The sequence below is a fragment of the Sander lucioperca genome, chromosome 8 (genome assembly GCF_008315115.2).
Source record: "Sander lucioperca isolate FBNREF2018 chromosome 8, SLUC_FBN_1.2, whole genome shotgun sequence".
Lineage (NCBI taxonomy): Eukaryota > Metazoa > Chordata > Actinopteri > Perciformes > Percidae > Sander > Sander lucioperca.
Window position 1 is genome coordinate 2745570 of NC_050180.1, and position 72089 is coordinate 2817658.

The 72089-nt window shown below is 43.8% G+C and overlaps 2 protein-coding genes across 3 annotated transcripts; both read right to left on the minus strand.

The window, feature by feature from the left end:
- Positions 1-10021: 10021 nt before the first annotated feature.
- Positions 10022-41162, minus strand: efnb2a (ephrin-B2a). The gene is made up of 5 exons (XM_031289697.2): positions 40287-41162; positions 28339-28622; positions 18572-18664; positions 17121-17231; positions 10022-14224 (listed from the first exon to the last, which is right to left on the minus strand). The coding sequence occupies exons 1-5, from the start codon at positions 40397-40399 to the stop codon at positions 13815-13817; spliced, it is 1011 nt and encodes a 336-aa protein (XP_031145557.1). The 5' UTR covers positions 40400-41162; the 3' UTR covers positions 10022-13814.
- A 4213-nt stretch (positions 41163-45375) lies between these two features.
- On the minus strand, positions 45376-56970 carry arglu1a (arginine and glutamate rich 1a). Of its 2 annotated transcripts, none has more exons than XM_031289700.2 (4): positions 56398-56970; positions 51932-52223; positions 48963-49046; positions 45376-47071 (listed from the first exon to the last, which is right to left on the minus strand). In XM_031289700.2, exons 1-4 carry the CDS (start codon positions 56721-56723, stop codon positions 46907-46909), a joined length of 867 nt encoding a protein of 288 aa, XP_031145560.1. In that variant the 5' UTR covers positions 56724-56970; the 3' UTR covers positions 45376-46906. The 2 variants fall into 2 exon arrangements, with proteins under 2 accessions (XP_031145560.1, XP_031145561.1); XM_031289701.2 differs by having other exon boundaries at positions 51932-52157; positions 56398-56968.
- Between the last annotated feature and the right edge of the window lie 15119 nt (positions 56971-72089).

The following is a 72089-nucleotide window of genomic DNA, read 5'->3' on the forward strand; positions in this document are numbered from 1 at the left end:
TATCATATGAGAAAGAAAACACAGATGATATTCAAAAAATATCAAAAATATAATGGAATATAAAGCAGTAAGGGGGCTTTCACATCAGGGACCTGAGCCTGGGTCACAAAAGTTGACCCCAAAGCAACGAGGACAAAATAAAATAGGCTACTTATATTTGTCTTAAATGTGGTGAAGGGAGGATACTGGCGTATGTAGGCGGAGCATTTGGGCCCGGTCGCTAGGTACACACTACACACTACACACTACACACTACACATTGCGTACTACACACTATGTACTACACACTACTCACTGCGAAAGATGAGAAAAGTTTCTCTGCATGTTCTGCAGTGTTAGTTTTGTTTGCTGTCAGTTCTGTCACAAAAATATATGTTGTTGCGTATCATTGCACATTTTTAAGTGGGTAGACTACATCACTGCACTAACCAACCAACACCCTAACCCACACATCCTGAAGTTATTCAGCAAAGACAATTTGGAGGTAACTTGATCTATTTTTCTGGTTATGAAAAGATATTGATTCTATTGGGAGTTTGGTGTCCTATATTTTTCTACATGTAAGGCACCCACTCTACTTCTAGATTGATTCAAGTCAAACTCAAGGTCTGGGACATATTCTGCTGGGATCTGTGGAATAACCAGTAATTATGAAGTGAGCCAATGTCATATCCTGACTGCACATTCCAAATGAGAGTTTGTAGAAGCCATGTGGGAAATGACAAGTGGCCGAGGCGAACATACAGAGAAGCAACAAAGAGATCTCAGACCATGTGAAATCACTCGGTCTGAGAAGCAAGTGCAGCAAACAGTACAAGCTTTTCTGAGTTTTATCAACCCATTTCAGCTTGAGACTTCTCAGCCCTTGACAAGTTTGAGTTCAGGAGCAGCTATGCCAGAAGCGGTGCGCTATGATGTGCTGAATGCCCTGAAAAATGGCAAAACTCAAAAAGAGAAGTTTATCTGTGATCGACTTCAAACAAAAAAAGTCCTTTTCTTTGAACCCATCAAGAGGAACAGATTCAAGACAATGTTGTCTACCACACCTGAAAGGAAGCTTGTGGCATCAAACCAGAAAGTGATCCAGTACAAGGCCACAAGTGGGTTTATCTTTCAGATCTTCATCAAATCACAAGAGCTTAAGTCACAAATTAGCATCTCTGACCTAATGACCTATCCCTTGACTCTGACGCCATACTCCATCTCAACAATCGAAGGCTTTTTCGCAAAAAACAACAAAGCAAAAGGAATTAATGACATGATCAAAGATGCTGAGAATGCACAACTTCCTTCTCCAAGCCAATGTGCTCTCATTCAAGATGGAAACTCTTCATTCTACATGCGCGATGTACCACGGACAATGAAGACTATATCAGAGCGCACCTTCAAAAGTCTACCTGCTGCAGCTGAAACAGTATTCAGCGCAGACACTTACATCGACCATCTTTATTCACCAAAATCAGCTGAGAGAGATCGTAGTGGTTGTGATGAATGTTTTATAGTTAATGGGCTGAATGGTCATCAACCCGCTGATTGGAATGGTTTTCTCACAAATGATGAAAACAAGAAGGCACTCATTCATTTACTTCTGGATCACTGGAGCTCTCATGATATGATGGAAGACATCATCCGAAGGCCTGTCATTTTCATAGAAGCTGGTCAAGTTTTCAAGCAGTGATGGACTGGCCATCTGAAATGCCAGAAGGGCCGCACCCCTATGGACCTCTATGGGCCACTACTGATAAAGTTATTTTATGCATGCAGCCGCAAGGTGCGTGGAAAGATTAACTCGAAAGGCAGAGTTACTAATTTCCAAGCTAGGTTGTTGGCAAAAATAGGGCCCGTGTGTTGCAAATGCCAGGGCCGTTTCTTGATCCCAGTCCGTCATTGCTTTCAAGATAGAATACAATGCTGGAGTTATGTCAAAAGAACTTCTACCAGAGATCTGTTCAAAACATGAAGAAACAGATGTGAGGGTGATCATTTACATGCAGTATATCCAAACTAAAATGCCTCATATCAGAACAGTTAGAGTCAGAGCAAAAGACAAAAGACATTTTCTTCATCATCCTGTATTATGCCAAGTCATCAACTGTCAACATCATCTTTGACATGGGAGATAGACTAATCAACATCAACCAGCTGGCTGGAGATTATTCACAGGAACACAGCTCAGCTCTCTTCTGGCCTTGCTGACTGGTGCTAATTGCACTTAAGCATTCAAAGGCAAAGGGAAGGTCCGTCCGATAAAGATTCTTAATCAGAATTCAAAGTTTATTCAGTGAAGATGAGGACGAGGAGAAAAATGATGATTGAGAGTATATATTCTACACTAATACAATACACTAACATGACCAGTCGTCAAAGTACAGCATGGATAAGCAGCAAAAAGATCTAAGAACCAAAGAAATGTTTTCTATTTTATGTTTGAGCTGTATTTTAGTTTCGCCATTTGGCTGTAAAGAATGTTTACCTCTACGGGTTACTAACGTTTACTCAATTAAAGGTTGGCTTTTTGATAACAGACTGCACACTAGAGTCATCTTTATTCCTTGTGTTGCGAGGACTTTGTGGACTTTAATAAATCTCACATTTGGTTAATTGATTTTGTGTGATTGTACCCTATGTTGCACCCTGACCCCAGTCCACCTAGGGGCATAACATTTTTCAACACTTTTCATGCAATTCACTTCATATAGTATAGCAGTACATAAGTCAACTCTCAACTCTTGTTTAAAGGTCCCATGACATGGTGCTCTTTGGATGCTTTTATATAGACCTTAGTGGTCTCCTAATACTGTATCTGAAGTCTCTTTTATATAGACCTTAGTGATCCCCTAATACTGTATCTGAAGTCTCTTTTATATAGACCTTAGTGGTCCCCTAATACTGTATCTGAAGTCTCTTTCCCGAAATTCAGCCTTGGTGCAGAATTACAGCCACTAGAGCCAGTCCCACAATGAGCTTTCCTTAGTATGTGCCATTTCTGTGTCTGTAGCTATTGAGAGGGAGAAAGGGGGGGCAAGGTGGAGGGTGGGGGTGTGGCCTTGACCAACTGCCGCTTCGCTTGTTTTCAAGCCATGATGTCTCTCTCTCTCTCATGGGTGGGCCAAATTCTCTGGGCGGGCAAATCAGAGAAAGGGGAGGTAACCTTTCCCCTTATGACCTCATAAAAAGAAGATTCCAGATCGGCCCATCTGAGCTTTCATTTTCTCAAAGTCAGAGCAGGATACCCAGGGCTCGGTTTACAGCTATCACCATTTCTAGCCACTGAGGGACCATAGGCAGGCTGGGGGAACGCATATTAATGTTAAAAAACCTCATAAAGTGACATTTTCATGCCATGGGACTTTTAATATATTGTTCGCGTGGCCAGGATAGTTCAGTCGGTAGAGCGAGCGCACATATACAGAGGTTCCTTCCTCGACGCAGAAAGTCCAGGGTTCGAGTCCGACTTGGGACACTTTTCTGCATGTCTTTCCCCTCTCTCTCCCTCTTTCATTGCTTTCCTATCATTAAAGGCAGAAATGGCCAAAAATAATCTTAAAAAAAAAGATATTGTTCATATGCAAAAAATATGCTTAATCCCATATGGAATGGTAATGCCTGAAAATTCTGTTGTCTCCGATTTAAGGTACAGTGGAGAACTTTGGTGATACCAGCTGTAATCCTCAAGCTAGAAAGGTCAGGTTGGACTTAAATTGAAGCTTATAAACTTGGGAAGTTTTTCATGTACATTTGAGGCAGTGGTAGATATAATAAAATGCTTGAAAATAATCACTTTTGATGACAATTTGTCAGGGGGACAGACCTTTTTTTGTCTTTTGGGGTATGTTGAGGGTGCTATTTGACAGCAAAAAGGCAGCAATCCCCAGAATCTATTTCTGCTAGTTTCCCCTATGTGCCAGGATACACCATGCAACACTTCAGGGTTATATGACCATGTAGGCTATGTAGCTGCAGTACCTTAATATTCACAATTACATCATTCCGCCAAAAGCTTTTCCCAAAAAGGGTGTTTTTTGGCCCCTGAGACCAATCGGGGCCGAGTTGGGGGTGGTCGTTATCAACTTGTGATGGCCCAAGGTATAAGATAATAGGAAATAATAGTGAAAAAAAGGTAGCAAAAAACATCCTGAGGAGTGGACCTGGATCCCGAAAGTTTTTTGAGTTTGAGTTTTAGTGGACACTAATTGACAGTGAACATTTGTCCTATGGTGTTATGCCGGTTCGCAGCTGCTAGTTATAGCATTCTCGCTCAATACTGGACCAATTTCAAAGATTTTTGTTCACATTAGTCACTTAGACATCAATGCATCTTCATCATCCATCTACGCACATAGGTAGATAGATCGGGCAGCCACAGATGCTAAACTTCCATGTACAGAAACATGGCTGAATGCAGAAAAATGGGACTGATATATGTGTAATATAAGGGCAACAAACAGTCTACTCTTCATGTAAAATCCTCATTGATATGACGAATTGCTCCCATGTGAGCACACCCACGAGCCGAATCCATATTCCTGGATGAGTCACACAGCAGGAATCAAGTTTCTGTGTGGATTATGTTCTTATTGTAAGAGGTTGGTGCGCCCATGTGACTTATTTGTGCACTCCCTCCACATATGAGAAATTAGGATGGAATTCCACATTCACATGACACAACCATAAGCATGATTGGGTTATTAAATTTACTCAATGGAGCTTATCTGTGCAGATGAGTCCAGAGCGTCTGTCTGCCAACGAACGCTGCAGAGGAACATCAAACCCAGTCTGCTTCACGGATCACACAGGAATCTTCTTCAGCGATCGATAATGAGTGCATACTATCTTGAAGTTATGGTAGTATGCAAAAAGAGTGCTCAGATGTTGTCGTTTTTCACACTCCCAAAACAAGATATGTGCAGTATGCCAACACACACAGGTCTGCATTCAAAGCAGCCTTCTGAGAGATTTCCTACTCAAATAACTCCAACCAAAGCCCCAGCAGTTGTCTTCCTACCAAACATTATCAACGTTGACACAGGAAGCTCCTGGGCATTTAAGACACTGCCCTCTGTTACTGAGCAATGTTAAATTACAGACGTGGAGAGAGGTTAAGGGGCCTAAAAACCTGACTACTCCCTGATGATAAACTCTTCAGCCTCCTCAAAACGGAAAAAAATCCCATTAAACACCCGCAATGCCTCGTCGCCTCTCGCCAGCGCTCCGTGGTCCAAGGCATGAAAGCCAGGGAGATAAAACGGACACATTAAATAGCAAAAACATCAGTACGATTCTTTTTTTCACACTCTCCCTCTTTTTTCTCCTTTTTCCTCTTTCTCATCAAAGCGTTTGAGCACGATGCGAGGAGATGACGGACCACCGTGAGAGAGAGAGTGATGGGAGCCTCGCAATTTGTTTTCTGTTTTGTTTCCTGCTTTTTTCTTTTTTCATCTTGGCTTCTTTGGCAGTTTTTTTTTTCTTTCTTTCTGATAAACAGTGAAGATGCAGTGCCGTGAAGATATTTTCATTTTCAGCCGCAGCCTCATAAACAGAGGGCTGTGGAGACAATGTGGTTAGAAATGATGAATATATAGCCAGTGGCTTTAATATCTCTAATACTTGTGATGTGGCAAAGAATAGAACTCTGTATTAGATAATGATGAAAAAGAAGAAAAAAGATGGCGAGTGCCTTTCAACATCATTTCATCTCCGTTTGAAATTGCAAGTTGTAGCCATAATGCTTTTTCTCAGTACTAACAAGGCAGGTTTTTACAGTTTGGAGGTGCCGATTGTCAAATACTGAGGTCCAGGTCCCCAAAATAACAGGAACATCTGCAATGCAGTAATCCACCAATGCAATGCAGCTGCGCATAAGGCTTACGGAAAAAGTTCACCATTTCTTGCCAGGAGTTAGATGAGAAAGACGTCAGGGTTCAACAATCAGGGTCAATTCTTGATTGGCCAACGGAAAATTTAAATCACATCATTATGATTTGATGATGCCTGAACGGGCAAGTGGGTTGTTATATTTAGTTGCCCAAAGTGGTGTTTTACTTGCCCCGGGCCACTGGGCAACTGAATATAACAACCTACTTGCCCGTATGGACATCATCGTATCATAATCGTGTGATTTGAATTTGGCTCTCGATGCTTTTGACATTTTTTTCACAAAAAATTGGAACGTTTTTGTCTACATTTTTTACGCTTTTTGACACTTTTTTGATGTATTTTTTTCTGAAGTTTTACTTTTTTCACATTTTTTTTAACAGTTTTTTTTTAACAGTTTTTTTTTTTTATCACCACTTTTTTTTCAATTCTTTTTCCATTTTTTTTCCACGTTTTTGCTCAGATTATTTTTTGTACAGGGGCCAGTAAATATTTACTTCGGGCAAGTAAAAAGAAATTCTACTTGCCCGAAGTAAATATTTACTGGCCCCTGTACAAAAAATAATCCAAGCAATTGAAAAAAAAACCTTAGCTTTGAACCCTGGATGTATAAAACTTTAGCCAGCAACCAGTTAGCTTAGCACAACCACTAAAATTGTGATGCAGCTAGTTAATACAGTGTATGAATAAAACAAACAAGATATAATGTGGTTATATTGTTTTAATCAGGCAGCTTCTGTTACCACGGACAGCTGTGTCCCCCTGCTTCCAGTCTTTGTGCTATGCTAACCGGCTGCTGGCTGTAGCTTCATATGCATATTCAAATATTTAAAGGCATTTCAGTATTTCTTCAAATGTCAAAACGATTCACAACGTTTTAAGGTCAGAGTAGACCTAAGGTAAGCTTGAAACTAACTAGTTTGAATGTTGTGTCATCTGACATCTGGTTCAATCTATACATCGTATATTATCGTGGAAATGACCATGAGTATGTTTACATGCACACTAATATTCCACTGTTATTCCGAAAATGACCTTATTCCTCATTTGATACGGGTCGTGTAAGCAGCATTCCCGTTTGAATATATTGTACACAAACCAACCAGCCAACAGTTTGCAGGCTGCCCTAGAAATGCATGGCCAAAAGAAAAGAAGGAGAAACACAGCTACTTTTAAACATCATCATAGACTTGGATATCAACAGGTTTTTGGATATGCTCAAACATTGCAACACCGACCTTTTCAAGAAGGTGGTTGAAGGAATGAAAGAGGGAGGCTGCGTTCTCACGGTCCAACAAGTCCACCACCGGTGGAACACTTTGAAAAAGTTTGAAAAAGTAATACTTTACACGGCTGCATAAACGGGAATACTAGTGGAATATTCACTTTCATTAGCCATGTAAACAGTTTAGTCGGAACATTCACTTGTTTGGAATAAGGGCAAAAACCGAAATAATATGTGCACACTGATCCCAGCCACATGAGCAGTGGAGTGTTGTGGCCAAAGGGCAGAGTTAAAAGCCAAAGAATACTTTCTAGCCACAGTATTAGAAACCTCTTCTGATACCTCCAAGCTTGTTGCAAGGTTTAATTACTCAGGTTCAGAGGTTCAACAAATACAGATGTATTTAGTATAGTGACCAAGTATTGATGCTAAACTAAAGCCCTCTTCTAGACTTGATCAAGAATGCTGGCTAGCTGGATGCTTGGCTGTCGACTAGTTGGATGCTTGGCTGTCAGCTAGAATTGTGCCTGTTGCTCGATGTCCTGGCTTGCAGACTCTGTGGCTGAACAGAGAGTTATGTTGGCGAGCTAATGGGATTTTAGAGCTGATTTGGTGGCTCGCTGATTGGTGCTAGCTAGCTATAGTGGAAGGGATGTCTGGCCTACTATAGCTGTGTCTCTGCCTGGCTATATTTTGGCTGGTTTGACTCCTGAGTCACTGGCAGCAATGCTGGTTAGACAGGCTAGTTGCCTGGATGTATTGGCTGTCAAAACAAGACTGACTCACCGGCTTAGTGACAACTTGGCTGTGCTGGTTTCTGTTTCAGAGAGCAACCAGCCTCCCACTGATAGGAAACAGGATCCCTTAATCACTGCCTCCACATTACATCAACACGGAGTGGGCCGCACCACACACAGCAGACACACCTGCACTGCTCTGGGTCCATACTCACTGTGTTGTAAGAGCGCATTAATCCCGTTTGTTGTACAATACATGATCAGAACTATGTGGACACCATCAGCCACTTCCTTTGGTCTGAGGCTGTTTTAATGGTTTCAGCTAGGCCCCTTAGTTTCAATTAAGACAAACCTTAAAGGGGCCTTCCACCGATTTTCTGTATGAACTCAATTCACTCATCGTGGGGAGTTCTACTCAGTATGTCAAAACATAATTAGGGCTGCAACTAAAAATTCTTTTCATTGTCGAAAAATCTGTCCATTATTTTCTGGGTGAATGGATTAGTTGTTTGCTCTCTAAAATGTCAGAAAATGGTGACAAATGTGGATCAGTGTTTCCCAAAGCCCAAGATGACATCCTCAAATGTCTTGTTTTGTCCCCAACTCAAAGATATTCAGTTTACTGTCACAGAGGAGAGAAGAAACTAGAAGATATTCACATTTAACAAGCTGACATCATTGAATTGTGATTTTTGTCAACAAAATAGTTGGCAATTAATTTAATAATGGACAACTAATCGATTAAGCGATTCATCTTTGCAGCTCTAAACATAATGTTTTGATGATGATGTCATTGGGGTTATCTTGGAGAAGCCCCATTTCCAATAGAAAGCCTGTAGGAGAAACTAGTGCTCTGCATGGACCTAAAACTAAGAGCCACCCTCTACATGTTTTGGGGCATTGTCTTTTCCATCATACACTTGACAGGAAATAGAGAATAACATGCAAACCCCCAAAGGTGGACTCCAACCAGAGATATTGCAGTTGATAGTCAACATTCTAAACTCAGAAATTTGGAAAGTGTACGATCCAGTGTTTTGGAGACTTGACCCCATTTTAGGAAATATAACTCTCAACTTTATGGAATTGCAATTGTAAATTGCTGCAGTATCCTTTTAATGCTACAGCATACAATGTTATTTTAGAAATTAAATTGTGGCGAGTCCTCTCTACTGTTTCAACAGTGCACAAAGCCAGCTCCATACACAAATGGTTTTCCCAGCATGACGTGGAAGAAGTTGTCCTGCCCTTAACCCCATCCCAGACCCGTGAGATGAACTGGAACGCAGACTGAGAGCCAGACCTCATTGAACAACATCAGTTTTGGACCTCACTAATGTGGCTGAATGGGAGCTAATCCCTGAAGAGTGGATGCTGTCATCGCAGCAGACTTATCAACATGGTTTTGGAATGAGATCATATTTGGGTGTAGGTTTGATGGCCTAGTATATTTCTTTTATATCTATTTCTTGATTAGAAAATTAAACATCTGGTTTCTTAGTACAGTTCTTATAAAAGTTAAATGTTCATTGTGTAAATGTGATTTCAAATATTTTCTGAAAATATTTCAATGACATTATAGGTGTAGATTTCGCAGAGGATATGTCCCCATATTTAGAAGAGGAACAGAAATAAATGAAAGACCACCTACGCCCTTGAATGACAGTATGTAGTGGTGTCTAATGTATTGCAGTGGGTATACTGTACTGTATATATATATATATATATATATGGGCCAGAATGGGACATTGGGGGGGGGGGCTATCATATTGGGGGGGTCTAGGTGTCCTCCACCAGGGAAATTTTGAGCGTCAAAGACTTCCTTTCCTGCATTCTGATACACTTGTATGCACCTGTTTACAGTGGAAATACCTTTATTTAGCCTATGTAAAGATAAAACAAAACACAGATGACAATTCAAACTATATAAAAAATATAATAGAAAGTATGTTGTTGCGTGTCATTGGGCATTTTTAAGTGGGTAATGGAGATCCTGGAGCTTTCTTAGTGGGTATACTGCGTATACCTGCGTATCACGTAGACTACACCGCTGGCCACACAGAGACTGAAGCGACCGGTTTGATTCTACACTGAGATGAAGAAGTAAATGAACTCTTTTACAACACACACATGGTTTATTCATGCAGTGTGAATGCAGAACAGAGCAACACAGGCAGACAGCGCGTCCATAGGAAAAACATTTTATTGAAAAACATTTTCAGTTTGTAACAGACTGGTGGAATGTGTGTCATTTATCCTCACTTTGAACTTGTTTTAAATTTCTGAATGTTAAAACCATTTTTTCACAGCCTGGCCGTCTCATACTGCAAGGACAGGGGAGAACAGGGCTACAGCCACCCGGTGACCATGACATGACTAAAAACAAAAACCAGGGCCAAACGAACAAAACAATGCAAATATAATACTGTGTTACTTACAAACTGGACTCAAGTTAAATCATAAACGGGAAGGAAAAAAATAAAGAAGAAGAAGAAAAAAAAAGAAACTAATTCAATAAATATTTATGGTACACACTTATGGCACAAATATGCAGCAGTCGGTTTGGCAACTTTTCTCTCATTTTTTTTTCTTCTTTTAAAACCAAATTACCATGGAAACAGTGCAAAAGGGGAGGGAGTGGGGAGGACACAGGCTTTCCATCGAGCGCTAGCTAAAATACATAGCAAAAAATTCAAATTTTATACAAAACATCTTACTTTAAGAGTTTATAAAAAATGTTTTTATTGGGTTCTGGTCAATATTTACATAAGCTATTTACCAAAAAAGTAGTATGCTCTGTTTTAACTGAAGTGTATTTCATTTTTTCGGTACTGTTTTTTTTTTCTCCATTGACTTTCCTAAAAAGGTGAATAAGGCTATTGTAACAACCCAGGATCCATATACAATACAAACATTAATGTATTTACAGTTTCTTACCTACAGAAGTACGGTGCAAAATTACTGAGTCAAGTGACCAAGGGCTGACCATACGAGCAAGGCATTTTACAGAAGCCTGAGGCGCTTCTCCTAGCCTTTTGTGCTAAGACTCTCACAGCATCGCTATGTTGGGAGAGCGTTAGTCGAGTGGCGGCTAAGAAAAGGACATCAGATTCAAAGAAACTAATAAGATTGTCATATTCTGCCGCAGACAGAGAGCAACTAAACAGCCATTTCTTTGTCGTATGTGTGTGTGAGTGTCTTGTTCATCTTTTCTTAAATACCTGTTCAGGTGTGATATATATGTATGCTTTTTAATGGTTTCATTTTTCACAGTTTACCTTTGTACTACGGCACATGGTTCAAACAGAAAAAAAGGTTCAAATAATACTACAAATGATGCGGGGAAATCAAAACTAACAGCAGGCTTGCGTGACGTACTTTGCTAGTTTTGCGTCATTTGTTTGTTGTTACATCTTTCAGTGGTTAAGAACACTTTCCATAGGTGGGGGTTGTTTTTTGTTTTTTTTCTTCTTCTCAGAATTGATTTAAAAAAATAAATAAGAATTGCATATTTGCAGATTTTTGTGGCCTCTCAGAGGCACAACCTCAGATCATACAAGGCTTGGCTTTTCGGTGAAATTTGATGTTCTTTTATGAACGAATGACAATGTCGATGATGGGCTGATACACGCTCTGGGAACAACTTAAGTCACGATTATGATCCTAAGCCAAAGATATCAATGAATGTGAAGTCACTGTAATATAGACTTGCTCAACGCGCGCACATGCACACGCACACGCACACACACACACACTCACACACACATGCACAGAGAACATGAAAGGTGTGTATGAGGAGAATGGGGGATGAGAATTATCCTTTGGGAGATGCTACACTGAGTGAGTGTGGGAGACACAGCTACTCTGCCCTTGTGTACACCAATGTGAGCTATTTTGGGTCAGATAACTCTCCTCCCCTCGGGCTCGGGGGGCAGGGGCTAAGGGGGCTGGGGCCAGGCTGCCCCTCCCCTGGTCCTCTTTCCCAGGACTGAGCCCTGTGTCTGTGGACGACAGTTCATGAAAATACGGGACTCAGTGGATCGAGACCTATCAAATAATCAAAAACCTAGATTGCATAATGTGCACTTATACCATAATATATTAACATAACTTCTTCTTCTTCTTCTCCATACCGCCTGACAACCGCCTGTGCTCTATGTGTCTATCATAAATAAATTCTGCTTTTTATTTGTATTTTTTTTTTGTATTTTTCCTCTGCGTAATGTCCTTTTTTTAAATGTACATCTATTTTGTAAAAAAAAAGTAGAAAAAAAGAGAATTAAATCAAAAACTCACAATAGGGAAATGCTAATGGAGATTGAGAAAGAGTGACAATGTAAGAAGATGTCCCTGTGCTATTTTTTTCCCGAACAAGAACAGGAGAGCACTGGTCAATGCTGATTTTGGGCCCCTTAAGGCACCCTTAATCATCATTGGACCCCCAGGGGTAAACATAACAGTACCTAGAGCTGTTTCAGCCAGCTATGCTAACCTCAACTAGATCTCGGGCCTCTTCTTCACCTGATGCGAAAAAACGGCAGTAAGGCCAGTTGGATTTCTTATTACCCCTAACACTTCCCCCGTGTAAAAAGCCGGGATCCAGCTGCTCGCCCATCTCTAGCTATCACTGCGTCTCTCTCTCTATGACTGCTGCGAAGAGTGGAGGGACCAAATAGGAGTTCAAAGTGCTGCTCTATGTATATGAAAGTCCTCCACTCTTCCCAGTAGCCACCTGGGCAGACCTCACACGCGCCCTATGGTCTAGCGAGAGGGGGGGGCGCGAAATACAAAATCTGTTTTTTTCACGCTCTCGCCACTCCTGGCCACTGTTGGGTCACTTGTGTTTGAACGTCATGTACGATATGACATGTCACTAAAGGAAGAAAAAAAACATCTATCTGCATTTGAACTGAATCGGGATATGAAAACCAGATACGAGCAAAAAAAAAAATCAGTAAATGTTGACAGCACAATAACAAAAAAAAAAAAGAGAATCTATTTTTCTTCCTTAAAACCTTCAAGTAACGTCTGAAAGAAGTGATTTGCTGAAAAACATATCTGGGAAACGAGGAGAGATGGTGCAATCCACACTTCAACCCAAACAGTTCACATTGACTGGTGAGACAGTGTGTGTGTGTGTGTGTGTGTGTGTGTGTGTGGGGGGGGGGTTGAGTGTGTTTGTATATGATGGTGAGCATGTGGGTGGCAGGGTGAATGCGTGATCTCCGTGAGTCAGTCAGGAAAGTCCCGGAGAGGATCGCTGTGAGAATCTCTCCCCCCTTCCCTCGTGCAACTGGTTAATCCACAGAGCATCTCCAGCTAGTGTGCATCAAGGGAGGGCAGCCATTTTGTGAGTTCATGGTTCAGCCCATATTTTCCTTTACATCTCCTCCTCGCTCGTTTATGTTTGTTGTCTCTTTCCCTCTCTTTTTCCAAGCATTCAAAGCAGTCTCTTTTAAAGGTGAGGCCAAAGATTCCTTCCCCTCCTCTCATGACAGTAAACCTTCATGTCCATACATACATCCGTCCGTCCGTCCCAATCCGAGGAAAAGAAAAATCCTACGTTTACGTTTCTCTTCTCCACAAACACTCAGTTCCCCCACAGTGCTGGCTGCGGTGCACAAAACAAAACAAGGGAGCAGCGTTGGGGAAAGAAGAGCTGGTCCTCTCTATTTCCCAAGAGCCCCAGAGAGCAGCAGCAGCAGCAGAGGCAGCGCTAGCATTTCACCCATCCCGTCCGCACCGACTGGGACCAAACCACACCAACAAGGTATCAGCAAAACTTTGATAAAGAAAAAAGCAGTGACAAAACATCAGAGACGAGGAGGAGGAGGAGGAGGAGGAGGAGTCGACACACAGAGACAGAGAGAGAAAGAGCGAGAGTGATTGCGGGCGTGCTGGCGGCACCAGCCGAAACTAAAAACCCACTCTTCCCGGGATTGTTCCAGTTCGTCTCTTGTTTTTTTGAAAGTTCCAGCTCAGACCTTGTAATAGATGTTGGCAGGGCTCTGCGGGGGCATCTCCTGAACTATGTAGACTGGGTGGCCGTAGTCGCCGCTGACCTTCTCGTAGTGCGGGCAGAAGACGCTGTCAGCAGTCCTGAGCGGGATGATGATGTCACTGGGCTCCGAGCCGTTGTTGTTGCCGCCGCCGCCGCCGCTCCGTTTGGGCGTGGCGAGGGTGCTCAGGGAGAGCGTGGCGGCGTGCTGCGGCGAGTGCTTGCGGTGCCGCCGCCGGTACTTGAGCAGCAGCAGGACCAGCATGATGATGATGATGATGAAGATGACGGAGCCCGAAGCGATGCCGACGAAGATGGCCACCTCGGAGCCGATGGCGCTGGAGGACTTTCCGCCGGTTTCAGTGTCGCCACTTTCTCTGGGCGCTACACCTGGGAGACAGAGGGAGGCAGAGTGAGCCAAATGACTAAATGAGCCATGTGTTTGCAGGCTTATTTTTCATCTCAGAGTCAAACTCCAGTTACATTGTGGGAACCTTAGATCATCAAACAAGAGACAACAGACAACAACAAAAAAGAGAGGGCACGAGGTATGCCCAGAGAAAACTCTAGGGCGTAATTCCAGTTTGTGTCACGGTGATCGGCCTGTATTTTAAACAATAAAGACAGTAAGAAGTCTTTTTCTTATACATAGTTTAGTACTATCTTTTCTGGAGGAATTTACCATTATGATCAACTTAATTATTTCCTGGATTTTGTATCACCACAGTCCCTAAACGTATGTAGAAATGCAGGAAATGGGATTCAAATAGAAAACCTTTTCTCAAACCAAAGTTACGACATGCCATTCGACCACATCTATAGGAAATGGGGCTTGAATCTGTTTTAAAGGTCCCATATCATGCTCATTTTCAGGGTTATACTTTTATTTTGGGTATCTACTAGAACATTTTTACATGCTTTAATGTTTAAAAAAAACACATCATTGTTTTCATACCGCCTGTCTGAAATGCTGCATGTTAGTGCCTGTTTCTTTAAGACCCTCTCACGAAAAACAAAAAGCCCAGCCCGCTATGATTGGTCAGCGTTTCTGGGTCTTTCTGGGTTCACATCTGCACGTCTCTGCACCGCCATTGCAGCCGGGGAATGACTGTGGCGGCACTTTCTACCTATATATATATATATATATGTATATATATAGTGTAGTTGTGACATCAAAACCCTTGCGGGTCGCTTAAAGGCACCGTTTTTTGAATACAGGCTGTGTGCATTTCTCTGTGGATTGAGCTTTTTGATAGTTTACAGTATTTTAGAGCACCTTGACCTTCCTTTAAAATAAGAAAAGGCATTAAAATCTCACTTTTCACATAAAGAGAGAGGTGAGACAAGCTAATCATCCAGATGGGTTTAGGGTTAGCATACCCACTCGGACTATCTTTCCACAAAGGTCAAGGTGTTGCACTTGGTTGTTTCATAAATATATAAAGAGCTTGAGAGAACCTCTGTCTGGCCAATTGCTGTGTGAAGTGGTTTTGATTTTGGGACTGTCCATTTTGGAAAGTTACAAAAAATTTGTAGGGCTGCCCTCTCTGAGTCGATTGGTCGACGAATCTGTCGTTTTGGTCTCAGTCAACTAAGGCTTATTTAAGCGATCCTCATTGTTTTGTGCTTTTTACTGCATAATTATTTATTTCCAAGAAATTGTTACGCAGACAAGAAGTTTCCAAGAAACTTCTGAGCACATTTTTATTTATTTTTTTTACTTGTGCATGATTCTTTGTGGAGAAACTCAGTTTAACAGATCTGTCGATTACAACTAATCGATTGGTCGAAGCTTAGATAGGAAGATAGGAAGTTGTGTTTTTGGCAGTCTTTCCTTTCCAATTCATTCTTCACAATCTTGTCATCGAGTCACAGTAAAGGTGAAGGAAAGGGGCCAGCAGAACAGTGGCTGAGAGTGAAGCCTGCCTATAGAGGGCTCTTTGTATAAAGGTCACATTCGATCGGTGGCTATTCAAATTCAGCCGGTGGAGACGGCAACCTTGAAACTAGGACGAGCGCAGCCTGATAGGAGATACAATGGCTGGGCTAGATATAGGCAAATGGCACTTAGATAAATTGCATTTTGAAAAGACATAAAAAAAAAAAAAGTAACTTAATTTTCTGACTAACTACCCCCGGAGGGAAGAAAATAAGAAAGAAATATTTGATGTCTTCATGAGACATCAATTATGGAAGCCAAGCTGGGCTCTGACTCGCAGCGATGGACATTCTGGTTCCCATCCAACAGCTCCAGGGCGGGTGTGTTCTGTTCTCCCCGGGACAGAGCGTGTTCCCTGAGCAGGCAGGATTACTGTGTCTCCCTGTCTGCCGCTGTTCTCCTGAGGGCCTCAAAGTGCTTTCGCTGTGGTGGGGGGGGGGAGTGGATACACGATGGCAGGCAGCCCAAAGCAAGGACCCTTCCGTTGTTTTACAAGGGGATTATGCTGCCTCAGACGCTCTGCCCATAGCACTCTGACGCCCATATGCTCCTGATAGCTGCCGGGACGGAGGGCTGGGACATAAAACACAGGCGAGAGAGACGGGAAGATGGAGAGAGCAAGATGCTGATGTCTGCAGAGAACAGTGCCAGCATGGCAGAATGGCCGATCTGCATGCTCAAGGTCAGGATGGATTTGGGAGTGAAAACAGAGAGTCAGGTGAGGCCACGCCCTCAATGAGCCAGGACACGGGGGGGGGGGGTTGTTGTTCTTGGGCCCTTCCTGTTTCTTTTTTCTGAGCACAGCTGGCTGCGGAAATTGCCGGTCTGAATTTCTTCTCGGGAGATTCTTAACTGCAATATAATAGTAGAGATAAGAGCGGTCTGCACGTAGCGTCTGTCTGAGTTGTGATTCGGTGCAGAAACAAGTGTGTGTCTGTACTAAGAACAGGTCGTTAAAAAGATGGCAGACAGCGATCAGATCATTTTCTTGAAAATGTCGCTTAAGCGGCGGGTTTAAGGCTGGACCGGGGCCAGCGTGGAGATACCTTATAAGTCCTTGGGAGGCCGCAGATGCCTATCAGTTTTATGGGCAACATTCAATTACTGGCTGATGAATCGCTGACCTTTCTTTCCCTTCACTTTCACACGCACACCTCAGTGACTCTCGCAAACACACACACACACACACACACACACACACACACACACACACACACACACGCTTACTTAGCGCTATCTGCTCTTAGCTGACCAAACAATCGCTTGCCCAAATGCCAAATTGGTTCAATAAATCCTCCACTCAATTACCAATTTCCTGGGATTTAAGCTGCGAGTAGGGGGTCTCACCTGGTTTCTCCAGCACATCGTTAGGGTTGTAGGTCTCCTTGCCATCTGAATGCTTGGGAGGGTAGGGTACTCTGGTGGGGTTGTCTTTGGGTGAAATAGGATCAGAGGGATCTGAAAAAAATGCAAATAAGATGCATACGGATTAATGGGGAATTCTTTTTCACTGTAGTGTGTGTCTACGTTGATTATGCTCATGGTAAGGGATAGGTTCCGATTAGTTTCATGTCAATCAGCTGGGTATCTCCGTCCCCGTCCGTCGTGTGTAGGTGAACTGCTGGTGTTTAGTCTCAGCAACAAACCTACATGCAACTACCAGGGAAACACAAGGATGGAATTTTGGTACGGAAACCGCACAAAAGTTCGTACAAAACTCTGAACCTGTAAATACCTTAACAGTGCACCTAGCAGCCACATTTTCTTACACTAGATCCATATACAAGCTAACCATTTTTGTACGTATGGTTGTTCATGGCCCATATACACTGTAATCAACCACAAAGAGTAGCTAAAGGTTGTTTTTGGTTCTGCAATGGGTCCATTTGGTTCCAAATGCTGCTAAACTGTGTGTCAGTAGTTCTGATGCTGAACAGTCACGCTAAATGCTGGAGTAATTTACTGAGCATCTGCTGTTACAATCACTAGTCTCAGGTTGAACTCTATGCACCGTCAAGCTCAACCGAACCAAAACCAAACTTAATAGTACATTTCAATTAATAAAGCCACTGATTTGTAAGCAACTCTCAACACTGGAGCTGATGTTCAGTACTATTAGGCAGCAGAAGCAATTCCCATGCCTGTGCAGCACCTGTTCCGTTCTTCCTCCGAGTGCAGACGCTGCGATTCCTTCCCTGACCTTCAGCGTTTCTCAGTAGCACTGGAGCTGGTGTTGACCAAACGGCTAAACCCCAGGTAAATGACTACTCTGGGTGGCAGCCAGGCAACTAACATATAAATAATTATTGCTATAATCAAGAAAGCGTCTGATTTGTTTGGTGTGTGATTCAGACGCAGTGTGCACACAGGGACGTCACGTGTCACACATACAGGGCCTAAGTCATGAGAATGACGTGTTTGTGGGCCTCCAAACTAGATTTAATGTGTAGAAAGGCTTCTAGTTAAAAGAGTATATAACAGCAGATGCTTCCAGTGCATGTGTCCATGCAAGCATACACAACAGTATGTGTGTGTGTGTGTGTGTGTGTGTGTGTGTGTGTGTGTGTGTGTGTGTGTGTTTCAGCGCGTTAGGCTTCCGCTAAATTACATCTCCTGCCCCCACGCAGCCCCAGGTGTCATGGAGACGATGGAGCTGCATGCTGCACAGCCTCCTATGACCTTATTAGGGCATTTTCAGAGTCTCGCACTATTTTGCACAATGTACTAGCTCGGCATTGTGGCTGCCTGCTCATGCCCCGCAGGCACTCACGGCTGTAACTCAATAATACAATACTCACTTTGTCCCACTTTCATGATTATCTTCATGGACTTGGTCTTGCACACTCCCCCCTCCTGGTTGTCGATGCCCTCCATGGTGCTGTTGGATGTAGCTACAGCAGGCAGAAAGAGAGAGACAGAGAGAGAGAGAGGGACAAGGTTAGAATGAGCTGTCACTGCAAGCATCTGGCACACAAAAGATGTGTTGGGGAAAGTGTGTTGCCATATACGCCTTAAGCCTCTCATCTCGGAAAAAAAAACAGCCAGTTTCCAAAGACAACATAGGCCCTGAGAGGAAGGATATGAGTCATATCCCCTTTAATAAAATCCCAATTCACCTGTTCATCACCTCAGACGCTCTGCTCCACTGGAATATATTTCACATCCCCAAAGTCAATTAGCTTGAGTAATTGTGACTGTAATATCTGTGCTGATGGGCCTCGTGAAGGAGGCAGTTAAGGGAGGTGAGGAGAGGGGAGAGACTGAGAGAGGGAAGGCAACCATGACTGCCACGACAGCGGCCATGTTGGCGAGCCGCGGGGAAATTCTGCGGTTTATCGTGCATTAGCGCTAACGACGCTCCAGAGAGAGGTAGCCAGTTATTAAAGAACACACTTTTGGATTTTTTTTAAAGCCCTCAAATGCTCAGATCTAAAAGCCAAACTTGCTGCCAGGCTTAAAAAGATGGAGAGACCTGCTGACAAGATGAAAAAAAAAAAATTCAGGGATGTAAACAGCGAGGGGGGGGGTGAGAATGTGTTAAAAAAAGAAATAGGGCACTTTTCCAGGAGAGGCAGTGAAATTAAGGCAACAGAGGGACGTGATGAATACCTCAATGGCCCTTAGATGAAAATAGCTTAAAGGATCTAAAAAAAAAAAACATTTACACACAGGAGAAAACAGAAGAGCAGCACTAAACACTGTGTTTAAGGGACAGCAGCAGATGTTGGGAGAGGAATCTGGAGGGGCGGAGCAAGACGTCCCACATGTGACAGGAGGAACAAAACGGGCCGTGTAAGCAGATGCTGTACGGGCTCTTTTTAAAAATGGAAACTGCACTTCTGATCAAATAAAGCTCTACTTGTGTCAGTCTTGTACAGATGTGGCCCACACACAGACAAAATGCTGCCATACTCCGCCTCTCTGCTGGTCTGCCCCCACAGGCCGCTGGGCAGAACTGCAGCTAGCTGATCCTGAGTGGGAAAGGGAACAGGCAATAAGGAAGAAGGGGGGGGGGAGGAGCAGGGCTTGTGGTCTATCAGGTCACTAACACAGAGGCTAACGAGCTGCCAGGGCTTAGCGGCTTGGCTTCCCGCCAGCGCGCAGTGACCCGCATTCACTATACGACTGCCCCCACCAGCCTGACCCCCATCCCCTCCCCTCTGCTTCCTCTCAAGCCTCTCCTCTCTTTCGCCTCTCTTTCCCCTCCCATCAACAACACCCCATCCTCCCCAGTTTCCTCCTCTCCAGGGCGGCCACCTTGCAGCCACTACCTTCTTCCCTGAAACCCCTTTACCCCTGAACACACTTGCCGCCCCTCCCCGTCCCCGTCCCCATCCCCACCTCGACATGTTCCGATTCCTGCAGCACTCGAAGCTTCTCCATCAACTGCAAGGGGATTGAAAGGCAGGTGTCGAGATCCTGATTGAAATAGCTTTGAGAGATGAAGCTCTGCATAGTCTGATGCTTTTCTCTTTCTCCTCCTCCCAGTTGTCGCTTTTCGGGGGGTTTTTTTTCTTCCTTTTCCACCCTCCCAGCTACCAATCATTTTGATCCGAATCCCCTTGCTTCAATAACATGGTGATGGGAGCGGACACAAAGAGCATGTTAACAAGGACTCCCTCCCTCCTTCCCACCCTCCACCTCGCCTCCTCTCTCCCCCTGTCTCCTTCTCTAGCTGACCTATGGCTTTCCAGTGGAGCCCGAAAAGCACATTACAGACAAAGCTTCTTAAAGGCTTGTGCTCCTGTGCCCGTGTGTGTGTGTGTGTGTGTGTGTGTGTGTGTGTATGTGTGTGAGTGTGTACGTGCATGTGTGTGCGTGTGTTCACTTCATAAACCTGTTAGCACAACACGCTTGCATTTTACAATCATGCAGGATGTCATTAACCACCTTAACGTCGTTTACTCTGCAGAGTGATTGGCGCGATGACGGCGCATTAGTGCAGTTGTGTTTGTGGCGTGGGGAGCGTGGGATGTCGCGGTGCATGCATGCTCATTAGCACTGGTGCCTGAGAGGTCAGAGTTCACAGGGTGTGAAGGGCGGTCAACTGAACAGAAGGTGTATTTAGGTCCGCCTTGTATCACCTCCTTTCCCTTTGCCCTACTAAACCATTTAAAACATGAACATCCATCTACACTGACGCTAAAAAAACAGAAACCTCCTTTTTGTATAGCCTTCAAAAACAGATTTTTTTGGGCTTGACATTTAAAAGAAGAAGAAAAAACCTCTTCAATCCGGAGTCATTTCAAACTTGAAATTCTTCTTCCCCTTTAAATGCGGAGTAAAACACACACTCACTATGCCAAGGATGCAGTCCCGGCAAGCCTGACTTGGATTTAAACAGAATGGGATTGTTGAATGGGCTACGGCTGGCTGAATGACTTGGCCCTCCTCAACCCAGCCAGACAGGGCCAGGCTGACAGACTAGCTGGCTAGAGTTAACCAGCTAATCCATAATGCTGGGGGGAACACATTGGAGGAGTGGGGGGGGGAGAGATAGACGTGGTTCATACAAGAGCTTCACAAATGGATTAAGTCCCCAACTAGCTGGCATTACAGCACCCAGATAGGACTCAGGGAGAGGGGGGAAAGGGAGACAGGTGAGGGAGTACAAGAAGGAAAAGGGAGAAAAAATAGCGAGAAAGATAAATCCAATACTGTTGTGTGGGACCTTCTGCAGGGACACAGAGAGAAACACAGAGAAAAACAAGATGGAAAAAGGAAAAGGGACATCTGATTTTCCTTTACCATTCACTCCATCTTGACTGTGAACTACAGAGTCTATTTTCTTACTGCTTTCGAACAGGCAATGTGGTTAAGATGGGTTTTTTTGGGCTGAAGAAGACTAGTCCCATACAAACACACATACATTCACACACACACACCTTCAACCACACACAAATGCAAAAACAGGCTCCGCAACAGGGGAAAAGGCCATCAGGAAAAATCACTCACAGGCTGTGACAAAGTACCGCTTGAGACCAAAGTGATAGCTTGAGTGGGTCAGTAAAAAATGTTCCAGCGCACGCACGCACACACACACACACACACACACACACACACACACACACACACACACACACACACACACACACACACACACACGTCACATGTAGTTTCAAACAAATGGTAGAAGTGTGTGACTGACTGTCTGCATGTGTTAGAGCCACCTGTAAAACTAGCGCCAGCATACCACCAACCACAATCCCACCCCCGCGTCGTAAACACACCACAAGTCTCCCCACCCCCACCAGTCCTCACCCTCCCTAACTTAATTTTCCCTCCTTAACTTAATTTTCATCCCGTTTATCAAATTAAGAGAGTGGAAAATCACCCGGCGTTTAATGAGACAGTCAATTGTGAGCTGCCTTCTCCTGATGTAACTAGCAAATAGCAAGACAAACTCCACTTCTACAGATAGCTGTGCTAGCATTTAGATAGCGGTGTAAAGCCCAGGTTTTATCATGATACAATATTATATTGATTCTTTGGACAACAATAGAGCATTTGCTGATATCACAAAGTCTGCCATGATGTGATTTTGCTGCGTAACAATTCAGGGCCCTGTGATCGATATGAGATAACCGACTCAGAAAAAAAACAACTACAATATTTTGACTTTGCATCGATGATATTGAATTGCTGATCATTGAATCAATTTATCGATCCAGATCAACATATCTCTACAAGGCTACATCTAGAGCTAGTTTCAGAGTAGCATATGGTAGTTTAGCTAATGTCGCATTCAAACAGTGGTGTTAGCAGTTAGCATTCTTGCCATCCTAATGTCCTTTTTATGGCATTTTAAAGATTTGAGCATTTTTACAAATACTCTGAGTTCAAAATAGGGAACTATCTGTAGTCCAGTGTAAAGAGCCTTGTAAAGCCTGAGAAACTACAATGCTAACATTGTCAAATTCTGTGGGTATAATTAACACACAATGCACTGCTGAGAAAAGACAATGCCTGGCCACTCATTATGGAACAGAGCAAAGGCATGGCAACAGGAGACTGAAGAGGCATCTCCGAAAGACAGATATAGGAAGGGAGAGCGAGAGTATTGCACACAGCAAGGCAATGAATGAACGGATGGACAGAGTGACGATGTGTCCCAGAAAGAGGAGACGAAAGGAAGACAAAGGCAGCTATGATCTAAACGCCGAGTGTAATTGCCATCCGCGGGGGTTTGCCGTGGAGCATGAAGCCATCATCACAGCGCTGGGGTTACGGGCTGGTTAATACCCGTCACCACCGTGTGCCCTAATCACCCATGACAGGGGGGGCGCCTCTGTGTTCAGGGACCCCGGTGACCCGCAGAAAACAGGGCCAGGCCCAAGCTGGGTCGCCCCAAATACCCATGGCTGTCTAATAACCACAACTACCAATCCCCGCTGTGCTCGCTCTCAAAACACAAACATTCTAAATCCATAATTTAAATCCACTTAAGTTGAAGTTATTGTTACGTGGTTATTACAGCAGCGATAAGTGGTTGTGGGTGCAAAAAGCAGAGTTGGACTGAGAGTTCCTAGCCACACAGACACATTGTAGCCTTTCACTGAATAAACCTGTCTCCCGTTATGATAACGTGATAATAATATTACCCCCAATCTGGACGTATTGGGGAGAATAAAGAACTGATCGTTTCAATCAGACAAAGCAGACAAAAGCGCATTTTGAATTCATAACAAAATTTAGTGAAAGGAATGTTTCCCCGTCAGAGCTCGCCTTGGATTCAGATGGCAATCAGAGGAGCAAGGAGGTGACGGGACTATTTTCTGTTGTGACTGAGGCAAAAGGTGATTAGAGTCTTGATGAAATTTCCCTGTGCATGTCTCCTCTGACTGTAATTTTAGCCGTGTCCTTCTTCTGCCCTCTTTAGCTCATCTTCTCTATCGCTCTGTCTCCTGCTATGCCCCTATTCCCTTTGGCTCTATTTTCTGCTCTCTCTCTCTCACTCTTGTTCACTCTCCTTCGCTTTTGTCACTCTTTCTGCCCCCTTTCTCTCCTGACTCATTTCTCTCTCTCTCTCTCTCTCTCTCTCTCTCTCTCTCCCTCTTTAGCTCATGTAATCATCCAGCCCACTACATTCTCGGCTGCAGGCCATGCTGCCGCAAACAATCACATCAAACACATCTGCTCTCAACTGGAGCCGCATTGTGCGCTGCCACTTTAAAAAAATTTTTTAAAAAAGCACACAGAAGTACGTACACACATACACATGTGCATGCACAGAAATGCACAAACGCGACCACATGTAGGCGCAGTGAGAGAAATCTGCAGACATACAGCTGCCCCTTCTACGCACAAAAGCAAACACTTCAAGGCACCTAACCCTAACCCTAACCATTTAACCCAAACCTAACCCTAACCATTGCCTAATCCTAGACGTTGGGGGCTTAAAAACACTGATAAACCACATACGAGCAGACCTAGTAACACAGACTCACACACTTATCCGTTTGTTTGTTGTTGTTATTGGCCGCCTGTCAGTCTTCGCTGCAGTGACAGTACAGGATAAGAGAGTCAGATGCTGAGGCCTGATGCCACAGTTGCTTCAAAGGGTGGTTTTGAAGTTGGGGGGGGGGAGAGCAAACTCTCATCTAATCTAGGTCTAGCCTTGGCACAATACTCAACACAAGGCAGCGCTAATCCAATTGGTTGAGACTCCGATCCGTAGCATTGATGTGGGGGCCTTAGCAATTGTGAGAAGAAATGGAGGATTAAACGCTGGTTAATTAATTACGTATCAAGTGCGCACTCCAAAAGACTAATGAAATCCTCGCGGTGAACTTTTCTGAGGCGCCGTCACACTCTGATGGATCTTGGACAGCACTGCTGGAGGGAAGGCAAGGGGTCGGACACACACAAACACACACACACACACACACACACACACACACACACACACACACACACACACACAGACACACAGACACACACAAACACACACACAGATACACACACACACAGGCACAAATAATGTCAAGTTTGAGATACTTCCACGTAGGGCTACACAGGGGCGAGCCCTGAGTACATATGTATCTATTAATTCCCATAGCTCAATCAGCCGACACATAGGCACCCGCAGTCACACCCACAGGGAAAGATTCACACGTTGGCTCACTGCAACACGGCGAGGTAAAAAGTGAGTCTGATTCCATCTACGCACACCTCGGCGCATTTCTCTCACTCTGTCTGCTTTTGTGTGTCTGTTTGTTTGTTTGTGCTGTACTCCTGGTGTTTACCCATGCAAAGCTGGAGCTTCTCCAAGCGGCCGATTCAACAAAAAAAGGAATAGCACTAAGTCCACAACATAGCGCCACAATGCAACTGCAGTGGGCTGTTAAAGCTGCAGAACTGGGGCCAGAGCTAGCAAAGAAGAGGCAATTAACAGCAAAAACGTGACACACTCCAATGGAGAAGCAGCTCCCCTCTTTCCCCTCTTTAGGCTGTGCATTAGCATTTTGGGTAGCTGGGATGGCGGTGGCGGGGTGGGGGTTTGGATGGAGGAGCGGGGATGTCGGTGGAAAGGGAATTAGCAAGAACTGCAAAATTGGATTTTCCAGCCGGTCTTTTCAAAGTTCCGAATTGAACTTTCCCACCGTTATTTCCGTTCCTATACTTGACAACTCGGCAGGCTGATGAAGAGGAGGGGGTTTAACGCGAGGCAGTGGGAAATTGAATATTCTCGTCTGCTCAGGCTGTAATAGAGAGCCACAGAGAGATATGGGTATAATAGATATTTAGATAGAGTGAAGAGGACTGCTGTTGTTGTTGTTGTCACAGGGCGTTCTGCTACAGCTGTGTGTGCACAATGAAGCTGCTTCGACCTGCAGCTCCAGCCTCCTGAGGGGCGTGCGTGTGTGTGTGTGTGTGTGTGTGTGTGTGTGTGTGTGTGTGTGTGTGTGTGTGTGTGTGTGTGTGTGTGTGTGTGTGTGTGCGTGTGTGTGTGTGTTTCTGTCTCTCCTAACCACCCATACGCCTAGGTGTACCTGCGATGCTCTACGCTGCATGTTTCTGCATTAACCTGAACTTAACCCCGTCTTCTCTTCTGATTCGGATCCACCGCAATGCGATCACATTCAGCAGCGGGAGCGCAGGCAGAGCGCCGGGAGAACCAGGGTAAGTAAACACCGGCATCGGCTCATCAATAATTAACTGCAGCGTTTGGGTGGAAGGAGACGAGGGGAGGATGATCATGTCTGCGCTTCTTCAGTCAAAAGCCTTTGTAGTACACACACACACACACACACACACACACACACACACACACACACACACACACATACACACGTCTAATGGTTTGTTCGGCCTCTGTGGGTGTGGATGCTAATGCACCTGCATTCTTGCACAGGTGTACTTACTGTATGTGTGCATCCACCCCGGTCAGATAGCCCTATGGGCTTTATTTTACACCAAAATGTAGTGTGCATTTGCCTACCAGCCATTGTGAAGAATTTAACCCACTATATACTAGCTCTGACATATTTGTCTGAACACGTCTCACCTGAAGGACCACTTAGACTCTAACACAGCAAGACGTGCCCCGCCATGCAAACATCCTGCGGCCATGACACATTAGCGACAGAGCAGCCACTGTTGCCTGTTTGCTTTAAAACTGACTTAGGTAGAACTGAATGAGCATACTGTGTCAGTGAACCTGTTTTTTTTTTTTTTTTGAAACAGCTGCTTGACAGATCTCTCTGCGGGACTCCTGGGTACTGTGGAGCTCAGAGGAACATTTCAATTCACAGGAGTCGCCTACTGCAGGCACTTTAAAGTGGGGTTTATATACACTACAGTACAATTAGCTGTTACCTTGCACATATGTTATTGCAAAATTCATCTTCCCATACCACAATAGACTGCTTTGTTAAGAAGCAGAGTTTCCTGCTCATCTTTCCTCCTCTCTCCACTCTCCTTTCTTCCCCTTCCTTGGGCTCAGTCAGAAATATGGCCTTCCCCTACTGTGACAGCTCACAGATGGCTGTGGCAGAGCGTCGCAGATGGCCCTATCTGCGGCACACCCCCCCACCCCCCATCAGTGCCACACAGATGGTTCAGTCCACCTCCCATGTTTCAAACTAGGGGGCCGTCGCTAAACCCCATCACAACTTCCTCCCAGGACGGAGTTAGTACATCACAGGCAATCAGCAAAGCCGAGTGGCCACACCTGCGCTGTAAGACATTTAAACATTTTGTTTTCAATTGAATGAAATTGAATTAAAACACCCCAAATTCAATGGAAGTCATCATTATTTTACCCGCGAAGAATGTTCATGCGTGCATCCAAGTTATTTTGGGGCATTTTTGGTTGAAAGAAACCCATATTAGATAGAAAAAACTTAGAAAACGGGTTCAAATATGACCCGAGGACAAACACGAGCGTTAAGGGTTCAGTGTGCTTCAACCAAAGTTGTTTCTACAAAGTGTCCCAACACGTATAAAGGTATAAATCAGAAAAGGTGTGGGATTTCAGATGCTGTTTGACAAGCACTTAGTTTTAAACATACTGACGTTTTTCCTTTAACTTTAAAAAGATCTGGCTTCAAGACTCCCATCTTCTCATTTTGGATCTTGCTAGAGGCTTGATTTATACAAGAAGCAAATCCCATAGGGGGAATCTTTGAAAACACAACCGAGTGCTTTGAATGGACTTTTAGTTTAACTTCAAATGGAACTGAAATGTTTACCTGTGTGCTCACAGCTGTAGGATCTCTAGGGGACAATCATCCTAAGGATAGCCTCAAACGGTGTTTGGTGTTTTAAGCCCTCAATGTCGTCTTCCAGGCAGCGCTGCCTGGAAGGCACTAGGATTAGGCAATGGTTAGGGTTAGGGTTAAGGTTAGGGTTAGGTGCCTTGAAGTCGTCGTCGTCGCTGTGATGATCAAGGAATTCTAGCCATACATGCTCTAATAAAGCAAAGACAAATTTCCCCTCAACTTCTACCTCAGCCTCATCTACTTCAATTATTTCCTACTGTCCATCAACAACATCTCAACCAGGTGTACCGACTTGCATTCAACTGTGCAGTTGTAGCAGCACTGAATGCAATATGGACTACAAACAATGGGGGGGGAAAAAAGGCCACTTCACAAATAAGTGAAGTTGTTTTTCGCTTGTAATAAGTCAAAACAATCTGCCAATGGAACAAGTGAAAATTCACTTGGTAAGATGTCTTGAAATAAGAAAGAAGATGACCCATATTTTACAAATAACAGAGCAGCTTAAAAACCTTATGAGATGTCCAAAAAAAGCTTGCGTCATCTGAGATACGACTCAAAACAAGATGTTTCCAAGTTAGGTGATTGTGTCTTATATTAAGTACTATTCGATATTTCCTAATATATACTTTTTTTGCTAACCCTATTTCGAACCTATTTTGACTGATGATACCCCAAACTGATTCACTTCACCACACAACAAACTCCACCCATAAATCCAAGGTATGTCGACCAACAGCTGGTTCTTAAACCTCGCCGTAACGGTTTGAGGCTGTTTTGCTCCCACCTTAAATTATGCAAGTCCTAATTTACGATCCCTCCAGGGAGAGCTGTGTACTTACAGATGATGTAGTAGTCTCTCCCCCTGAAGAACTCCAGGCCCCACAGATTAGGGCTGAACTCCTGAAACTTGAGGGTGAACTTGACGTCCTGGTCGGGCTTGACGCAGTTGAGCAGCGGCGTGTCGGCCTTGGTGATGGTGCAGCTCTCCAGCTGCTCCCTAGGCACCATGTACACCTTGTAATACTCCACGCCATCGCTCCCCCCGCCGTCCACGCGTGGGCACACAATGTCCAACTTATCCCCGATCTGGGGGTACAGTACCACGCCTTGGCCCGGCACGAATCTGAAAAGGAGACGTGGGGGGGGGGGAGAGGATATTAGTTAGATGCAGAAAAACTGATGATACGTCATTCATTATGCATTGCGGATTGGAGTGTTTACCATTGAGCCTTTCCATATCTTTCAAAAAAAAGAGAAGTGGGCTTAATTATTGATGTGGTAATTACTGGTCGGGTCCATTCATTTTAGATGATGAGGGATAATGACGGAATGTGTGGTGTGTGTGTGTGTGGTGTGTGTGTGTGTGTGTGCGCAGTTGCGTGCAGTGCAAAGTGACCCCATATCTGAAGATATGCTTATTTTAAATGTCTGTGTGTGTGTGTGTGTGTGTGTGTGTGTGTGTGTGTGTGTGTGTGTGTGTGTGTGTGTGTGTGTGTGCAAAGTGAACCCCGTATCTGAAGATAAAATCACAGCTTTTCTTCGGCATTGTGGCAGGCGATGGAAGAGAGAATAATTAACCGGATAAATGAGGAGACGGCGACGTGCTTCCCGGATGCCAGGGAAATGGCAGAGCGGCGTTGGCATACAAAACAGAAAATTAAAAACAACAAAACAAAAAAAATGAACACTAAAAGCCCAGCTTGGTGATGCAAAATCACAACAAGAGGGAACAGCAGCAGGAACACGCGCGCAGTTAGACGCAAAGCCTGGAGGGGGATGTCTGGGAGTGGAGTTGAATTTCCCTAAATTCTTCCCAAAAGTACAACAATGGCAACATTTAGTCTCCGAGTACTGAGAGCCCCTGCAGCATTCCTGTGATGGCGTACACACACATATTTCACAGTTGGAGCTTGAGTTGGAGGTGATACCTTGTATTTATCTGCTAAACCAATTTGCCCCGCGTTTGAATACAATTTGAAATGTTAACCATGGACGCCCTGGAGGCCTTTTATAGCATAATGTGAATACTGATGCAAGTCAATAGACAGGAATGGATTGCAATTACTGACTACAGAATAAGATGGTAATATCTAGTGGGAACATTTAGGTTTACATGTTGATCATATATTATGTACTTGGGTTCTGTGCAGTCTGTGTGCGGGTGAGCAAAAACAAATGGCCCCTGTGAACTAAAGCTGAAACTGTAAGTCGAGTGAGCTGTTAGTCGACTGACAGAAAAATGAGTTGGAAACTATTTTGATAATTGAGTCATTATTGAAGTCATTTTCCAAGCACAAATATGGAACATGACCTCGTTTCCCTTCTAAATTGTGAGGATAAAAGAAGACATTTGACAACATCACCTTGGAGTTTTGGGAGAATTGTGATGGCCATTTTTGAACAAAATAGAAATTTGGAGCACATCAAACACTTCATTTCCTGCATTGTGGTGAATTTTTCTGCAACAATGTGTGCCTGTTCTGCATCAAGTTTGGATTATTCCCCATCGCCACTGTAAGTTACACCTATGTACAAATGTCTTTAAGTGTGGGCCTGCCCCACATCTCCAAGTGAACTTTGACTTCTTTTCCTGGAAGAATCTAAGATTGTCTCATTACAAAAGCAATGAGAGCGAAAGCAGCCCACTCTGCCCCCCCCCCCCGTGAGCTGGAGCACCAGCGTATACTGTAAGCCTTTCACTGGGTTTTTTTCCTGACTACAAAGACAGCCACCGCAGGGCGGCAGGGGAGCCTTCACACAGGGGACCGGTGGCAAGGCACAGTCGATTCATAATTAACAAAGAGCATTAAATGAAATAGCGGGGGGGAGATTCAACACATCATCAGTTTTATATATATAAACATACTGGCTGCTAGCTCTCACAGAACCATTTAATCTTCTTCTTCTGTCTATCTCTGTCACACACACACACACACACACACACTCTCTTTGTCTTTCAAACGTACAGATACCGACACGTGCATTATTTCTCCTCCCTTCTCCAGCAGCATGCATCATCCTCTTTGCTTTCGGGGCGGGAGGCTGGTGCACGAGTGAGCACAAGATACACACATAGGCGCACGCACGAGCTCCACGTGCACACGCAGCGGCTAACTAGGCCGAGAGAATATTTTTTCTGCCCCCTAGGGACACACTCAGCGGTGGTACAGTGTGTCCAGTGATGGACGCAGAGAGAGAGAGAGAGAGAGAGAGAGAGAGAGAGAGAGAGAGAGAGAGGGTACGTATATGTCCATGCATCAGGGCACCATCTGGCATCATCTTCTCATCTGTGTGTGTGTGTGTGTGTGTGTGTGTGTGTGTGTGTGTGTGTGTGTGTGTGTGTGTTTGTGTGTGGAGGAAGGGGGATGAGGAGGGAGAGGTGGAGCACAGAGAGAGAGAGAGAGAGAGAGAGAGAGAGAGAGAGAGAGAGGGGAAAGGTCCTTAGAAAAGCCTTGGGGGCTTCACTTCTTCACTAAGACTGGAGCTGGAGTTGTGTGCGTTAGCCTTGTGTGCGTGTGCGTGTGTGTGTGTGTGTGTGTGTGTGTGTGTGTGTGTGTGTGTGTGTGTGTGTGTGTGTGTGTGTGTGTGTGTGTGTGAGTGTGTGGGTGTGTGTATGTGTGTGTGTGTGTGTGTGTGTTTGTGTAAGCATGGCTGCTAGCATTCATTCATGCGTGTTTATACAGGGGTCAAAGCATGCATGCATGTGTGCGTTTGTGTAGCGTAGCTTGTGGCGGCCATTCTTTATCTAATGAGGTTAATCTAGCCTATACGTGCTCCGGCTCTCTGCTTCCATGATGACAACACAACAGCAGATCTCTATCCTGCAGCTTCGCGTCCTTATCGCCATGTCCCATCATGCTCAGCTAGTCAATATCCCTGTGTATCAAAGTTGATTGCTTCTGTCCTCCATCTCATGTCTGTGCGTCACATTTGAAGCTAAAATCAGGACGGGTTCAGCCTGGATTGGCATAAAGGCTGAAGCCATGCGCAAACAGTTAGCATGGTTGTGTGTAAAGTTCAAAAATACACCTGCCAACAATTCCTATCTTGTTTAGAGGTGCAAAGATTAGTCAATTAGTTGTCAACTATTAAATTAATCTCCAACTATTTTGAGTATCGATTTGAGTAATTTTTTTTATGAAAGAAATGTAAAGAAATTATCTGATTCCATCTTCTTACACAAACAAAGGTTTTAAGGGTAGTTTCGCTAAATACTGGTTTTGTTGGTACAATTTTTCATAAAGAAATAGTTTCGACACATAACTCCCTAAAGCAGAAAAACAAAAAAATCTCGAGGCTATTAGAAAGTCAAAAACACACAGACACACACACACACACACACACACATACACACACATACAGGTGCAGGCCCACACCTACTGTACAGTACATATGCATACATCCGCTCACACCTTTCTGACAATGCTATCTGCTCTGCTAGCATGAATGCTATCTCTACTAGCAGGAGATCAAACGTGACTGAGCCAACAGAAAGCTAACGCACGGGCAGAGCTGCAGCACACGGCGCACAGCTGAAGCAAATGTCACTGCTTCTCTCACACACACAAACACACTGGCTGTCTAGTGTGCTTCTCCTACACAATATGAGATATGGTATCATAATGGCTGTATCCTGTTCTTTCACTGCCTTTACAATTCCAAATTGAGATCTGCCCTAGCCAGGGGCACACAAAAAAAAACACACACCATCCTCTCTGTTACATTCTGGTATTTTAGCCAGCTGATTTACAGCAAAGTGCTGTATAATAAAAGCATTCACTAAATGCTGACAAAGAAGAAAACAACTGTTTGAATGTGGGTTTAAAGAGAAGCTGCCAAGAGGCTGATGCAGGGCGAATTTGAGCTATTCTGGATTGTCTCCTAGAGGGAATACAAAAGGAGGGGGAAGAAACGGGCGAGGAACGAGAGAAGAGACGCAGAGACAGGGAGATTGTCAAGTCAGACACTCATTCATTAGTTCTGCCCCTCCCCTCCCGCGCTCGGCCTCCTCCCCCTGCCTGCGCTGCGCCGTGGCTGGATATGTGTGTGTGTGTGTGTGTGTGTGTGTGTCGGATAGCAGACACCTGGTCCACTGGCAGCCAGTAGAACCAAACTCCAGGTAGAGAAGGTCACACACACACACACACACACACACACACACACACACACACCAGCCTGATGCAGCTGCTGTAGAGATAGCAAGGATGAGTAACAAACAAAAGCTTGCCCCGCCATCTCATGATTCTAAATGCATTTGACCCCTACCCCCCATCCTGTTTTCAGGCACACTTGGCCCTTCACCACTCCTGCCCCCCCCGTTCTTTACTAAGGCCCCCCACCGTAAATATTCCTGAGCTCAAGAGCATTTTATTACAGAGGTCTGGTGCTGTGCTAGTCTGCAGATTAGGCATTAAAAGGCATTACAGGCTGGATGTAAACATTGTGGGCTAATGTAAAGACATCCATTTACTGTGAGTCGGTATCGGCTGCCTAATTAAATGCAGTTAACGGCCGTTGTTCTTCCCGCAGGACGCTGGTAGAATGTAGAACTTGAAATGTTCCATGGATATTAGAGCCACAAAGATTCATCAATTAGTTGTCAACTATTACAACTACATTTGGATAATCGATTAATCGGTTTGATTCATTCCTAGTGTCTTCACTCTTCACTCTGTGACGGTAAACTGAATGTCTTTGAGTTGTGGACAAAAGCAAGACCTTTGAGGACGTAGTCTTGGGCTTTGGGACATTTTCTGACATTTTACAGACCGAAGACGAATCAAGAAAATAATCGACAGATGAGTCGACGATGACAATAAGCGTTAGTTGCAGCCCTACTGAATATTGTGGTCGTTTTTTAAATTGTACGCCCGTGTCGTGAAAATAATACATGGCACAGTATAAAAGTGAAACCTTGCAAAACATGACGTCTCACGACATACAGTAGCACTCCTCTTCTTCCTCCTCTCATCAGTGTTTATCCCTCTATCCGCTCTCCTCCACTCCCCCTATAAACAAACAGTGCGACCGCTCTGCCAGAGGCCCGCCTCACTCCTCTCATCTCTAACCACAGCCGCCAGGCCATTTGCTGAGAAGGTGAGAACAGCCACAGGTACCCCAACTCTCTCCTCGACACCTCCCCCGTCTCTGCCAGAGTTAGAAGTCAAAGCTTTTATCACACTGACAAGGTTTTCATAATGAAATTGAAAATGAAACGGACCAAAATCAGACAGCTGCAATTTCCTTCTAACAAAAAAAACGCCCTCACAGCTTTTCTGTGGAAAAGGTTTTTTTTTTTTTTTTTTAAAAAGCAGGGACTTGTGCCTGTGATTGCATGTCCATAGCTTGCTTTGTGATGGCTGGAACTTTGGGACTTTCACAAAAAAAAAGGAACGCATCGATGAAATGATCTTTTGTGAGAGTGACTCCGACACACAGGTGGGTGATTCCTGGAGAGATGACATGACTGACTGTTGTTTTTCTCATTTATCTTCTAACCAACTTACTCCACCTTTAGGTTTGGTGTTTTTTTTAGCGTGTGTGTGTGTGTGTGTGTGTGTGTGTGTGTGTGTGTGTGTGTGTTTGGGGAGGGGAGAGGAGAGGAAGTGTTAGGGGCAAAAGGAAAAAAAGGAGGAGGAGGAGGAGGAGGAGGACTGTAGTCCTGCTTCCTGAGGTTATGACCACTGCATCTATCACCAATAAAAAAAAAAAGAAAGAAAGAAAACAACAACACAAAAAGTATGATCTCTCATCCGTGAGTCTCTGAACCCTTCTCCCTTCTCTCTCTCTCTGTTTCTCTCGGACGGTTTTCCCTGCGTCCTCCTGTCGCTGCACATCTCCATATAACTCCCCTTCATTCCTTCCCTTCCTCCCCCCACGTCTCTCTTTCTGACTTTCTATTTAAACCACTGGACTGTTGGATTTTGTGTGTGACAAAAACAGAGCCCCGGTGGCCCGCCCCGGTGTAAACCCCAGTCCCAATCTCCCCTCCGTTCTCTTCCTGTGGCCCTGAAGTTATAAGAAAACAAAGAGAAACGAGGGGAGGGTGAATATTTACTGCAGATCGAGAGCAACTGTTTGACTCTGAATCCCCGCTGCAATGCGAGGATTCATTAAGGGCGGCAGACAAAGAGGCCAAGCCGGGGCATGGTGAGGGTTAATCCACCCGCAAATCTCTCGCAGCGCCCCGGCTTTCACCCTCGGTCGGCCGAGAGGACAGAGGTCTCCACGCCGCCTGTCACCCTATACCCCCCCACCCCCCACCCCCCTTCACCGTCCCCTCTCTGTGGTTCTGTCTGCTCTCCGAGCCTCGGCCCTACCTTTCATCCAGTAATCCAGGCCTTTGGGTTCTAAGCAGGCCTAGACATAATTACCCTCCTCGCCCCCCCAAGGGGGCCCCGACGCTTTCTTCTCTCCCTCTCTGTTTCATTTCTCTCGCTTCTTTCTATTTCTTTCGCTCCCTGTTCTTTTATTACTCAATCTTAATCATCAACTTTTCTCTTTCTCTTGGAAGGAATCATTAAAAATAAGAATAAAATCAAATAAAAAAGCCACGTCAAACCTCCATAACCCTGGCAGTGTGAAGCCAACATGGCTCTTTCTCTCCTTCCATTTTTTTTTTAACCTCACCCTCTCTGCCGATCGATGCAGCTAAATTAAAGCAACTGATCTTTCTCTCTCCCTCTATCTCTCACTCTCTCCAGAAAGAAAGGGAAGACGAGAAAAAGGCGAAATTAGAGGCACTGCAGGGGTTTGGGAGGAAGAGGGAAGGAACGGTTACATTCAGCACACAAGGCCTCGTCAGTCATTCATGATGGACTTGCATCTCTATGCTCACCTCTCTCTCTCTCTCTCTCTCTCTCTCTCTCTCTCGCTCTCTCTCGCTCTCTCTCGCTCTCTCTCTCTCTCTCTCTCTCTCTCTCTCTCTCTCTTCTCCCCCCCCCCTACATTCACAAAAGGACCCACAGAGGTGCCCCCGTCACTGCCCGGTCACAAAGGGCCTTTGGGCTTCTATGTAATCTCTTAATGAACTGCCGTGGAAGAGAGGGAGCGCTCCTTTTACATAAAGCATGTAAAGCAGGCTTCGCTTTTGTTTCTCCCTCCCAACTACAAAATGGATTAGCAGAAGAAGAAGGTGTGTGTGTGTGTGTGTGTGTGTGTGTGTGTGTGTGCGGGGAGGTGGTGGGGTCATTCTCTTGTTTTTTTTTCCTTCGGAGGTTCATGGATAAGGGCAGTAAAGTAGTAAAGCGCAAAAAACAATGAGGTTTAACCGACACAGTCGTGGGCCCTGTGGAGTTTTTTTTTTTCTTTTGTTGATGGACGTACACACACACACACACACACACACACACACACACACTTAGTACACACCGAGTAAGAGCGAGAGAGAGCATAGCTGTTTCTTTATCCTCAACCCCCGGCCTACACACACAAAGGCATTAGACTGGCCTTCACATTTCTAACATTCATCCCTCCTTGAATAGTCAAAAGAGGGAGACTAACGCAAAACCAAAAGAGGGACGCAGAGGCAGGGACAACTCGGGCTGTTGAGCATATTGCTGACCTGCTGCATAAAGATATTCACGCTCCGGGGCTCTCTGTTAGCGAGCAGGAGGGAGTGACACACAGGCATGAGGACTTTCAACGAGCTGTGAAAAGAGATACACACTCCACAGCAAAAGTTATTTATCACACACTAACTGGGTGGAAAAACGAGCAGTACGGTGTTCTATCCTGATCCCAAACTTGTAACTTAACTCTCCGTCATCAACAGTAGGGCTGCAACGACCGCTTATTTTCATAGTCGATTCATTAATAGTCTGGGGATTACTTTCTGGATGAATGGATGAGTTGTTTTGGTCTATAAAATGTCAGAAAATTGGTAAAAAAAAGTTGATCAGTGTTTCCCAAAAAGCCCAAGATGACGTCCTCAAATGTCTTGTTTTGTCTAAAACGTCAAAGATATTCAGTTTACTGTCACAGAGGAGAGAAGAAACTAGAACATGTTCACATTTAACAAGCTGACATCAGAGAATTTGTACTCTTTTTCATAAAAAAATGTCTCAAACCGATTAATCGATTATCATAATAGTATTTTATAGTAAATATAGTTATATGTTGTATGTGTATACATGTTTATAGTTATAGTTAATTGAGTTGACAACTAATTGATTAATCTTTGCAGCCATACACAAGATAGGAATTGTTGTCAGGGGTATTTTTTAACTTTACACGGAGCCATGCTAACGGTTTCCGGCTCGAAGATATTCAGTTCACGTTCACAGAGAGGAGTGAAGAAACCAGGAAATATTCACATTTAAGAAGCTGACATTGCACAAGTTTGACCTTTTTTTTTTTTTTTTTTTTACATAAAAAAAAAATGACTCAAATCGATTAATCGATTATCAAAATAGTGGGCGATTAATTGAGTAGTTGACAACAAATCGATTAATTGATTAATCGATTCATCTTCGCAGCTCTAATCAACATCTCCTCCCGTGAGTAAAAAGGAAAAGTTGGGATTCATGTCAGCCAGAGAACTTGAACTACAAACTGAAGTGACTGTTGCTCTGCTCCAAAAAAGAAAGGAGTTCAGACAGGGCTAGTCGCCTGAACAGAAAGAGGCGAGCACTCGCACAATGATATCACTCGGTGGCCTTTTACCTCTGAACTCCTCACCCAGACACAACGCCGAGAATGTGCACATGCACACACTAATGCCGCGGAATGCATGCTGCGTTTGCGGCAGCCCGAGGCCTATACTTGCTCTGAGGGTGGACACATTTTCCTCTTTTTGTTTTGTCCTCCTTTTGGAGTCAAAAGTGAAATGACATACTAATTTGCAAGAGCTGCAGCTCCAAGATGCAGAAGGTTTCATGTTCTATGAGAAGGGCATTTTCAAAGCACAAAATGACTTGTTGGGCGATCCCTACATAGAAAGAAAGCTTTGCCAGTAAGCAAAGTGAAGTCCATACATAGAAAAAAATATGTTAGCAGTGTTCATATTTGCTGTTGAGTTGCCATTTTTGCATCGCTTTAGACTGCAATCTCTCCGCACATCAGAGTCAAGCGTTCCCAGAACCATTTGGGTGTTTTGTCGTCACCCCCTCTCTAATAAGACCAAATGGTCATCAAATGGCACTATACAGCAGGGGATTACACATAACAACTCACTACATTAGGCTGTATAGCAGACACGCAGCAGCACAGGGCCATTTGGGCTGGGATATAGGTGTGCAAAGTGCAACCTCGACTGATATTGACCTTTAAACCTAGAGCTGGCCGATATGGAGAAAATCAAATATGATGATATTTTTGACCAAATACTAGACTTATACTATAAATAGACTTGTGGTGCTTTCACAAAATATTTACACAATGAGAGTTTTGATAAATAATCATCAATAATGTGGATCCAATGACTAATTGGGTAAAGGCAAATAATAGAACAGTTACAACAGTCTGGTAGGTTCAGAAAATGACATCACTTTACTGTAACGCAGCCTTTAAAACCAGGAAAAGACTACACTTGTGTCATATAGGTTATACAAAATCTAAGACGATATCTAGCCTCATACATCGATGTCGATATCGATTTATTGCTCAGCCCTATTTAAAACCTCGTTTTGTTCTACCCTTCTCTCTTTTAAAACTAAAATATAAATGAGTGCGTCATTGGGTGCACAGTGTGGATTGAAACGCGTTGGGACCCAGACGGCCGTGGCAGTCAAGAGGCTAGAAGGCCGAGCACCAGCGCTCTGTCCCGCAGTCAACACAGCCAATCACACACACACACACACACACACACACACACACACACACACACACACACACACACACACACACACGACCCCCGAGTTAACGTTCCTCTCCTGCAGCCATGGGCCGTGCAACAACAGACACCTGTTATTAGACCATCACACCGTCTCGATTGTGTGTGTTTCGGTGAAGGGAAAGGCAGCAGACAGTGAGGGGAGAGAGGGTCTTTCTGGCTGCGCCGGAGCCAAAAGCTGAAAAGCTGAATTATTGAGCGAGTTTGGAGTTTGGCCGTGACCAAACGGCCACAAAGAGGGGCGCCCCCCGCCGGGCTGAGTGCAGGGGTGTACAGGGGGGGAGAAAGACACCTTTATTTTACTTGAAGAAAAGAGTTTAACCGCCATTCTTGGCCTGTAGGAATATTTAGGAGGCGCAGGATTGTTTGAGATGAGTGAATGTGATTTGACATACAAACAGGCAGGGATGCGAGAATGTAGAGTGTTCGGGGCCCCGTGTTTGTTCGCCTGATTTTACCTAATAATCACCCACCGATGGTCATAGTTAAAGCACTATTTTTTTTTAAAAAAAAAAAAACATACACGCATTATGTGTACGGGACATCCTGGAATTGTACATCTGAACGCAGCCAGATCCGCGGTTGTGAAGCTGTTCTTTTTTACAGCCAGGCTCCAAACAGGAGCAAGAAAAGGCTGCAAATGGAGAGCAGAGCAGCGGGCTGAGAGGCGCACTAAACACGGTCTAGTCAAAGTTCTTTTTTATATCGCATTTCAACCATATATCCCCACTATAATCCGCCCTACAATTTGGCTCGTTGATCAATTAGCCTAATGATTTTTATTCTATCCACATACACAAACACACACACACACACACCGTGTTGGAACCCGCAGCAGAGCATCAGAGGCCCGCTGCTGCGTCCCAGCCTTAAACACACAACACTCATTTCTCTTCGATCTCTCTCATTAATATTATCTTCATTACAGATCCAATATTCGATCCAGTGAACTGCGAGGGAATAAACGGGCCTGCTAATGAGCTCAACACAGCTTCAGAGCTCCGCTATTTTAATTGATTCGGACCTGTTACAGTCAGATATGAATTATAATAGCTTACGCCTATAGTCCAAGTTAATATTGACCGAGGAAGCGAAGCGTACAGCTACATTCCGAATGAATTTACTTCCCAACAACCCAAAATGCGCCACATGTCTGACTAACTCCACACACAATATACCATCAAACAACAAACAATGGACGAATCGCACAAACTATACCGAGCTGTGTCCTTGTGAGGCGGGTTTGCGTGGCGCTGAGTGCACCAAGACGCACGGCCGATCGGCCCTCGCTGCCCGCTGCTCCGTGCGTAAATATTCCCCAACGGCGACAAAACCCGAACAGTTAATGTATGAGTTCAGCGGCGAAGCAACGAGCAGAGCCAAACACAGTTTCCCTTATCTTGACAGGTGTTTTGGATGATGGCTTTATCATTTAGGCTCATTTTTATCTTGTAGTTAACCCCGAGCATTCTCAGTGATACAAAGCCAAACTCCGGTCAGAAAATGTGGGAGTTAAGCTGCAGAGCGGGTACAGAACTGATCCATTTAGTTTTTTTTTTTAAGTTTTTTTTTTTAACGGATCATTAAGGTTCTCTGGTAAACTCGGCATACAGATGACTAACATAAGCTGTATTTATTTTTGATAAAAAATCTTACTTTCGAGACAGGATTCCAACAGATCGCTGTGAAGATAACAGGCGAATATAAATTCAAATTTGAAATCACGCCACTCTGAGAGCTCTTTGTTCCACTCGACGTATGCTGAATTGAAGAGTTGTTTCTGTATTTTACGCGTAGCATAGAAGACACGGGCGGCAAGTAAGCCAGCATTAAATTGCCTGAATTTTCAACAGAGTCTGGCATGAAATGGTCGCCGCACGGGAGCGCGTATATACGGCGCTGTGCGGGGGCCAGTATAGTCTATAGGCTAGTACGCGCGGCTTGTGCTCCACTTACTTGGTATTTGTTGTGTTCCAGTAGATGGACTCCAGGATGAGCGCCCGGCACATGTCCACTTTGAAGGCAATAAACAGAACTCCAAAATAATATCTCCACATCGAGTCCCCCATGGTTAGCCTGCGCGCCTCCGGGTGGGTGCACAATCCTTCTCACAAAAAAAAAGATAACCAAATATGTCCACAACACACACAAAAATAAAGCGCTCCAGAAAAAGGCTGACCGCGGCAATTTCTTCACCTTATATCCCGATCCAGTGGGGATGCGCACGGACCACAAACCCCCGATCACACGTAGCCTACCAGAGCATCTCCCGATGAGAGACCTGCTCCAAAAAACCAAAAGGCGCACGCTCGGCAGTATAGTTTACTCAGCGGACAGTGGCTTTATATTCTCCCCTGTTCAGAGCTGTGATACATCCCTCAGAGAGAAAAAAGTGCTGGTGTCCGCTGTGGGCCGGGCGGCAGATGGAAATCAATACAAATATAAATCCCCCTGCGTTATTATAGTCCAGCAATGCACGCCGAAATCCCGAGCAGCAGCAGCGGAGAAGAGGACAGTGATGTCTGGTGGAGGAATGGAGAGAGAGAGAGAGAGAGAGAGAGAGAAAGAGAGATCCTCTTTCAGCTGGCGCTCAGACACAAACTGTGGGTGACAGCAGCAGCAAAATGAGGAGGACGAAACAATGAGGTCGGATGGTCAAAATGAAGAAAATGATCAAATATGAGAATGAAAGAAATCAAAGGAGCTGGAATGGAAGTTCTCATACTAGAAAAGTGCTGCGGCGGAATTGTGCAAATCCGTCCCCAAAAAACGGCCGCACACAACGCAGGGTATGGTGATGCCTCAGCACTGCTCCGAAACCTGGATGGGAAGTAACTGCAAGGGACCGCGACTGGGAATATTTGGTGGAGCTGGTTTGGCCCCGGCCCCGCCCCCCGCCGCCGCTGATTGGTCCCTCGGCGGAGAAGTCAGTAAGAACTCTGCTGTCAGTCAAGGCAGGGCAACTGGTTCAGTACGGGGACTAGTGGTGAGCAACATGGGCGCACATCACAGTGGAATCCTATAGGCAGGTATGTGAACGAGACCGGGACCTGAGTAAATGGCATTCTTATCTAATTATAACATAATACAAGTCTCACAGGTCTATATGATATTATACATCTAATGAGTTAAAAAAAATACACAAAACGACTATAAAGGTGAATTTCACTACAGTTAAAACATCGGTGATAGGCTGACATTATTGCCTCTTAAAGATTAGATCAGGGTAACTGCACAGACCAGACTTCATGTAAATTAATCGTGTTTTTAGTCCTTATGGAAGCATGATAGCCCTCAAAGCACAAATAACGCACTTCTAGCGTGTTTATAGGTTGTGTGGATAGCCCTATAATGAAAACAAGGAGAAAACATTTGCTCCCATAGGGCTCTTACACAGGACTGTGTGGAGGAGCCATGTGTCTCCATCCACAGCGCTGTGTTGCGCTTCCAGTTTTTTTCGAAAGGCAAGAGCGCCCACTAGCGGAAAATCCGCTCCAGAGACAGGAGAGCCACAAACGATCGAATCAGGTTTTAATTTGACATCTAAATTACTTCAAAATCACAGAATAGGGTGTATTCATTTAATAATAAAAAAAAAAACATGATTTGAAAGATATATTGTTTCCAAACACAGAGGTAGGCGTAGTTTAAAAGGGAAATCCATGTTTTGTTTAAATACACTCTGAAGAAGTTTAAAGAGGTTTTGTATTTTTATTTGGTCGTTATTTTAGAGACACAATGACTCCGTTATTATGACATTATTAGACCTATAGTATTGTGTTGTATAATTGCTTCCCCAACTATTACAACATTATTTTAACATATAGAGGACATCACTATTCCTTCAAAGCCTAATTGAAATGGCACACACTCCCACTTTCTGCAAACACTGAAGCGTTTTTTTTTTTTTGCCAATGGCCCTCTAATTTAACGAGCACACACGCGCACACCTCTGCCAGCCGTAGATTACAGGTCGCCGATTGGAACGTGTGAAGTTCTGACACTTTAACAACTTAATTTGATCAGGGCGGTTTTTTTTTTTCTTCTTTTCTGTGGATTGCGGCTGTTTGCTTAGCTGATAATCAGGCTGATGTGTATGGACCAACAGCGGGCAGAGGACCGAGGAGTCCGATCCCTCTTCTCTCCTTTCCTGGCTGGAATAAACACAGAGAGAGGGGGGGACGCAGGCTTTTCACAGACGGCATGTTTATTGGAGCAGCGTGAATATTAGACTAATTGTCAAAGGTCGGAGGGAAGGAAACGAGTGTATTAGATTAACAGGACTGAGATGGCTCTGTGCACAGGCCCTCCGTGCCGAACACTACTCTAAACAGACTGGAGACGCTGGAGACCGAGGAAAATCCCTAAAATATGTCTATATGATATGATCATTTATTTACGTGTCATGCCACTAAGTGGCCCATCCCGCGCGGAATTACATGACACCAAAAAAGTCATTTCATAAATGTCCACACACAACATACTCTGCTTTGCACAAAAATAACAAACAAAGAAAACATATCAGGCTACAGGCAGCAGCCACAACACAATAGTGTGACCCATAAATTGTCCAACTACAACTAAACATTTCAACCATGAAGCCAAACTATGCACACAAAAAATACATAAATACATAAATAACAGGGAAATGTCACTTCCAGACAGAGAAGCAGTCTTCCTTTCAGTCCATGCTTGTTCTAAAAAGTCTGCAAATACAACTTGTATGTTCAAACAACCAAACTAACAGAGCCATAGCCTTCCTCCTCTTTGTTACTTCAACTTTGTGAAATAATTGCAACCTGAAATCATGATAATATGGACAACACAAAGCAAAATGAACTTCATTTTCATTTTCATTGAGATCACATAAATAACAAGCCTACAGTCTGTAATATTCCTACATGGACTTAGGATATTCTGTACGTTTTCAGACAGATGTGGTAGTTTATATTGTGGTGTTAGGACATTTCTCCACATCTGTTCATCTGTAGCCTAAAAATAAATAGTGTTGAAGTGGCTAAAAAGCCCACAATGTAGGCTATATATTTAAAAAAAAAAAAAAAATTTTAACCGTGAAATGTCCCTGAAGTAGTCATTTCTTAAAAAGTGTATCTCTGGTGTTTCGCTGTCTGGAACTGTGTGACTCAGTCACTTCATTTCATCTGAAGTTGTAGTTGTGTTGTCTTTAAATGTATTGTTTCAGTGGGAAGAAAAAAAAAGAAGTGTGGATGACAGCGCAGAGAGGAAGTTTGACTTTCTTTTATTTTTAAATCTCTTCCTTCCTGCCTCTTAAAACAAGTCGCTCAACCCGTCGGGCAATCAATTGCTGCGGATCGTCTTTCCTGGAGATCAGCCACACACACACACACACACACACACACACACACACACACACACACACACACAGGCAGGCAATCAATATTTGGTATTCCAGAGACTTGTGCTGAATCACCATCTAATGCAAAAATGAGGAAATGTTCTATACAGTGATTTATATTATTAGTCTGCGATATTAAGAATATGTCTGTTAATCTTTGAGTTTGACATTTTCAAACGGGGAAGCAGTTTGGACAGGACTTTAACTAGGCTTTTGTTGTTGCAGCAATGTTAAAAGATAAAGTGGATTAAAGGAAAATTCTCCCGATGACAGGCAGACTGCTGATTTATTTCATAGCAACGCAAACAGTTCGAGAAGCTCACAGTTTGCAGTAAAAATAAATTCAAAATAACTTCAGCAATAATAATAATCATGTAGCCTAGGCTATATATAGCTCAAACTATCCACACTTTTTTACTTTCTGCCTTTGAAGGAAACTTTTTTACCTACACATGCTACATATTTCTCTCTAAAATTAGGGTGTGTGTGTGTGTGTGTGTGTGTGTGTGTGTGTGTGTGTGTGTGTGTGTTTACCAACTAAAATTCCTCCTTGTTTTAATTATTGGACTCGACTGCAGTGAGCTGCGCGGAGCTGAGAGAGTGCAGTAGCGGGGCAGAGACACACAGGCCTCGGGGGAGCAGCGCACCGGAGCGGGCTGGGCTCCGGCACTGGGCCGGTGGCTGTCCCCGGAGCCGGCCGGGGGACTTCTGTTCTCTTCACCGAAAGACTTACGGTTGGTGTTAGACTGTGGCGGTGTAGGATACACTCTAAGCTGCCAGACAACGTCACATGGCGGGTCACAAATGTTGACATGCAGTCGTCATTTGATACGAGAGAGAGATGGAAACAATCCGTCATGAAGAGACTGATGGCCGGGTGAACACCGTCCGTTGACCCGAGTTTAAGAATGAATTACACTAATCAAACTTTAATATCTTCATCAGCCATTGCTTCACTCGCACCTTTAAATATATTGGACAGTTAGTTCGACTCATTAGTTTAGACTCGCCCGTTATTCTCCAAAGCCAGCAGCAGAGAACCGGAGGACGAGGCCGTCGGTTTAAAGCACTCATTCCGTCTTTGTCACCTCGGCTCGGCCTTCACTGGCTGGAAACAGAGCAGCAGTGGTGGAAGAAGTATTCAGATTCTTTACTTACAAGTAAAAGTACTAACAGAGCTACCAAACTGTAGCCTAAAATACTCCTCACTTTTTATGTGTTGAGTAGTTACATTTATAATTAAACATTGTATTCTATGAACTAGGCTACATGTGTTTTGTGTGCAAACATCTTAATGAGTAAAGCTGTCAGATGAATGTAGGAGTAGAAAGTACAATATTTCTCTCTGAAATGTAGCGAAGTAGAAAGTGGCATAAAAAAACTCAAGTACAGGCACCATACATTTGTACTAAAGTACAGTACTTGAGTAAATGTACTTAGTTTACGTTCCACCACTGCAAAGCAGCGGCTGCACGTCTCAAACTGCATCTGCCAGTTTATTAGACTGGATTATTACAGGGTGTTGGTTAACTTGATGTCATGTATTAGTACAGCAATAACCCGCTGACAAAACCCCAAACGGTGCCAGTTATGCCACTACTTATTTTAAATGACAGTGTGAATAACACACACACACACACACACACACTCTTTAGGCATACAATTAGAGGCATTCAAAGGATTTATTGAACTGTTCAGTCCCTTGACAATTGGGGGAAATTACATGACAAATTCAAAATCCCACAACATAACAAAAAGTCATTATACCCACCTGAGGTCAGCCCGCCTGTCTCTCTCACACCCACCCACACACGCACTCACGCACATTCACTCTCACACACACTCGCACTGCTGCTGACCTCACACCTTATCTTACCTGAACTTGTCCATCCTATACGAATCAAGACTTACCAAGTGAGGCGCCTTGCCAAGTTAGTTTACTACAACACAACTCAGGGACACAACACGGACTGTATGGTCCGTGGGTTTCGTACAATTCACTGCTTTTTCCAAAGAGTCTGATAAAACAAAACTCAAGTATTTACCATTAATGTGACTTTTTGTTCCCTAATCGTGGATCAATTTCAAAAACACAATTTTAACTGGAGGGGGGGGAGGGGAGGAGGAGGAGGAGTTGGGACTCAGCACATCACAGCAAGGCTAATAAAATTACATCATACAGGAAATGTCCTCTCTCTCTCCTCCATTACCCACAGGCCCCCTTATCGTAGACGAGACACACATCCTGCTGTAGGGCTTGTGGTTCAGTCATGGGCAGCTTGGAAGTCGAGGCCGAGTTCACCTGCACCGCAGCAAACTTTAAATCTAACACCAGCTTCACATTCCCTCCTCAGGTCGACATGCTGCTGTCATTTAGAGAAAAAATAAATGATATACATGGCAGACGGAGCTGAAGCAGAAAGAAGAGTAGTTTGTAGATTTATATGGTGACCGGAGCTTATGGGCAGAGGAAGTAAAGGTAGGTGGGAGACAGAAACCTGTCAGCTGGACGGGAAGTTAACTGTGCTTTTAAAAGGCTGTGCTGTGATTTGTTACCACTGTGTCGGCCACTTTAGGATCCATTTTTTTTTTATTTTTTTTTTTTTTTATGAAAACAGGAAAACCACAGGCCAACTCCCAAGCTGCACATGAGCTTTTACAGTAGACTGAAACTAGACAAAAGTCACACATACTCTTCTATTTCGGGGACTGGCATTCTACCGTTTGTCGTTTGCTGGCTGTGAAGACATGTAAGAAGAGCACAGGCGCACAGGCGCTCGCTGTTACACCAGAGTTAAGACTTACAGGGGGGGGGCAAAGGGGACATGTTATAGCATTCTACATCAAAAAAGTTCCAAGTTCCCTAAAAAAAAAAAAAAATACGAAAAAAATAAAGCACAAACAAGAGTCATCTGTGCGGTGGAGGTGAGGAAGGGCGAGGGCGGAGAGCTGCCTCTCCCTTCCAGGCCGGGAGGGACAACGTGGGCCTTTCACAGGGACCAACACACAGCGGGGCGCGCCCCTTATCCTCGGCCTTCCTTCAGCACTTCCAAAACGAAGCGAGCGTTCCACGGAGGAGGAGGAGGAGGAGGAGCGGGGTCGAATGATGAGGAGGGAGAGCTGGATGGGGATGAAGGCTGGGCGGGACATGTGAGCGAAGGGGTTGGGGTTGGGGGTGGGGGTGGGGGGGGGAGCAGTCTCATTCGGTGGCCTTCAGGGAGAATGAGAGCTTGGGCCGGGACTTGCCCTTGCCGAGGATGATTTTCTGCTCCTCCTTTTGCTGCTTTTGACGGTCCTGCTCCAGCTTCATGCGCTCCTCGTGAATCTTTCTCTGCTCCTCTACAATACGCAACTGCTCCTCAGCCTGTCGGGCACAAGAAGGAAGGACACACACGCACACACATACAGCAGAAACAACACGGTCAGACGGGGACAAAAACACAGCTTTCAAGCCAAGTGCCCTTATACCCTTTTAATACCCCATAGGGCTGGGCCATAATTCAATATGATCATTCATCGGCTTTCAATGGAATCATATCGTGATGAAATCAGGATATCGTCATATACAATTACGTTGTCTAAATTGATAACGAGCACACACTAACTCAATTTTCTCACAAAATCTGTTGTGAAACGTTTCGAGGGAATATCCTTTGAAGAATTGCAGAATTGTAAAAACATCACTATTTTTGTGCCTTCATGTAAACAAAGTCAGTATATAACTGGGGGGGGGGGGGGATTATTTATTTTTTTCTCTATAATTTGACTTAAACTCGTATACCACATTATTGAGGATTATCTAAAATGTCATTGTAAAAAAATATTTTGTGAAAGCACCAATTGTCAACCCTACGATATCATCGCAATGTCGATATCGATGTATTTGGTCAAGAACATCCTGATGTGATATTCCTCCGTATCACCCAGCCCTAACATCCAGCATCTTAATGTGTGCAGAAATGTTTACTACAGCCTCAGCTTATCCAAATCAAGCCTGAATCAAATAAACAGTGCTTTACAAATTAGTCAGACTTCAGCTTGTATAGCCAACAGGAAAGGAAAAGCCACTGGGTTGTTGGCCAAGGCTGATAACCATCAACTTAAAAGGGCTTCTTGCCAGAGGTCTATGGAGTTATTTGGGCGTGTTGTGGTGTGGTGTGGTGTGGTGAAAGCCTCGAGGTCTCTTATCAGTGGAGGGGGGGACAGAGATTTGGAATTATAGAACCATAAGTGACATTAAAAGCAGACATGACGTGTGTCGGGTTTTTCTGACTGCACTTGGAAGTGAAATCACTTCTCATTGGATGTGATCAGGACAGTCGCATTTTAGAGTTGCGTGGATCAATCCAATAATTGATTATAGGCGCTGCACGATATTAGGGAAAAAAGATTTTTTTCTTTAGTCTGTAGGATAGGATGTGTCGACAGATTAGTCGACAATTAAAATAATGGTTGCAGCCCTATTCAATTTCAAACAAAAAAAAAAGGATTTGTGGGTATCAATGACGCAGACATGAAAAGTGAATCGAGGGAAAAAAAAAAAAAAAAAAACATTTCCATTCTTGAGTTATAATGTTACAAACATAACTGCTTTTCAGAGATTTTGGAAGACGTTAAAGTTAACCCTCCTGTTGTCTTCAGGTCAAATTTGATCCATTTTCAAAAAATGTCTACATCGGAAATTTGGGTTTCTTTCAACCAAATTGCCAAAAATGAACATGGACGGTTCCATTTAATGCTCTTCTCAGGTAAAACGAAGGCTCAGTACATTACTTTTATTCAATTTTATAGCATATTTGGGCTTTTTAAACTCAAAAACGAGGTTTAGTGTCCATGATTTCCAAGAATAAGTGTAAAACTCGTATAAGTTGGCAGTAGTGGGGGAAAAGGTAAAACGTTAAAGTGACAAAAAAAGTAAAAAAAAACTCAAAAACAAAGCAACAAAAACATTGAAAAACAACTTAAGTTAAAAAAAAAAAAAAAAAAAACAGTAAAAAAAAAAAGTGACAATAAGCGGGGAAAAAAAATTCAACAAAAAGGCCTAGGGGGAAAAAATGTTGAAAAAAAGTGTCGACAACTTTAGCCGGGAGGACAACACGAGGGTTAAAGGAGGATAAGCAGTGTTGGTCATTCCGTAGGTGATGGAGGAAGCACTCAGAAACAATCACAATTGAGGGTTATGAATTTGGACTGAAATGGGATAAATGTGTCCAAAAAAAAAAAAACAGGCAGAAAGGAAGAAGAGCGGGGCGTACCAGCTTGGCCTGAGCGTCGGCGATCTTGCGGTTATTCTCCTCCAGGATTTTTTCCAGCTCCTCCCGCTTCGATTTTTCTTCCTCCTAGACGGGTGACACGGCTCCATGTTAGTGCACGAACAGGCTACAGCCACAAAGCACTTTACGTACACACATACACACGCTTGCCCTCTAACTGTCACTCACACACACACACACACACACACACACACACACACGCACGCACGCACACGCAACTCATAACACCACAGAGAAGTTTGTTTAGCCTCTCACTCATGACCACACTGTGGCATTCTCTGCAGTCAGGCTAAATAGGTTTTTTTAATACAAAAAGCATAAAGAGACTGGGGGAAAAATGAACCCGCTATTTATTTCCCCTCCCTCTCCTGCTGTTAGTACCCTCCTAGAAAAATTCAAAAGCTAAGCCACAGCTAGGGCGCTCACTGCATTATTGTGAGACAATTAATAAAAAATTTAAAAAACACAAGAATTGTGGGAACCCCACTCATCACACTCACAAATAGAAGACAGACAATACAATCTAGAAGAACATACAATTGCTGATTGTTTTTTTTGTCTAATCATCATCATAAGCAAGAGAAGAAAAAAAAGGATACAAATAAAGGAGGGAATAGTTTTGGCTCACCAATGCACGTATACCTACGCATTTTCCTTGCCTGTGTACCTACACAACTGGTGAAAGCATTCGGCATTAAACGGTTGAATATTTACTGTCCCGTCCGGACTGTGTGGCCCCCTGCAGAGACAGAGAAGCGCTCCTGGGGTGGGTGGGTAGGTTTGGGGGGGGATTCGGCCATACCGCGCCTGCGGCATTCCTCTTTATAACTCTGATCTCTGTACTGCTTAGCCTGCAGCCACAGCTCACATTCGTTCTTTTTTCTTTTTATATGGTTTTCCTTTCTTTACAGTGGCTCAGTCCCCACTGAGACGACAGCAGAGTGAAGGAGTGGACAGCAAAAAGAGGTGTCTGTGTGTGTTCGAGGAGACCGGACCACGGTACACTTACAGTACAGGACACGAGTCACGGTGAGCTGAAAGGCTGCAGGCCAGCTCAGGTCAAGTGCTAGTTAGGAAGTTGGTGAGTTGTGTTTCCAAAATGAAATAAAAAATAAAAAACACAAATGGATTTACAAATAACAATATCCAAAAATGAGCAGCAACCCTATAGGAGAAGCAAGTCATGAGTACAAAACACAGTACATTTGTTGTTCTGGGGAGGAAAAAAAAAAAAGTTCTTGTATGTATTATTAGAAAAAAATATATATATCTATTAACAGACAAAAAAGGTTAGACCAGAGATAGTTAACCTTGTCAAACAGGAAACAGGAAATGTGGCGGTCCGTCATTATGTATCCAAGAGCTGATGCCGTCTAACAGAAGATTGTCAAAACAAGGATTGTTAAGAGAAGGTAAGGTGGGGTGGTTCCAAAATTTTAAAACCTGTACAGGACAAACTGTCGGTGAATTAAACAAAAAGGGGATTAACATTTCTGCACATCAAATTTGATTTCAAATGTCAGAGTAATCTCCACTCATCTAGGAGTTAGGACATTGGAGGCATCTAGCTCGAGCTTCCTCAGCGGAGCACTTTAAGGCTGGCTTTGGTTTTAGGTTAGAGGCGCCTCGCTAGTTCTACCGGTTCCGTCGGTAAACGGTGTCTCAGACCAGAGTGGGAGATTTAGGAAGAAAGAGGTGGTAGGAGAGGGGTGAGCGAATAAGTCCACGTAGGTAAAGGAGGTCTGCTCGGCCTACATTTCTCACCCTGTTAGTACCGAGCCACTGGCTGCTCCCTGGGAAAGTCAGGGTCACTAGGCTTCATACATTATTACTGTAGTAGAAACAAACCCCCTTTTCTTAATGAAGCCTGGGGGGGGAACAGACAGAGGTCTACCTTTACTCTCTAAAACACAAAGGGAAAGCTGCAAAAGGGGTTGTACTAACTTTAAAGAGGCCCGAGATTACAGGATTGGGCTTCTTATTAGAACTCAAACTAAAGCCTGGCTAACCCATTCGTAAAAGCTATGATTTTTCAAAAGAGTTCATACAAAGCTAGCTGTCAATTTTAGGGCAATTGGGAAATGGCCAGTGACAGTGGAATGTACAGAGACGGTGGCTGTAAAACAGAAGTGTCGTCTTAAAAGAAAGCGAGCTCTTTATTGCAAATATTAACAAAGATGCTAGCAAATATGAAAAGTTCAAGCCGAAATGATGGAAAAGAATATAGCCAGTCAATTTTTGGAACCCTGCCATGGCAAAACTTTCACTGGCAAGTACTTCTAGCTTCTCGGTGCAAAGCCTGTTAAGAGGCTGCAAGAAATATATATATATATATATATATATATATATATAGTGGCGCCACTATTGCAGAAGTAGATGCGACTGCGTGCACGTTTGTGTGCACCTTGTTCCCCAGAGTAACAAGTGCACTTAAGTTCATGCAGTTTGTCATCTCACATATTTGAAATTGTAAGAAATGACCAAATTAACAGTTACATTGACACTTAATTGGGAATGATGCAAAGATTAACTTTTGCCTCTACACCTCAGAAGATATATAGTACATAACTGCGGGGAGTACTTGATTACTCAGGAGGAGGAGGTGTTCCACAGAGTGATTAAAGAGACTGCCCGACTGGCATGGCCCCTCTTGCTCTATATATTAGGTTTTGTATGTCGTGCGGTAATGCTTTGTTACCACTAAATACATTATTTCCCTGCAGTATGGCCACTTCTGGGCTGTGCACGTACCCTCCCTGCAGTGAAACTTGTACCATGGCTAGATTACATTCTGGAAAGTAAACTGGGAGGTCCCTCCACTGTCCCCACATGTCCCGCAGAAAAGGCACCAGTCAGAGCAGGTGACTGGGAGGGAGATGGGGACAGGTGTGAAGGGCTTGGGGAGGTATGGAGGGAATGGAGGGGCTGCGTTCCAAACGACCGAGCGTTACCTCTCTGGCCTTCTGTGCCGCCAACTCTGCCTGCCGTTGTCTCTCCAGCTCCTCCAGCAGCTGCCGCTCCATGATGCGCTTGGCCTCCTCCACGCGCCGCAGCACCTCCCGCTCAATCTCGTCCTTGCGCTTCTCCAGCTCCTCCTCCACCCGCTTGGCCACCAGCTCCTCCACCCGCCGCGCCGTCTCCTCCTCGATCAGCTTCTCCTCGATCTCCTGCTGCCGGCTGGAGGACGGGGGGGGAGAAACGGATGAGAGGGGGAACGAGAGCGGACATACAGGGATGGACGGTCTATAGGAAAGCAGGGATGGAACCCATTTATCATGAAGCTGTATGCTCTCATACCAAACACACACATACAGTAGGGCAGGGTACAGAATGTAATACTTTTTAGGCACCGACCGAACTGCCTCTAAAGCTCGGCTACCGAAAAATGCCTCGTCATTCAATACCCAAGGAGTAAATCCCATCTTTGTCAGTGAGCCAATAAGCATGCAGCATGCTTCTACGGAGATCTAATATTGCTTGTGATTGGCTGTCTAACGTTGCACATCGCAGGCAGGCAGGAGCTGAAAAATATTGTCATTTCTTTTTGCTTTATAAAACTGGTAATCGAAAAAAGTATCGTTTAGGACCCGGTATCGAAGCTCTAACCTCCAACGTGTCATCTTAAGTACACAACCCCAACTCATGCATGTTATATGGAAACCCACCAAAGTTATGTCCAAATCACAGGTGGGCTACATACTAGGGCTGCACAATAAATCAGTTTTTTTTAAATCGTCATTGCGATATCAACTGCTGCAGTAAACACACCGCGAAGAGGGTGCGACATATAGCGAAAGACACTGGAAAATAGTAGAATACTGCACTCTAAAATGTTACTCACTATTTTTTTTAGTGGTGCCTTTTATATTCAATTCAATGTTCAATAACAGAATGTTCGGAATACTTTCCTCTCATTTGTTTTAAATTTAACAAGCTATTTGTTGTATTTTTGCAGAATACTGAAAAGCAGCAGAACCGAGTACACTTAAATATCTGTTTAGTTATCGCATGTAATATCATTATCGCCATATTCAACAACGCTATCGCATTTTTTCCCTCTTAACGTGCAGCCCTACTACATACAGCACTATCCATATGTCCAGGTATTCCAAATGTGTGGAAAGTTGACTTACTATACCAGTCCACTACCCCTGTAGGAATGGGCGAGCCTGTCCACTACAGCAGCAGATGGAGGTCACCTGTCATCCTGTTTACCTATTGAAAATGCTTTTTATCACCACTCTGAACAGGAAGCTATTAGGAGCTGGTAGGTGCGTTGTAAACACACAACCTACCCTGCCTGGATCGGATTACATTTTGTCAGCCAGTGGGAAACCAGAGAGCCTACCAAGTCTCTGTGTCCTGAGATTTACATTTGTATACCTGGTTAAGTAGCCCTGTGGCCATTAAGCAGTAAAAATAGGCCGTCAGGAAGCCAGGTGTGAGGCAGCAGCTCAGATCTCAGGTGTCTGTGAGCCTCTGGCTACCACAGACACCTTCACAACAGCAGCATCACCTGTCCAACAGAGAGAACCTGCCGGCAGACAATCAACGGGCTGTGGTCATGATGTGTGGCAACCACTGCGGTGCTTTAAGATGCAGGGTAGTGACAGTCAGTGCGTTTACATGCACAGCAGTAACCGGGGTATGCCGGTTCTCCCAGTATACATGAGCGGGGAAGAAATGGGAAGAATGACGGGAGTACCACTACCTCCGGTACGGTAGGTTGCGCTCTTTCGGCGCACAACTAGCTTTTTCTTCCGGTTGACCTATGTGAAAATTACATTGACCGGTGAAGAGGGAATTATGTCTAAAATAAGGCCCTAAGGCCTGTCAAATCTGACTCCAATTTATTAATTCCCGCGCCTTCTTACATCGGACTTAAGTTTACCAGAACACAAGGATCAACCTGAGACGAAGAGTTCAGTTCAGTCAAGTTTACAGAGTCCAGCATAAAATTACAACACAGCTGTGGATTCATAAACAGCATCTAAGTTTCCCTGGCAACAGACACTAAGTCAGAGCTGGTCCACCAAGATCTCATCTGAAAATGAACCCTGATCTGAGATGTCCCTGTGGGCCACTACATTTATAAAAATGTAACAACTTAACGGTTCATTTACACACTCTGGTCACAGCATAGGAAAGCACACTGCTCTCGCCAGATGACTGACCACTTTGTTTGGCTAATTACGTTATATCTGTAACCAGTGTCGCCCAGTGCCGGTTGGAATTAGCAAGCTAACGTTAACGCTAGCCAGCGGCGGCAGCGGGGGCTGCTCGGTCCCTCCACTTTTTTGCTGAGACAAAGCGTTGACAGCCCCGGTGATGGACAATCCATTTAGCCATCTCCAGGTGTCCGTTGCTGCCTCGGCGTGGAAAAAAAAAACAGATGGGCCGCAGGCTCTTTGCTGCCGATGGCCTGCTGCTAAATTCGGCCAATGCTGTTTTGTTGTATCATAGCAACGATTTGTATTATTTCTGGGTGAAAAACACTCCAGAGGAGTGGGGAGGGGCAGTTGGAGCATGTGCAGACATTTATCCCGATCAAACTCTGGTTATTGTGTATACATGCAGGAATACCCCAGATACTAAAAGGAGTTCTCTACCTCTGTTAACCGCGTTATGAGAACTCTAACTCTAATTTTAACCAGGGTACGGTGTTTACATGGCGTTTGAGAAATCGGGGTATTGCTTTAACCCGAATATAATTGTTTTTTTAATGCATGTAACGAACTGAGTCAGAGCTTCATGCAAGTGCCGGCTGTCAGCCAGACGACCGGACATCAAAAACATTTCCAGCTGACTACTTTCCTACTGTTCTGTTTGTTTTTTCAAGGAGTTGCTCCCCGCCCTTTTAAGGTGCCCTGCATCCAGCTGAGCCGGGCTCCGTCATGAATAGGACTGGGTACCGAATTCAATACTTTTTAGGCCCTGGTCAAATTGCCTCCTTAGTGTCGCGTATGGAAAAATGCCTCTTCATTCAATACCCAATTTTAATACCTAAGGAGTAAGCATGCTTCTACCAAGATCTAATAATGTTTGTGATTGGCTGTCTAACGTTACGCGTCATAGAGACGCGCGGGACAAACTTTCCGTAATAGGCTAGCTGGAATTTCCACTTGATTCCTGTATATGACGACCCTGACTATGTCCATGTTAAATGTCATGTCATTTAACTCTACAGTTTGAGAACTTTGAACGGGAAAGACAGCTTATATGAAAGGTCAAGGCGATAAGTTGATGCTATTTTAACTTTGGAGATCTCATTTTTAAAAGACAAAAACAGAACAGTAGAATAAATTCAAATTTTATTTTATTAACTAACCACCCCTTACTTATATTGTGAAGGAGCAACATGCCCTCCAGCTGCCCACTATATTTTCACCCAGCACTAGGAGTACATTACTGAAAGGCTAACTGACCAACTTACATGCTAGGAGCATGCTTCCTTGCATGCATTCAGTATGTATATTAGTCAAGGTTTTTATTAGTAAATATGATGACCACAAAGTCATTGTTTTCCCATGTACTATATGCTTCACCATGTAAGATTGCAGCCAACTACTATTTTCATTACGGATTTATGCATTGATCTAATTTTCAATATATATGAAATACCTTTAAGGATGGGTTAGGATTAGAGGGCAAGGGTCTTAAAATTGCTTATTTAAAAATCATACATGCACCCAAAACACATTCAGAGTTAGATTTATGGCATAAAATAGTTTTTCTGAGGCCCTACCTTACAAATGTTTGGTATAGTTAATCAATGAATTGCTTACACAATTATCAAACTGCCAAAACTGAGACTGAATTATTTTCTAAACCACAGAGCCATTGGTTGACAAACCTGGCTTAACTACCTGGCTTAATGCATTAAGGACCAGTGGCCTGTCTTGGAATCTGCTGCACTGGCAATGCAGTCAGTGACACTATGACAACAATAGAATATATAATAATATAATAATAGATGGACAGCAGCAGGGATGATTACTTTGTTGTTTTTAGGTTTCAATGACTGTAAACAACAAAGTAACACTCCCTCCCCACAATGGTGAAGCCTATACAAGTTATACATCATAATTTAAGTTTAAAAAACAACGTGAAGTTATCCTAAAATCAAAATGGCTTCATAATGAAAGAAAAAAACGTAAGATGCAATCCAGCTGAAAAGGTGAGCTGGCCCCTGCGTAGCAGCTGTCTGATCTGACAGGGATAATAATCGTCCCTGTGTAGCTAGTCAAGGCCCTGTAGAGCCTAGCTGACGTTAGCATGCTTTGGCGGCTAGCGTGCTAACGCTATCTTTACAACTGAATGCAGCTAGTTAGCATTTAGCTTAGCACATATTGCAGTTCAACACGGGCAACGTTGTGTAACGTTTTAGGTGCCGAGTCTTGTATCAAAATATACGTACATCTTCCTTTGTCTTTCCATTTCTGCCCTTCTTTCTTCTTCCTCTTTCCTCGCCTTCTCGTCTAGAGCATTTCTTTTGCTCAGCGTCCTGCCGAAGATGTCGATGCGCTCCGGCGGCGAGGCTGCTCTCTCTCTGCGGGACGAAGCTGTAGTAGACCGGGAACGAGAACGAGATTCTCTGCGACGGTTCCTTTTCGATTCTCGGGACTTGGACCGCTTCTTGGACCTCTCCCTGTCTTTAGACCGCGACCGGCTCCGTTTCTTGCTGTGCTTGCTGCTTTTGGAGTGTTTGGACCGGGAAGAGCTGCGACTCCGAGATCGGCCCATGTTGACCGGCTCCACTAGTCGAGCGCTTACAACAGACTACTGTGTCTTATGTCTGATATATGCCCAATATCTGGAATTCCGGTCCACCCGCTCCTCTTTAAACTTATTATTTGCAATATCTGACCAAGTGGATTTGCTTCAACGAGTCTATTTTGGGGAAATAATCATTCAAAAGTGGTTATTATTTGCCCTACTAACTCTCTATAAAGAAAGATGGCGGTTTGTCGAGTTCGTAGTTTCCCAGCAGGCACCGCGGCTTTCGGTATTTCCCGGTGGTCTTCGGGATTGTCCTGTCAAATATACTACATTTATAAGTCAAATGTACAGTCCCCAAACTTGCCTTTACTTTCTCAAGAGAAATAGATTCGGAAACATCTATTATGTAATTTGTGTATATATATATATATATATATATATATATATATATATATATAGCCCACAAGGTTACACTTTATTTTAGCTGTACAGAATATACAGTATGTAAATCATATTTGACTTATAGGGGCTTATTTGTGTGCACAAATAACAAATATATGCTCTCTCACAAATGTGTGCATAAATTAACAACACAACAGTAAACAATAATTTACCTTTAATCAGACCATGTATAATGTAAGCTAAAGGACCCGCTTTGTTTTAATGCAGTTTATTTGTTTTCGGACAGAGATACATATAATTCAGATTTATCCTGTTTGTGTAAGTATATAAGTAAATGTAATTAGAAAATTGTGCAAAATAAATATGTTTTTACTCCTACATCTGCTGCGCTAATATCCTATTTTCTCTCACAATAGACTTAAATAGGACACATTACACATTGGCACACAATCTGTCACATGTCATTTTCTTTTTATGAAATAGGTTCTAAGTGTGTATGTGAGCCTCGTCCTCTGTAGTACACTGCATCTAGGCTCTCATAGTATAAATTAATAACTGGAATGTTTTTGAAGTAGTTGCCCAACTCTTTTTGGTGATTTTGTCAATATTACAATAAGAACGTGTTCTTTTGAAATCCTGGCTGCAGATAAAAGACACACACTTGAAGTTAAGCTTCTTAAAATAATCTGGCTGGAGATGCAAATCATAAAACCATACCCAGTAGATATACTTATCTCTGTATGTATTGTTTGAATTCCCTTTATACCAAAATAAAGACATAAACATTCACAGGAGACATTAATGTCTTGCAAAGAAAAACACCAGAGAGAGGAAAGAAAAGGTTAGGCGCTAGTATGAGCCTTATAAAAAGTGTAAAGTGTACTCAGTCTTGTATAAAGTCCTTGGAAGCAATACTTGAGTAAAAGTACAAGTATCTTGCCAGAAAATTACTTTGGTAGAAGTTAAAGTCCCCTTTCAGAATATTCCTTGAGAAAAAGTCTTAAAGTATTTGATATTTACTTTACTTAAGTATTAAAAGTCATTTTCTGATATTAAATGTACTTAACTATTAGGAGTAAAAGTAATAAAAAAAAAACTTTGATTATGAACTTTATTGTGGCTTCCTTATATTAAAGCAAAATATTCAGGGTTTCCACACACCAACCCGATAATCGGCCGTCTGGCGAGGTCAGTGACTGGAGTGATTAGCGCTGCCTGCTGTTATGGAGACGTATTACGTCTCGCGCACGCGCAGAACGTACGCCCATGTCGGCATTGCTTCAGTGTGTTCCGAGGCACTTTTTGGACCTCGGGGAGCCGACTGATCGGTCCGACTGCCTTCTCTGCCGACGGTCGGCCATCAGGTTGGTGTGTCAGGGCCTTTAAACATCAAGTCTGACATCAACAAAGAGAAGAACAGAAACAGAATTTTTTTTTTTTGTGAGAAAGAATCTTCAACTCCAAAACATTTCTTGCAAGTAACAAAGATGCTTAGGGGAAATGTAGTAGAGTAAAAGTATACATTTTATTTTGTAGTGGAGTAAAAGTAAAAGTGGAAGTATTTGTACTTACGTTACATTACAACACTGACTGTAATGGTTAATTGCATGGGGTGATAATACAGGTCATTTGGACAGCACTCCTTCTTCAGCGTGTTTCACGGGTGGAGGTGTGGCCTTGACCAGCTTGCCATGGGCAAAGCAGAGAAAGGGGAGGTAACCTTTCCCCTTATGATGTCATAAAGAGAAGATTCCAGGTTGGCCCATCTGAGCTTTCATTTTCTCAAAGGCAGAGCAGGATACCCAGGGCTCGGTTTACATCTATCACCATTTCTAGCCACTGGGGGACCATAGGCAGGCTGGGGGAACGCATATGTTGTTAAAAACCTCATAAAGTGACATTTTCATGCCATGGGACCTTTAATAATTCACAGCAGCAGAGGAAACAGCCTCAGGCTTTCCTCAGGGTTTGACCTGCTGGTGATTATCAAACAGCTGAGACACATTATCAACAGTTTATCAAAACAATATCATCAAAAACCAAATACTAGTAAGAGAATAGTATCCCAAATGTAATTAAGTCAAAAGAAGAAATATATCATATTCTGTTCTTGCAGATAAGTATATATCCACGACGTTCCACTTCCGGGATTGTCCCTGATTTTTGGCCGGTTGTCCGTCCCCTTCCTCTTTCTTTGTGTTGGCGTTCTAACCTCTGGTGGATTTCTGAGGACTATGGTTAACTGCTCCTCAGATCTCTGCAGGGTAAATCCAGACAGCTAGCTAGACTATCTGTCCAATCTGAGTTTTCTGTTGCACGGCTAAAACTACTTTTAAACGTACACATGTTCCACCAAAACAAGTTCCTTCCAGAGGCTATTTTGCAGCGGCACCGTGGCTCCGTCCGGCACTCAGCACCGCCCAAGACGATTGTGATTGGTTTAAAGAAATGCCAATAAAACCAGAGCACATTTTTCTCCCATCCCAGAATGCTGTGTGGACTAGCCAGACCTTCCAGCGCTGTGGAGGAGGGTCTGGCAATGTGAGACTAGCAAAAAAGTGATCAACTGCACGTTTCTCCTGCTGCCTTTTCTGACAGCAAGCGGAGCACAACGCCACTGATTTCAATGTTTGTCCCTATTTGACCTAGATTCAACTTTGCCTGTGTTGTTTTCATACACTATCAGGGGCTAAAATGACGCTTTCATCAGAGCATGTAAATTTAGACGAACATCAGATAACCAACCAACAGACACACACACACACACACACACACACACACACACACACAACTTGACAATGACACAGTCCTGCACTAAAAGATCGCCATCCCACTCTAGCAAAATGAGGCCATTGTGATAACTCTCCCCGGAGTGCTGCGCTCGAAATAAACTGCCATTACTATATTTAAAAACACATAACTCAAAAAGTCCAGTGAATCAGCTTTTTCAAAAAAGAAAAAAAAAGGTCACACCACTCAAACTAAAAATGAAAGTGCTCCAACTTCAGAAGTATTGTTTTTGTCATTTAGTTTTTTTTTTTCTAATTACCTGCAGCTTTCAGCATCTCTGAATCTAATTTTAGTAGAAAGAAATCATTTGTTCACATGGAGTCAAGCTGTGTGCAGCTTCAATTGTAGTTCAAGAATACTCGTAGCTGTTGTGAACTGATAACAGTTATCAGATGAGTCTTTCATACCCCCACAGATGAAAAGGGCCTTTGTGTTAAGTAACTATGTGCATTCATCCATGAGCCTGTATTGTCAGATTGACTGTGAGCACCACCACAGAAATACAAATTTGACTCAGAATTAAAGCAAATAGAGCAATGATGTGATTTTAGTGCCAGAAATTGAGGGCAAGTCTTGGTTCATCCATCCAGGAACAGCTTCCCCGGTGTGTGCCCTCCCTCCCTCCTCTGTTCCAAGCCAAAGAATCACTTTTCTCTGAATTATGGTTGTGTTTTATTTTAATGATCCACAAATTCTGTTCCTGCAGATGAGAGGAATCAGCATTAAAGAGCCAGAAATGTTTTGTTTTTCCCTCTGCTCATGTATAATGGGAAGGGAGAGGTGCTTAAAGCGCCTTTTGATGAATAATAGAAAATGTTTCATGGAGGTGGAGAGGAAAAGAGTTCCAGTGTGGCTCCGGTGAGGGGTAGGGGGGAAAAAAAAAGTGAAATGGAGAAGTAGTTGATGTGTAAATGAAAGAATTTGCAGAGTTTGTCTGCTTTGCTCTTGGGTGGTTTTGGGGGTGAATGTCAAAAGGAGAGGCAATAACATGAGCGGAGGAGATGAAGTTGTTAGAGAGGGTTCAAAGAGCAGGTTTCGTATTTCTCTAATCCATTTTCGAAAGGATGCCATGAAGAGGTAATCTCAGGAGAAACAATTTGGATATGTCACTAATAATCAGGTGTCAGTCGAGGCTTAAAGGTGTCTGTATCACAGGAGCACCACCTATTCCTTTGGTGGGAGAAGCTCCAGCCAAAATGATGACTGACCTGGTCACTTAAAGAGTAACTACCGTTTTTTTTCCAACTTGATGGGAACAACAATCTGTGACATTGGTCCAGTATGTCAGATTGCTGCAGTCGGCAGCGGAGAAACAAGCTGCAATGTAAGTTAATAGGGCAATTGTCCAGCTTTTATTTACCTTCACAAAAGTGCTTGTTTTGCCGCTGACAGACTCAGATTAATATTCTAAGTGTCTGACAACATCATGGAAAGGATTTCCAAGGAGGTCAACCTTTCTGTAAAGAGTAAGATCCTTTTTTACACATAAAACAGCCGCAAAATTGCGTTCGTTAAACCCACCAGACTCCATGTAAATAAACAGTCATTTTAGCATAAAATACACTTCATTCAAAGTCGACAGAAACAAAATAAAACTATGAAAAGCTGTTTTGGGTCGTCTTTCCACTTTTCCAACCATCACAACTCTAATTTTGATTGAAATAAACAATAAATAGTTTACCGATTTACATGTGGCTCTATACACTCTTAAAGTATTGCTTTTTTAAATGGAGTCTGGTGGGTTTAGCGCTAGCGACTTCAGAGCTGTTTCTGGTTAAACAGAAAGGTCTTAAAGAGGTTTTAAAGGTCTATCTCTGTAGGGATCCTTTCCAAAATGTCACATTTTTCTCTCATCCCAGAATGCTGTGTGCCAGACCCTCCTCGGCAGCACTGTGGCGGAAGGTCTGGCAAAGCAAGACTACTAATTTCATTATGAACTATTAAATGGGATTACACCACTTCCTGTTTACATGCATCCACCGCTGCAACAGTGGTTGCAAAGAAGGTGTATGCCGTTACTTTTGAAGGGAGCTTCTACTGATCCAATTGACATCCAATAATTGAGATAAACCTCAGTAATCTCACCAGTAAACATCATTTCTAATGGCACACAGAGACTCAAAAGGCATTCATGAGTCTGGAAATATGACGGTTCCCCCAATCCCTAATCCCTTTAAAGCTTTTTCAGCACACTGTAAGTCACTCTAGGTATTACTCTCTTAGAATGTCTAACTTGTACATGTAGATATTTTCTTAAAACTCAAATGTCACCTTGAATTATTTCAACGAATTACAGTTTATCTTTAAAATTCAGATTTACACTCTCAAACCCAAGGCAGCAGAACCCAGCTCTCCAGGGCTCGAGTTAATCAAAAAGTCCATCCCTTTTCACATTGTGTGATCAAAGTTGGCCCTCTTCTTTCACGAGCACTTTTCAGGTCCCCTGACCCTGCCCTGTGGTTGCTCTTCAGGGGGAAAAACACTTAACAAACACAGGATCTCTTTTAAAAAGCCCCGCCACATTGTCACATTGTCATGTTGATGGCCCAGGGGTCCTGGCATAAAGAGCCATTGAGAAAAGCAAGCTTTCCCCCCCTGAATGAGAACACTTCTTTCACCTTGGGCTGGGTATGGGAGAGGTGAGGAGCAGAGGGAGACAAAGGGGGAAGGATGGTGGAGGTGGAGATTTGAGGAGAGTGAAGAGATTGAGGATGTGGAAGAGAGGAGGGGAGGGGAGGTGGGAAGGTAAAGGAGGGCAGTGGAGTGGAGAGTATGCCTGGGCTGCAGCACTGACCACTGATCTCTGGGAAACACACACCAATCATTAGCCTCTCTTTAGAGCTTCCATTCAGTCACCTGCAGGAGTCTGACTTCACTGTAAGATTCTTAATATCACAGACTAATAATATAAATCACTGTATAGAACATTTCCTCATTATTTCATTAGACGGGGATTTAGCACAAGTCTCTGGAATACCAAATATTGATTGGTGCTGGGTACAGGAATTATTTCGGGGGGTATGTGCGCTGCTTGCTATATAGGTATCACTGTCATCCCTGAGAGAAGGAGTGTGAACTGAGGAGTGCAGGAAAAATGTATCGCGTTTTGGCTGCAGCTGCTTGTTGGTGGCGCGTCACCTTGGCGTCAGGATGTGTGTGTTTGTGTTTGCGTGGGTCGACTGGTATTTCGGATCAGGTCTAATGATCCTCAGTCTGACTCTCCTCAGCTGCACTAGTTGCTTTGTGCTCCCGGGGCACAGTATGTGGTATTGCAATAAAAAATAAAAAATAAACGTTATATATTGAAACAGATGGTACAGCCAGTACCATATCATGGTGCACATTTCTACCACTGTGCCTGTTTATATCAGTTATACTGGCGGAACAGACAAACAGATTTAAGACATCGCTTTGAGCCAAGCCACATAACATCACACAGACTAGCTGGTGTGCACAAGGCTCAGAGTAATTAAAAGATTGTCTCTTGGTGCCTGAGCCACTAACTCATAAAGTTGTCTCATGCTGCTTTAAAGTCAGGGTAAAGCAAAATCAGTGATTTCTTTCCAAACACATATTTGTTAGAAAATACGGTTACACTTTACTTGAAGGTATCTACATAAGAGTGACATGACACTGTCATGAATGTGTCATAAACATTATAAACAAGTCATAAACGTTTATGACATTTTGCTTGTCAGTGTGTCATTCGGTTTTTGTCATGAGAAGTTACGGTTATGGTTAGGGTTCATGTGTCATGATTGTGTCATGTCACTCTTATGTAGATACCTTCAAGTAAAGTGTTACCAAAAATGCTTGTTGAAAACGTGTGAAAATACTTTAAACTGTGTAGTTCTGAATTACAGATACAGAATTAATTACAGAGGTTATAAGATATGGAATTCTTCTTTCTCCTCTGTCATTCAAAAAATCGGTGAGAAATATTTTGCTGTATCAGTAGCCTAAGACGTCTCCTGTCTTTTGTTTCTTTCCGATTACTTTTCCTTTTCTCTCTTTCGTCATTCTTTATTTTCTCTCATCATTTAATTGTTCCATTCTTCCATCCCTTTTTTTATAGACTATGTTTTTATTTTCTAGAAGCTACCTTTCGTTGAATTATTTTAGGGAACCCAACATGTCAAGCCCTTTGAGGGTTTTCTGGGTTTCCTTAGCATGTCAGTTTTTCTAGGATTTTTTGGCCGGTCTGAAAAAAAAAGGATAGTTGTCACGGAAACATTAATTGGGCATGTGACAGGGGCTGGGAAGATTGGCAGAACAGGCAGCCAAGAGACAGTACTCTGATCCAATGGAAATCACAATTGTCAACTTGACAGCACTCTAGCCCAATGGATTAGGGGGGGCAATCATCTTTCAGTGGGGGGGCGTTGCCACCCCGTGCCCCCCTTCTAGCCCCGCCCCTGCTGCTGTCTGATTTGTTCTGCCACTTCCCTTAATCGCCACACACTATCTGCTACCGTGTGACCCCAACAGCCAACAGCCTCCATTGAACCGCTGACCAGATGTCCATCCTCTGACTGACCATTAATCAGGAACAGCCATCCCCGACGCTTCACTCAATTCAAAATCACTAACCCTTTAAAAGAGCTCCCCATTCACTATGACCACCATATGCCAAATGTCTTCCTCTGGACGACTTGTTTGTGTCAAGGCCGGTGAAGAGCTCAAGTACGCCTCGCATGTGACAGCCATGTCCCCTTCCCCTTAAAGAGATGTAATTAAGTGTCAGAGGAGCTTCAGAGATGACCTCTGGGACAAAAGACTCTGAGGGAACTTTGGCTGTCACCACCAGGTATATGTGACAAGCGTTGGTCAGCGCCGAGGATCGTCTTTCTCAGGAGGGCTGGCCGAGGAGAGAGAGAGAGAGAGAGAGAGAGAGAGAGAGAGAGGAGGACAGGTGATTCTGACAGGCCAAAACGGAGGGGTCAAGGGTCGGGTTTGAAGTATTGGCCAGCTGGGAAACTGATCTGGTTAAGCTCTTGTCTCTATCTTCATCTGAGACGAGCGGTCTGCTTCTCTTCTTGTCTCGGCGCAGCGCCCCGGAGGTCCTTCCCATTCAGAACAAAAATGAGAAGTTTAGGTATCGGAGCAATTATCAGCTGAAATTAAAAACTGTGATTGAACACAGAAGGGTAGGTCCGTGTTTGCTCATTTGAAAAAAAGACATATGAAAGGGCGAAGGCTTGGCGGGAACATGATCTGGACTGTGTGCCGGGCCGGCGCACCACGTCCACTGTGAAGGCTGCAGGTTTGTGTCAAAACAGGGGCGAATAAAGAATTTGACTTTAAAGACTCTCCAGCTCCCCCGAGTGTGTCTTTGGCATATCCTTTGGTCCGAGGGGAATGAGATTTCATCTCGCTCCTGTCTTTCTTCTTGTGCCCCCCTTTTCTCCCACAGCGGGTGCAAGAGAAAGCATGGCGGCATGTGCGTGTGAGCGACCTGTGTGTGTGATTCATGGAGAAAAAAAAAGAGCACTCCTGAGAAACTACAAACAGGAAGAGAGACACATCCATCACAAGCACGCAACCCCCTCCCCCTGCCACCAAACACACACACACACACACACACACACACACACACACACACACACACACACATACACATACACACACACAGTTCACAATTCACTCTCCTAGCTTACCACTGTTCCACGCTGTAACAATGGATGTTTCCTGAGGACTGGGGTCATGGTGACGTTGTGAGCAACGAGCCGACAGTGTGTGAAAGCTCAAGAACCGGCGAATAGGAAGGAGCCAAGGTCTTACTCAACATCCAACCGTCACTCAAAGGACTGTTCTTGAGAAGCCTGCACAACAAGAGAACTGCTTTCACATTCATACGTTTCCTCCCTCAGCACTCATCATCTAAGCCACATGTGTCAAACTTAAACCTACATTGTGTAATGTTTTGAGTTGATTCTTAGCAAAAACCCCTTTGTTCTTTCACAAATATGTGCTCATTCATGTGTAATTACTTCCACCAACTAATCAAAGTATTCTCGTACATGTGGAATCTGACATTTAGAATCATTCAGAATACATAGGAGCGACTCGCTCGAATGGCGGCCGCCATGTTGCGCCTCCATCTTTAAAATACATTAGCCAAAGAGGGACATACCTCCGCATTTCGCCCTTTTACACTCAGTGGCACCGTGACGAATGCCAGGGGGAGATTATTCGCCAGGGAAGCGAAAAAGAGAATTAAAATGTGACAGGCAAAGCAACAAGACGAAAGTTAATATTGGAGTGGCTAGAACAGCTGCGTGGAAACAATGGAGATACTAAGAGCTAATTTCGGGTTCGGCCACCGTAGGAGTTAAAACTCACTCGGAATGGGAGGGGCTAGAAAGTAATATTCAGTTGGTTGTCATATACAATTTTACCGCTAGATGGGAGAAATTCTTACACAATGTAGCTTTAAGGCCTGCAAGGCCAAATCCAGGCCCCTCGCAAATTTTCATCTAGCCCGCCTATCAATTTAGGTTCAACTTTTGGCCTGCCTAGTTGTGCACCAAACCAAAAAGACGGGAAACTGTTCTTCTAACTTTAATTACGCCACACTCACACACGCCACACAGATTTTCTAACTTTAAGACTCAAAATTCTCAAATTCCCAAAGAAGCAGAGAGTTTTCATATTGAGGCTGTGAAACAGCTTGCTGTGAGTCAGCTGTGTGGTAGCTTCCTTAAAAAACGTTATCTTTTAAATAAAAGCATGTCAACAAACTCTACCTGTCTGGCCCCTTGATGTGGCTCTCATTTTCCAGTGTGGCCCTTAGTGAAACGGAGTTTGACACCCTTTGACCTAAGCATAACATTCCACAAAGGAAGGTGCAGCTCACTGCTTTGCTGCTTCTGAATACAGTTTAACCAGCACAGTAAAAACACACAGCAGTGATTTCTATCTTTCCACAGGCCTGAACAGCTTTGCCTCTCAGATATGGACTGACTGGCTGCTGTTCAGGAATGACTTCATCTTGACTGCTATGGGACATACATTCCTGCTCAGGTTAGAGGAGGGATAATTATCCATAGCCAGATGAAAGCAATAAACACTGAAGGCTTCAGACTCCCTCTTTAAGTTTGATATCTTTAGAGCAACAGCAAGTACATCAGAGTGAGCGAGGTGTTGTACCCTCAGGCTTTGTCAGGTTCATGCCTCTCTTTGTAAGGCTAGTTCTCATCTACATCAGCTTTAAGTGAAAAGAAGCTGCTATGTCATTCTCACAAAGCACAGAGAGCTGTGATGCTTAGCATGAATAGACGAGTTTGCCACCTCGCGTCGATCCACCCACATCCCACTCCCTCCGGTCTTTATGACGGGGATTCTGGAGGGGTGGCATGAGTTCAGGGCAGATGTATTTGTGTGTCACCTCTCAGCACTGTGGGAAAGGTGTTATGTGGTGCACGAAAGCTGGAGGGTCTGTGTGTTCATGCCAAGGCATGGGAAAAGGCAAAGCCCCCCACATTCACTACAATGAGCCCAGGCAAGGGCCTTATAGTGGGTTCTATTTACATCGGAACACAGAAGGTGGAGTTGGGAATGACGTCACACCCAAGTTGAATGCGTACCATTTAACAAGTCGGAGTTTCACTGTGGGGTTTTGGCTCTAGCCAGGTTAGCCATTGTTAGCAATACCAGTTTATAACAACGCATTAGGCCGTTATTTGTGCATTCAAACAGCGTAACAACATGTCCACAGATAGAAGTTTGACAGGATTGTGTGTACGACTGATTTAGTGAGACACAAATAAGACAGAGGTGGCAGCCGTGTTGGATTTTTAGCTCGGGATACTGTGAGGTTGTCCGACTTCCCAACTCAGAAATCAATTCCAGTTCAAGGGGCGGGTTTCCGTCTTTGACCTTGGAAAATCCGACCTCTGAACACAAATGGAACGCACTATAACTTCCACTGGGGATAGGCAGGCCCAGATCTATAAACAGAAAATCGAATAAATCGATAAAAAGGCATTCTGGTCACATGCCTAGGGCCCTCTTGTCACTAAAGGGCCAGGACAGAGGGCTAAAGAACATCAATTGCCTACATAATGAAAAAAAAAACTGAGACTCTTGCCAGGGCGCCACACATACAGCATCTCCATGAGGCCTGGGGGGAGTGGAATGAGTTAGTATAAAGGTATGTTTTTAATATGAGTAAACTAGCATATTTTCTGTCACTGTGGTCATTTTTAAAAGAACACTGTTATAAAGAATCCAGGTGCAGTACTGGGATTCTGCTTCCTTCGAAGCAGTCCTGCAGTCCAACAATGTAATAAATCAGAGGTTTGGGACAGACATTTGTGGTCCCCAGATGAATCCTAATAACTTCCCTGACTCCCTGACTTTTCTTTTAGTTCTACTATCAGGTCAACATTTCAATTTGTCCAAAAATTTTGGTTTATGACCAAATACCTGTAAAACTAATGACAATCCCATCAGCCTCGGCTGTAGTTTGCGTTTAGTGCCAATTAGATAATATCTAATTATTAGATAATATCTATCTGGTATGTTAGCACGCTAACATACCATGCGAAACTAAGATGATGAACGCGGTACACTATTATAACTGCTTATCATCAGCATGTTAGCATTGTCAATGTGAGCATTAGCATTTAGCTCAAAGCGCAACCCGGTCTCACAGTTCGTGAAATGCTCACTTTATTTTGATCTATTGATTCGTCAACAGGGACACGATTTTCTCGTTTATTTTGTGGTGGTCACCACGAAATGGGAACGTGACCATTTCACGACGCAACAACAAGGAAATGAAACGCCACACGTGGTAGACGGTGACAACGGCCGCCGGGCACGATCCGCGGTCTCTGGGGGACGCAACAATGGGGAAATGAAACGCCACATGCCGGCGACAACAACAGGACGGTTGTGGTTAGGAAAAGAACAATGGGGAATGGAACCGTCACACGCAGGAGATGGTGACAACGGGACGGTTGTGGTTAGGAGAAGAAGAACGCGGAAAGGAGCGGCCACATGCGGGACGCAATCCCCAGTCTCCGGGGTGAAAGTCCTGTGTTGTTTGACCCATCCTCCAGCCCGACCAACCTCCTTACGCGGATTTTTGGCTTTTCAATATTACTCGCTACCGTAATCGTGCTGTTATCACGAAAGATGCTTCCCATTGAAATACATTAGTTTAAAATTCATGCTCAGCACCACGATAAAGATGAGAAAATTGTGTCCCGTACACGAATCAATAGATTAAATAACGTGATCATTTCACGAACTGCCATGAGACTGGGCTGCAAAGCGCCACAGTGCCTAAGGGCTGGGTTGTAGGACGTCTGACCATGTAGGTAATCAAATGTGTTTATAGTTGTTCTAATTAAAATAGTTGCTCCAATTGAATTGAGTTAGAGCTCTCATCTAGATCAACCTGAATCAGTGGGTCCCTTCTCACCTCCGCACAGCTGGCCAATCATAGTGGGAAGTGAACGTGTATGTCAGATTGTTGGTTTCGTAGGGTTAAAAAAAATTGTCAGACACTGCCGAAAGCTGTTTCACCATGCATGCACGGTGAAAGCTGTTTCACCATTCGATACACCTTACAACCTAACAGAGCCGGCTGTACAAGGAGTCTTTCTGGTTCTGTAGGTTGGCTGTGCAAATAGTTTAGCTGAATTCTCTGAAATAGCTAAAGTCATGCTTCAGTTTAATTACTCATTAAGCCACTTATTGATTAAAGTAAATGATTAAATCTATTTGCTCACAAAGGGCTTTTAACTACTGTTAGTTGCCAGCAGTTGTAAATGTTAGACTTAGAATATCACATACTATCTCATGATGTCAATTCCTTCTCATGTTTGTACCAGTATTATAGGATTTTCAAAATGACGCACAACTAAACCACCAGCTAGAGTTCTCTTTGCCTACATCAACTGCATCTAGCTGACCTTCTTTGTGACCCTCTAGAATTCTTTTTTTGTTTGTTTTTTACCTCTTCCTGTGTTAACAGGACTGCCCTCTTGCCAATTTAAATAGCATCATCATTCCATCAACCCATAAAGATTCCCATCAGGGGTTGAATGTGGTTATAAAGAGCCTCCAGCTCTCCCCCGCCCTCTTCTCTCCTACCCCCACTGTACCCATCACCCCACATCCAGTTTGGTGACTGATGTCCTGATTAAACAGAGAGGGTGATTGATCCATCATATCCATCACTCTGCCTGTCTGTGGCACAGTATGGTGTCATCCCTTCACTCTTTTGTGCAGAATTCCAACCTTTGTGGCGCACACGTGTGTGTGTGCATACATGTGTGTCCCCCGCCCTCCTGTGTGTGCAGAGCACTCCCTATCCCCATGTGACAGTGTGACAGATGCAATTTGGTCATCATCGTCAGTGGTAATCTAATTTCTTTTGCATGTGTGTTTAAGTGTTTGGGGACACCATAATGTTCATTGTGCGAGTGCAAGTGAAGTTAGGGGGTGGGGTTTGGGGGGGAGGGGGATTTTGTGTTTTTGCGTTCACAGTCCAAGATTTCACCAGGTCTAAACGGCCTCTCCCTCTCACTGTGTTTCCCCCTCATCCATCTCACTGACAGTGGCAGAAACAGTAGCCTCCCCGAGCGCTCCTACAGGGCCCTGGGCTAACAGCAGGAGGCCCTGCCTGCTATGTATGGACGCCTTGTGCGCTAGAGCACAACTGTTCACAGGCGGGTTCACTTGTTGAGGACACCCCACCGTTGCTGGGTCGACCTCTGTGTGGACCTGAATCGAGCTGCCAGGTCCCAAACCCATTTGTCTACTGGATATTTTGACAACTATCCATGACCCTTCACCTTTTTTTTCAGAGCTGTAAGTGATACTAATACAAATGATCTGACTAATCCATCCTATGTGCTGTTAAAGTAACCACGAAGTATGAAATGAGCCTGTCACTTTGTGTTAGTTATTCCCACATGTCCCAATTGGACACTGTAAAAATACAACTCTATTTCTTTTATTCAATACAACTTTATTGTGTGGATGTAGATGTACAAGGAAACCAATAATAATAATAATAATAATAAATAAAAAAAATCTTTCATAGTGACATAAATGAAAAGCAAAGTGTTGTGGAAAGCAGGTATGTTCAAGCTTAAGGGCAGGATGTACTCCAAAACGGACCCATACAGCTGACAAAGCTGTTCTGTTGATGGTATTTTGGTGTCTGCAAACACAGATTTGTTTATCTGTATGTTATAATTTTTGGGCTATGCACATGTACCCTCATTATCATGAACAAATGTTCGAATGACGAAATTTACATCATTAGACCCTCATTGCCATCCGGATGCAGAAAGTATAATTTGGGTTTCACCTGAAAGGTTTTCAGACAGATTCGGATTCCAAAGCACACTTACACTGTGGTATGAACTGCTGGCCAATATCAGATGATGAATGCTCACATATTAATCATGAATCTAGTTGTATCTGTCTATCATCGATTGTTTCTTTTGTTACTTTTAAAGTGATCGCTTCGCTCATCTGGCATTATTAGTATCACATTCATACATTTGTAATTTCCTTTTTGTGTGTTTGTGCATGAAATGCAAGAAAACATGGATTGCACGTTGGATGGCTGATCATCACATGGTAACAAATGTAGTCTACAGCCATTACTTGGGGCTCTGTTAGTCTGCATTAGGGCGCATAGGCACTTTGAGCTAAATGCTAATGTCAGCATGCTAACAACGACAATGCTAGCATGCTGATGTTTATCAGGTATAATGTTTACCATGACCATCATGTTAGCTTAGCATGTTAGCATGCTAACATTTGTTAATTAGCACTGAATACAAAGTTCAGCTGAGGCTGATGGATTTCATAACAATCCATCCAATAGTTGTTGAGACATTTTGTCTGGTCTAAAGTGGTGGACTGCTGTCTAGTAACAGAACTTATAGGAAGGTGGTCAAAACTGATTTGTCAAAATTTTTTTTTTTGCCTGAAGAAGCTGTCATATGTCCTGCTATGCCCTGCTACGCCCTGACCTGCATAAACTACTATTTCTAGTCATAGTTCCATTATCTTTATTATAACTATATATTGCCACTCTACATCACACCCCCAACCAGCAGTGGCAGATGGCCGTCCACCAAGAGCCTGGGTCTGTCTTAGGTTTCTCGAGGAAGTTTTTCCTCACCACTGTCGCACTAAACGCTTGCTCTTGGGAGAATTCAGTCTCTG

What these genes read in the sequence shown, in the direction of transcription:
- efnb2a (XM_031289697.2), bottom strand. Translation starts at nt 40,399, where the DNA reads ATGGGGGACTCGATGTGGAGATATTATTTTGGAGTTCTGTTTATTGCC. An exon ending in AATCATGAAAGTGGGACAAA is followed by an intron (nt 17,232 to 18,571) that starts GTGAGTATTGTA and finishes CATTTTTTTCAG; the next exon opens with ATCCCTCTGATCCTATTTCA. An exon ending in CGATGTGCTGGAGAAACCAG is followed by an intron (nt 14,225 to 17,120) that starts GTGAGACCCCCT and finishes TCTGTCTCCCAG; the next exon opens with GTGTAGCGCCCAGAGAAAGT.
- arglu1a (XM_031289700.2), bottom strand. Translation starts at nt 56,723, where the DNA reads ATGGGCCGATCTCGGAGTCGCAGCTCTTCCCGGTCCAAACACTCCAAA. An exon ending in ATGGAAAGACAAAGGAAGAT is followed by an intron (nt 52,224 to 56,397) that starts GTACGTATATTT and finishes GCTTTCCTATAG; the next exon opens with ACCGTCCATCCCTGTATGTC. An exon ending in CCGACGCTCAGGCCAAGCTG is followed by an intron (nt 47,072 to 48,962) that starts GTACGCCCCGCT and finishes TGTGCCCGACAG; the next exon opens with GCTGAGGAGCAGTTGCGTAT.